This window comes from Carassius auratus, chromosome 6 (genome assembly GCF_003368295.1).
Source record: "Carassius auratus strain Wakin chromosome 6, ASM336829v1, whole genome shotgun sequence".
Taxonomy (NCBI): domain Eukaryota; kingdom Metazoa; phylum Chordata; class Actinopteri; order Cypriniformes; family Cyprinidae; genus Carassius; species Carassius auratus.
The window spans coordinates 8,417,824-8,489,912 of NC_039248.1; the positions used below are offsets into that span (position 1 = coordinate 8,417,824).

The 72,089-nt window shown below is 37.7% G+C and overlaps 1 protein-coding gene and 3 pseudogenes across 3 annotated transcripts in view; 2 read left to right on the forward strand and 2 right to left on the reverse strand.

Moving 5' to 3' along the window:
• The first annotated feature begins 2,369 nt into the window (after nt 1-2,369).
• Nucleotides 2,370-10,144, forward strand: LOC113094013 (bridging integrator 2-like; annotated as a pseudogene).
• A 1,331-nt stretch (nt 10,145-11,475) lies between these two features.
• Nucleotides 11,476-14,954, forward strand: LOC113094021 (heme transporter hrg1-A-like; annotated as a pseudogene).
• A 1,077-nt stretch (nt 14,955-16,031) lies between these two features.
• On the reverse strand, nt 16,032-26,596 carry LOC113094030 (histone deacetylase 7-like; annotated as a pseudogene).
• A 22,195-nt stretch (nt 26,597-48,791) lies between these two features.
• The window catches only part of vdrb (vitamin D receptor b), a 24,288-nt gene continuing 990 nt past the window's right edge, over nt 48,792-72,089 (reverse strand). Inside the window, exons 2-10 of one of the 3 annotated variants that reach the window (XM_026259668.1) lie at nt 68,230-68,323; nt 63,256-63,400; nt 62,983-63,113; nt 61,846-62,030; nt 59,662-59,761; nt 58,597-58,783; nt 57,112-57,263; nt 53,079-53,195; nt 52,728-52,981 (exon numbers count right to left, since the gene is read on the reverse strand). In XM_026259668.1, the coding sequence (XP_026115453.1) occupies nt 52,728-52,981; nt 53,079-53,195; nt 57,112-57,263; nt 58,597-58,783; nt 59,662-59,761; nt 61,846-62,030; nt 62,983-63,113; nt 63,256-63,398 (1,269 nt within the window). In that variant the 5' untranslated portion in view covers nt 63,399-63,400; nt 68,230-68,323. Of the gene's footprint in view, nt 52,982-53,078; nt 53,196-57,111; nt 57,264-58,596; nt 58,784-59,661; nt 59,762-61,845; nt 62,031-62,982; nt 63,114-63,255; nt 63,401-68,229; nt 68,324-72,089 lie in introns of all 3 variants that reach the window. The other 2 variants (XM_026259676.1, XM_026259686.1) reach the window with 2 other exon arrangements.

Here is a 72,089-nt window from a genome sequence, read left to right on the forward strand (position 1 = left end):
TGCAAATGGAAACTGTACACTGTAATGTACTGTTAAAGCAAATCTTAAATACAACCAAACATGCAGCCATTGAATAATTAAATAGAGCATAAAAGAGTAAAAAATGTGTGATTTGTTCAATTAACTGATTTCTAGTATTATGTAAATTCAAAAATTCACATTGATTTTACAGTATAATAAAATTTAATTCAGTTAAAGATGGCCATCACCGCCACCTTGTGGTCACTTCAGAAATTGTATAGTAAATGTAGGATTACTGCTGTGCTGTATCATATTGAATTTAAGATATAAGCCCTGAGGAGTTTATGGTGGGAAGCTGACTATGCTTAAAGCTTATATAACTCTGCTTATGTATATTGTGAGACATAAGCAGAACTGGCATGCCACTATAATAGCGACGCTCAAACATATAAGTATTTAATTTTTAATGATATTGTACAATAGGACTCTATGTTAACATGAGTTTGTTTTTATCTGTCTGTTATACTTTAACACAATGACTGATGTAGTATTAATAATTAAATTTGTTATGCAGTGAAATGGAATCTAATTCATTGTGACACCAAGTGATTTACAATGCAAAATACATTCTTTGTTCCCATACCTTTGGCAGAACAGTAAAAATACTGTTTGTATGGGGATATAGTGTAAACAGTAAAACAGAAACTGAGAAAGACAGCCTGCAAATGACAGCCCAAATTCTATCTGCTTCTTGAAAATTACAACAGATAGTGTAAAGTGGATCTCATCTCAGTTTTGGCATGCTATTTGCATATGTAAGTATGAGTGGTAGCATGGGATTTAGCATATGGGATTTGTAATGATTTAATACAAGAGTGTGGTTTTCATGTCTTGTACAACAAAACAGGAGAACTTGAAAGAAAAAATATTAATAAAAATATATTTAATGATTTATATTAATGATTTTAATCCAAAACTAATTAATATAGATCAAATTTTACTACCATATTACACTAGTTAAAATTTTTAAAATGAAAGCTTATCATTGTTATGCTGATGACATGCAACTGTATTTTCTTTAGTACTGATAGACTAGACAAACTGTCCTTTTGCTATTGTTTAGTCTCCATAAACAAATGGATGGCAGACAATGTTAAAACAGAGCTGATGATTACTGCCCCTGACAGCACCCTAAGATTAGGCAGGTTATTGGGGGTCTATCATCCTCTGACTGCAGTGACATAAGAAATTTGGGTGTCATTTTTGATAGATCTTTACGTTTTAAATAAGTCTGTAGTTTGCTTATGTTTTTTCCATCTCAGGAACATTGCTAAGATTAGCTCTATTGTTTGTTGTCTATTGTTTGATGGAGATGCTTGTCTATTGTTTGATGGAGATGCTCGTTTGATGGAGATGCTCGTTATCTCTTCTCTTCTCAATGTTCTGTACTCTGTTTGAACAAATCTATTATGATCAGTTACATGCTGTACAGAAAATGGGTGCAAGGCTTTTGACTAGGACCAGCAGATGGTCCCACATTACTCTCATGCTTAAGGCCCTCCATTGGCTTCCTATTGATTTAGAGTGCATTTTAATATTTTGGTTATTGCTTATAGACCTCTGCATGGTCAGGCACCCGTTTTATCCAGACCAGGATCTATTACATGCACACTCTCCTAGCCAGTCTTTGAGATCTTCCAGCCTAGACCATTTCATTATTCCTAGAACATACACGTCTTAAGACAAAAGTGGACCATGCTCTTTGTGTTGTGGCTCTAAGGCTCTGGTACACGCTTCCTTTAACACTGAGAACAAGGCTATGGGTTTTGTGGAATCTAAAAAAAAAAAAAAACTTACAGATCTTTTGGACAATCTTTTAACAACATGGTTTGAATTTTGTGTTATTTGAACTGCTGGTATTTAATTTGTTTTTATATAATTTTTTTTACTGTAGGCCTAAAGCACTTTCTGGCTCCTTGTCTGTGAAAGGTGCTAGATAAATTTTACTTACATAACTGCTACAAATTTATATGGTAGAAAAAGTAATAGTAGTATGCTATTTCGTATTCTCTTTTACAGTCATTTACACTTTACTTTTTAACTAATTAAATAAATTAGATAACCCATTGGCGGACAGCCGCTCTGACGCAATATTAAAATCTCAGACTAGGCTCAGCGCAGAGTTAGTCAATTAATGCAGAGTTTTCTATTGTTTATATTTATTTATTTGTCATAAAACACATTAAAAGTGTCCAGCGGACATAGAACCACTCTCTGTGCAGAGGTTTTTAGTTTGACGTAAATTTATCCCAATGTAGCGTCATGTTTATTAGGAAACTCTGATGACTAGTTGACTTCTAGATGATGCCGTCGCACGTCGATGACAATATAACAAACACGTTGAGACAAGACGATGGAATGTTGCACAGTCGGTTAGTGTACCGTCGTGACGCGAGGTCCCGTAAGTTTCAGTCTTTAAAACTAATATACGCAACAAACTAACTGTTCCAGTGCTTTCACACCCACTCGCACTGCTCACTCCGCCCATGAACCGTCAGTTTATAGAAGGAAGCGCTGAGACACCAGAGAGAAGGATTGCTCGTGTGCCAGCTGATCAGAAGTGAAGATGGCTGAGGGAAAACTAGGTGCTAACATCGGGGGCAACATTGGCGCGGGAGCTGGCATCCTGGCCAAACGCTTTCAGAAATCAATGAACCGAGCACAAGAGAAGGTAGGTGGGGTTCTTTTTTTCTTTTCTTTTCTTTTTTTTTTAGTTTAGTTTGGGACCTTGGCTCTCATGTCATGCTGCTCTGGGTGTGTATTTTGTACGTGGGTGTCCAACATATTTGCTCCAAAATGTTTAGAGGCCTAAAGAAAACTGGTACAAATGTTCAGAAGAATATAGTAAATATAGTGTCAGTTGTTTATAGGATGTTTCAAATGAAATGTGTGAACACAAGACTACCACTTCCTGCCCTCAATCACTTCCTCCCTAGGTTCACCTCCTCTCTACTATATAGGAGACTGCACAACTTTAATAGTGGTTTAAGTTAAAACACCAATTTTTCACATTTTGGAACTTTTAAGTTTGTTAAATGCTTCCTTTTAACATTTCTGATATTTCCTAATCATAAGTAGCAATGGCTGCAACTGATATTTCAAGGGTAAACGTTGAACCGCTTGGCGATTTGATATTTCAGAAACCACATCGGCCTACAGTGACAAATCTTGTTACTCGGCCTGGTATAGTGTCTTGCGGTTCTTATCTGAAATGATTGATCAGAAGTGGGTCTTCTCCATGTGATTGTGTTGTTTGTAGGTCCTGCAGAAACTGGGGAAAACCATGGAGACAAAAGATGAGCAGTTTTGAGGAGTGCTCTGCCAACTTAAACAAACCAGCAGGTACTTCATCAGTACATGTCTGAGAGAACGACACATTGGCTGTAGGTCACAGTAGATTTTGTTAGCTCAAGCATGTCACTCAATATTGGACACTGCTGTTTTCAAAGCGACTGCATTGGAAGAGTTGTGTTGTATGAACATGGACAGAATCATCGTTGAAAGTAGCACAGGAAACTCCACCTTTAGAACATGTCAATATGTGACTTGCTGTACAGTTGCAGAGACTGACCTTTTCTGCCTCTGTTCTGTACTGCTTATGCTATCAGCCAACCCAGGAAGCCCTTTTAAAATGCTATTTTAGTTTGGTATTAGTACCACGTTTCATTATGAACACTAACAAACTTAATCATATTAGACTAGTGTTGACTAGTTTCTCACTTATCATCTTTACATCCTATTGCCATATCCTGGATACATCGTACCACTGAAAATATATTGTATTTGTTAAATGATGGTAGATAGTTTACACTCTATAGATGTAATCAAGATAACATAATGAATTAGGTAATTTCTTCTTTTAACCTTAAATAACTTTTTGCCAATAGATTAAATAATTTATTAAGAAAAAAAACACAACCTACAGCAGCTTTAGAGATGCTCATTAGCAATATCTATGGCTTTCGAATGTACATAAAAATGTAAAATAAGTAATTTTCTTAACACCTGTACATTTTCTATTTTGATTTAAAAAATGTTCCATTTCCCGAAAGCTGCCTGTTAAGGTCTTTAATAAACATTAAAAAATTACTTATTTAGAAAAGCAAATATTTAAAATGATGATACTTAAACCTTTTGCCTTTAGACAACACAATATATATTTTTTTCTTCCAGGCAGATGGCATCAGACTCTATAAGGATGTTAAATCTTACTTCAATGCAGTTAAAGGTACTGTCACACTAATGATCAAGTACAGCCATTTATTTAATAATACATTTTTAAAATTGACAGTTATGCTGGGTACACACCCAAAATAATTTTTACAACTTATAAGATTTTCAAACCACAAACATGAAGATAAAAAATCCTAGATTTAACCGTTTTGCCCCTATAAGACAGCACACCACACACGAACAGATTTCCAACCAGAGTCTTGACTGTGAACACAGGAAATATCGCGAGACTTCAGAATAAGCATTGCGGACGATATGCAGGAAGAAATTGCAATGATAGTGTTTGGAATGATTTTCACAGAATATTCATGGGGGAAAAAAAGAAAAGGGTTTGGGTGGAGACGGTGGGGACATGGTCTGTACAAGTTTCAGAGTGAGCTAGAGGTGAGCAATGGTCACAAATCATGAAAACAAAAAATATTTCTATATATTTGTTCTCAATTCTCTCTTGGTAAAGAGATCTTCTCTTTGAAATTGGAAAATTAAATAAACTTTAAATAATTGTTATTAGATCTTACATCACTCAGAACGTGATCATCTTGCTTTCTGATTGGATATTGTTTCGTTTCACGTGATAATCTTCAGAGCGTGCGCGCATTTGTTCTCGGGGTTCCCCCCACACATCAGGATTTCTGATCGTAAATATTAACATGTTTAATATTCATGATTCGCGATCGGGGCTGCTAATGGAAAATCTGATAAAAATTATCTGTAGAACCATCAAGATAATCGGGACATAATCAGCCTGATTATCTTTTGGTATGTACCCAGCATTACTGATTGAATACTGATACTGATATTTGTTTCAAAGGGATTCAGAGAATAGCACAATGTACAGCCTAATTACTGACTAATTGTGCTCAGGTGTCATTAATGTGGTTGGCCTGTAGGCTGCTGGCTGACTGTGAAAGTGAGATGGTGTCTCGTTCTAAGCACGAGAAAACAAGTGGACAAAGATAGTCTTGGTTGTGTTTCTCTCATTCTGCATTTGGGGAAGTGAATGTATCTTAATAAATGGAAGTGAAAATGCTTATTGTCTAAATGTCTACAAGAATAGTTGACGCTCCAACTTGAATTGCCCAGATGTCAGTTTGCAGAGGCTTAGGAAAATATGAAGAAGAGATTGAGGTAGACTCAAGATGTTTGTGGTCTTCTTGCTTAAACCAAATGCATAGTTTTGGTGGAAACCTTCAAGTCACTGCTTGTTTTTAGCCCCCAGGTGTTCTTAAAGGATGAAGTTGTTGTCAGTATCTAAAATAAATGCGAAATCTCTGATTTTTGCTATCTATTTTTAAGCTACAAGTCAAATTCATTTTTCCTCATACTAAACCATATAGAATTGGTTTTCAGAGAATGTGTATAAAGATTATTTTTATCTAGACTGTACATTGAATATAATTATTAATCTAATAAATTTCCATCAAATTATGCATGTTTTTCATTGCTTGATGAATACTGAAGAAAAAAAACCTTCAGATAATCATGGGTGGATTTCATCATTTTTGCTAAAACAGTCTCATCTCTGTAACTTGTAATGACTTGTCTTGGACCGCTACAGAGCTTTAGGACTACTGCCAAATTGTGTAACAGTTTATAAGGAATTTGTCACATGATGTTTTGTACACTCCTTGTTTTTCAGCGATGCATGATTCATCCAAACGCCTGTCCCAGACTCTTAAAGATATCTATGAACCAGACTGGCTTGGTGTAGGAAACCTGCCTGTTATAATGGAGGTAAACTAGGCCTTTTTGTGATATTTCATAGTAAAAATCTCTCCACTCTCTTTGTCTTCCTCATCTCTTTGGCTTTGTATTGCAGAGTGAGGATCTCCTGTGGAATGACTATGAGGAAAAGCTCAGCGATCAAGTTGTTCGAACAATGGAGAATTATACCGGACAGTTCCAAGATGTCAAAGTTCGTAAAATTGCTTCATTATGCATGCAATATGATTGCAATATGTTTTTTTTCCATTATCTTCAGTCCAGGTCTGTTCAGTGTGCTTTTGCTCTTTGTCAGGGTTGGTGTTCAAGTACTGTTTTTAACATTGTCAAGTAACATTGTTTGTAACATTGATGTATATCATGGTGTTCTATTAATAGCAAATGCATGTGGTTTTTACATAGAACTTGCAAATCAGTTCTAATATTGTGATCTTGCAGGAAAGAGTGGCTAAACGAGGAAGGAAGCTGGTTGACTACGATTCAGCTCGACATCATCTGGAGGCACTGCAGAACTCCAAGAAGAGAGATGAGGCCAAAATATCAAAGGTCAGCTCACATTTGATCATCTAAATATCCCTTTTTATAATTGTTTATGGTTCTAGTTCAACAAAATTGGGATGACTGTTGGTGATGTTTCTTTTCAGGCTGAGGAGGAGTTCAATACAGCACAGGAAGTATTTGAAGAAATAAACAAGGAGTTGAGAGAGGAGCTGCCTGTTCTTTATCAAAGGTTTGTACAGCTTTATTAACAAAAATTCAACTAATAGGAGATAAATGCATTCAGACAGTTCCTTCCTGTCACTAAGGTGCTATGGTGGGATGAATAATAATGCAACTTATTTTGGCTACGCTCTCTTTCTGCTTTCAGCCGTATAAGCTGCTATGTCACCATGTTCCAGAACATCTCAAACCTACGTGATGTCTTCTACGAGGAAATGAGTAAGGTAAGAGTCTAACATTTGTGTTTGTGAGTTGTTTTGCTGTGTGCTTCTAGCCTGGAGCTTTCTGACACTTGATAGACAGCAATGCAACTGACACGTTCAAAACCCAAAAAGGTAGTAAGAACATCAATAAAATAGTCCATACAACTTCAGTGGTCCAACTTTAAGTATTTGAAGCTACAAGAATAGTTTTTGTGTACAAATAAAACAGAAAATACAAATTAATTCAACAATTTCTTCTCTTCCGTGTCCGTCTGCGTCTCGCGTTCACAAGAGTACCATGACACGTGTGTGGTGCTGCTAACGCAGGAGCTGCATGGTCTATATTAACCATGTCCTTACTACCTTTCTGGGCCTTGTGCTGTCTATGCAGATTTCATCAAAAATATCCTAATTTGTGTCCAGAGGATAAATGAAGGTTTTATGGGTTTGGAAAACATGAGTAACAAATGACAGAATTAAAATTTTTGGGTGAATTATCCCTTTAAAAAGTCAGTGTGACTCACAAGATTTCTTTTCAAGTAACATTGTTTAATGTGTAATTAGTTCATTGCTGCTGATTGACAATTTAATCTCACGTTTCAGTTGAATCATAACATTTATAATATGATGAAGACTCTCGAAGACCAGCACTCCACCAAACCCTTCATCGTCAAAGGCCTTAACAGGTGATGTCTGTATTTGCAAATAATTAATTTCTATAAAAATCTACAGTGGCCTATAAGTTTAAACTCTTGAGCCATACTTACAATAAATGTAAGTATGTAAGTATATAAATGGGATTATATAAAATAAAAGCAACCGCACTTTTCTAGAAAAAAAATATTTCATAAAATATTTGTAAATAATTTGTACAGTTTGTTGTTACCAGCTTAATGGAATGAATACCATACATCTATGATTACTCGCCTTATAAATTATGCATGAGTCCAGGGGAAGTTGCTCTACCATTCAAAAAAAAAAAAAAAAAAAAAATAGAAGTTCAATTAATCAAAAGTGACAGTGAAGATGTTTATATTGTAATAAAACATTTGTTTCAAATAAATACTGTTTTTTTTTTTTCAAGAATCCTGAAAAACTTTTGTTTTTTTTAACATGATGATAATAAATGTTTCTTGAATGTTTCTCAAATCTGCAAAGTAGCTTTGCAATCACAGAAATAAATTATATATAAAATAAATTAATAGTAAAACTCATAAGCCTAAGAAATTTCTTTTAAAACTTAAAAATCTTTCTGACTCCAAACTTTTGAGTGGTAGTGTACTTTTTACATCCTTTAAAATTACACTGGCACAAGTTATGTAATGATTAAAGATTTCCCCTCTGAGAAATAATATGTTTCGAATTTAATATAATTTTCCTTGTTTAGAGATACCACTTTGTGGTAAGAGTAGATTAAGTGCTCAGATACATTTTGTCGCCATTGTATATTGCATGTGAGCAGGAAGACATTGTATCAATTAAAGGCAACTCTAAGAATTGTCTCATGTCATTGCCTCAATGAATCGTGGTCTTTATTGTCTTTTTAAGTGGCTTGTTTTTCTTCCTCTTGGGAATAGTTCAAAGTCAAAGAAGAGAAAGTCTGTTACGATCTCTGCTCCCATCCCCTGTAACACCGCCTTCCCTCCTGATCATCCGGCCGCGAGCAAGCTCAGCATACCCAGCATGCCCAACACCCTCACGCACACTGACACTCCCTCAAAGAGCACAGGAAGCACAGCATCTGAAATGTCAGACTCGGAGTCTTTTAACTCTTTTGACAGTGAGCCCAACACGCCCAAGCGGCAGTCTTTGTGTTCTGAGGGTGAAGGGATTCGGACTGAAGGAGCCACTGAAAAGGCATCAGAAACTAACAATAATGAGTCTGTGCAAGCCAACGGCCAGGAACATCAAGATTCAGTTTCAGAGGAGGAAACTAAATCAGCAGCAGCATCAGAAGAAACCCATCATGCATCTACTGATGGAGACGATGAGGATAAGCCCTTATCAGATGCCCAAGACAAAACTGAACCAGTCCCATCCCCTCGAAGATCCAGCACCTCCAACAAAGATGAAGGAGAGACTGATCAAAATGCATCAGGATGCAGCAAAGATGTGAAAGTCCAAAAGATAGATTATGAAAATCCTCCTGGCTTCCTCTATAAGGTACAGTGTCTTTGGGAGTGTTGACACATTCATTGATTTGTATTTGTGTAGGTTATCATTTTTAAGGTTGTTTTTTTTCTCTCTCCAGGCTGTTGCTCTGCAGGATCAGGACTCAGATGAAGGTGTGCTTCTACTCTTTCAAAAGGGAGATGTGATCCTTACATACGTCGATGAAGAAGAAGAAAAGGTGAGTAATGTATAGAGTAACCATAAGGATGTAAGGCACAGCAGTTTAAGGGTTTTCCTAACTTGATCTTCTTGCAAAGCTAAGTACTGGGCTTTTCCTTTTTTTTGTAAATTTGTTGATCTTCTTCTTTTACTATTACTAACTTTTATGAATAATTCATTGTTCATTCTAAGATATCATCATTGCATTTGCATTGTATTGCTCATCAACATTTTTGTAATGTTGTGGAAATATTATATTGCAGCCGGAGGGCACTGTGTGGGGCGTGGGAGAGCAGGACTGGATCCAGTACAAGGATCTAACACTTCTCTCAGGCATTGTCGAGGAGTCCATGATCCAGCGCATCTCCTCTGATTAACACAGGTCATGAAGTGGAGTACGCAGGATGGCATGTGAACCAGAGGTCCCTTAAGTGCCTGTGTGAGGCCCTTGTGACTGGATGTTGTAACATGAACTCCGTCTGCCCTTTCCTCTAGACATGAAAGACACTCTGACTTTTTCAGTAGACGGTGTCTTTGTAACTTCCTGATGCAGACTAAAGACTGCAGACAGCTGCACAGTCTGTGTTCTGTTTTCAGATTTTTTTCATGACTTTTATAGATCTCGATTTATAATATCATTCATAGTTTTGTGTATCAGTAAAAGTAGTGTTTATTATGCAAAAATATTTCTAAAGCATTTAAGCAATGAGTATTAAAACACTTTTTATGTGGCTGTTCCAATGGTCTCTTCTTTGTGTTTGTTAACCATGTAATGTTGATGTCTGTTATTTCTCGCATATCTCAGTGTTAAGATTGACTACCAAGATTTTCACAATGTTTACAGGACCCAAAAAAGTGTGAGTATTACTGTGAAAACGCTTTCTTAAATGTACAGAGAACATATATATGATTGTTTTTCTACAATAAAGTTGACAGCTGAAAAAAAAAAAGTTATATATTCATTTATTTGATGTCCAGTGCTCAAAGTGGAAAAAGTCAAAAGTGGCAAGTTCTCAAAGTGTCAAGTTTTGATCGATTTAGAATTATATTTTTTCATTACAAATAAAATACAACAGGTACTGCTACTAAAACACAAGTAGCAGTTAGACTAAATTTGTATTGACTATTAGTATACAGATAGTACTAAACCACTATAATAAATTAGAATTAGAAACCGTGTATGACCGTACCGAATTTCCATAATTGTATCATAGTAATAGCTTAAGGAACGATGGTATTCTTTTTTCTTTTATTCTTTTTTTTTTTTTGGTTGGGACTAGAGGAAGTAAACGGGTGTAAACCTACTGACAAAACACGCTTTACACATCTGTCGGAGCTAAAACGATTGTTTAACATTATAGTGACATCTAGTGGACACTAAAATAACTTGCACACAGTTTTGTACACTCATTTTTGAAAAAAAAGTATAATTTAATTGAATACATTAAATATAAACTTGGATAAAACTGAAGCTTCTATTAAAATTCTACCACTAGCCCTATTTCGAAATCCCACGTAATGTATATTAATACCACTACAACTTTTACGTTCATCACTAACGTTACCGCATTTACTATCACTGCAGAAGTACGACTAATTAAGAAAATATACTTAATAAACGTATTCTTACATGAACGTACTGTTTCTCACATTACATAATTAAAGAGATTCTTAAGATTCGACTGATGTTAATTTTTGGAACATTATAGAGCAGGCGTCGGCAACCTACGGCACGCAGGGGGATAATCGAAAACTGCATACTGACGTGCATTTTGAAGTAATAACTTCTCATAGTCAAACAGCCTGTTAGGAGCTTTAAATACTATTAAAGTGTGAGAATTGACACAGTTTTGGCACAGTGGTTAACCAGAAAAATAAAAAAGGCACGTCATGCAGAAAAGGTTAAGAGACGTGTCGTTTTCATCCACACCCATAGGGGTCGCTGTTCTGTGTTAAACGGGCGCATATTTTCACTTTTGCTCTTGTGCTGTACCTCGGCGAAGAGCAACAATAACACACGGAGGATTATGGAGCAATAAATGACAGTAAATGTGTATTGATCGTTTGAGGCGGTCTTACTGTCCTTCATAAAACCTCGGTGAATGACATTTCATCACTAGTTCCTGGATCAGCGCTGTTTCCATGTTAAAAAAGCGGATGCTCCAGAACTATTTTTAGTAGCGTTAACTGGATAGTTTTTTGTTGTTTGGGGGATTTCTGAATTATATTTCCCTCATTCATTCAGGAGTGGAATTGACGGCAAAAATGGTGATCAAAAAGATCTACATAAGCGTGGGCTACTCGTGTGTTGGGATGTTGGTGGATTTTCGGCGTTTCTAGTGTGGAACATCGCTTACAAACAGCCGTGGACCGCCGCGATGGGTGGATTATCAGGTAATGCTTGTCTGTGTTTCAAATGAAGGTGAGTTGACTAACTTGCCTAGACAGCATTTCTGGCCATCATTGGTTGACTTGATGCCAAAACATTGTCTATGTTGGCAAATTTCTAGTTTTAGGACATGGAGAAATGGAGTTAAAGTAAATACTGCTGATAATTTTCCTTTTTTGAGCCTTTAATTCGGTGAGTAACGTTGGGACACTTAAAATGTATGTATTCTTTATAGTATTATTTTAATCTGCACAATGCAGATTAATAATATGACGTTTTTTTTCTGTAAGATAACTTTCTTAATTTTTTATTTAATTGTCAAGCTGCGCAAGGAATGTTATATTTAAATCTATAAAATCTTGTTATTTCTTTTTTTTTTTTATCAGTTTTTGTTCAAGGTTTACTGTGTCCACTGTATAAAGTATGAACACGTTTGTTGGATAAAGTATTAATAAATGCAGGTTTAATACACTAAATATTTAACCTTCTGCGTTTTAGTGAGTAATGAACAAGTTTTTGAATTTTCCTGGAGTAGCTTACACAGTGTTATTGTTAGGCCAAAAGTAGTTCTCAAACTTTGTGTGTAATATGGACAATGTAACATAAAATGCTACACCAAATGTTACATTTTTTAATAACAGTGAGACATTTTATAATGAAAAATGTATCCACAATCTTTAGATGAAAAGGGTGGGATCTCTTAATACTTAAATACATGACATAAACAGAGTTTGTTAGATTTTACTTTTACTCAGAATGGATGCATTAAAATCAAAAGTGACAGTTAATACTTTTAAATTGTAAAAAAAAAAAGGCTGCTCAACTGTAAAAACATTAAAACACCCACTGAGCGCAAATTTTGAAAGGTATTTTACACAAATCCTTCCACAAATGCCTATTCAACATGTTCAATGAGTTGTGTAGAAACACCTGAAGACATAATCTAAATTATATTTGTCCGATATATTGGTGTTTGGTATGAGAAGGTTATCACACCTTTAACATAACAAATGCAGGCAGAAACGTTGAGATTTTGGTCTAACTAAATGTCTGTTCCTCAGTGCACTTTGATCCGTCAGTGCTCTTTGAGTTTGTGTTGCGCAAGAGAGTCATTTCACATAGTCTGTGCTGTACTTTAGAAGTACACTTTGGTCCCTCTAGTTTTGCTGCAAAAGAATGCCATGATTTTGCCTATTTTTGGCCTGTTCAGTTATTAGACGGTTGACCAATCACATGTCCATTAACTATTTCAACACATTGCAAAGTATATTTCAGAACTGCTCACTGCTATAAATCACCATTTTTGCAGTTCACTTAAATGGACCTGTAGTGTGTAGTATTCCACTGTGTGTGTGTGTGTGTGTGTGTGTGTGTGTGTACAAAAACAGCATTTATAATAATTATACAACAATTATAATGCATGTCACACTGCAAGACACCGAGCCCTCCAGCGGTCTGTGTGTGTGTGTGAGTGAGTAAGTGACAGAGAGTGTGTAGTATTCCTCAATGTGTGAGTGTACAAAAACAGCATTTATAATAATTATACAACAATTATAATGCATGTCACACTGCAGGACACTGCTGGTAATGTCACATGAACTAACATATTATTTATAGTGTTATTGTATGAGGGCAAGTGAAAAGTGTGACTAAAGTAAACACCCTGGTGTTGGTCAGAGAGAGTCTACTTTGTTGTGTAATAACACAAAATGCTCTTCTGCAAATCTTAACTTCACATGCAGAACTGAGAGAAAATAACTCTGTCAGAAGAATCTAACAGGAACACAGCAGTTTACATGCATGTGAAGATGACAAGGCAATAATAAATGCAGAGTCATGGAATCAGTCGCACTTGCAAAACCAGCATATTATAAAAATAATAATACTACATTTCCCAAATTTTTAAGTCTGTGAGTCTGTTTTACCGAAAAAAATACTAATTTCAGTTTTTCTAATTCAAAATGGCACTATTAATTCAATGTTACTTGTTTGAAAATGTTGAATGTTTGAATATGGTCAGTTTTATGTGTTTTAAAATTTCCTTCGTGTTTGTGTATTTCTTCAGGTGTTATGGCACTATGGGCTCTGGTCACACATATAATGTACCTTCAGGACTTCTGGAGAACATGGTTAAAGGGACTGAAGTTCTTCCTGGTCATCGGCGTCATCTTCTCAGTGTTGTCCATCGTGGCGTTCATCTCTTTCCTCTGTGTCGCCATCTCCCGCAAACAATGTGAGTGGAGATTGTCGAGTGGAGGACATTAAATTCACAGTTTTTGAGTTGAAGTTAAAAACTGTTTTGTTCTCTCCTTGTGTGTGTGTGTACAGCTCTCAAAGATCCCACCAGTCTGTACCTGTCATGTGTGTGGAGCTTCATGAGTTTAAAGTGGGCATTTCTGCTGGCCCTATATTCTCATCGATATCGCAAAGAATTTGCAGACATCGCCATCCTCAGTGACTTTTAAATATACACACAATAACACACTCGTGCCCACAGACGAACAAGTAAATAAGTGTACAACATGCTTGGCTGTTACCATTTAAAATGGACCAGGAACACTCAACGAGGAGAGTTTGTCTTTTTAGTAAATCAAGACGTTAGTGTACCACTTCTCTCTCTTTCTGCTATTGTCTGTCCTGGATGATTTTACATCTTGGACTTTTTAATATCCATGATCAAAACTTTCGAAACCTTTTCACTTTTCAGTATGTATGGTTTATACTTTGCATTTCTGAATGAGGTATTAAGACGAGTCTTTTGTCTTTCTCCTTGCTGCTCTTCTCTTGAATGTCTCACTATGGGATAAGTGACAGGTTTCTGTTAAGCTGGTGCGTTTTCTCCTGCTATTGCACAGCATTTAGGTAACTATCTATTGGTTTTTAAAATAAGCACTTTATTGTCTATAAAATGTGGTATAACCAATCACAAACCTTTTTCATGTGGGAATTTTTGAGGCTTTACTGGCAAGGGATGTTATGTGGAAAGCCTAAATTCTCTTCTTGTTTGTACTTTGATGACCCCAAAGCATTAGAGAGCAACACAATTGAATGATATGAATGATTTGTGTAGCATTTGTTTTTCACAAGACAAACAGGGTTAGAGGTTTTAATGTCTGTCACCTGTTAGTGTTGGTTAGTATTATTTCTGCATGCATGTGTCTTATATTAAGTTGAGCCTTTTATATATACACAAAATATTATACTGTTAGAACGTGATTTTTGCTTTTGCCTCACATATCAGGCACTTTTGTGAACATCTCCATTATATTGTATTATGAAATCAGTAACTTTATGTATTTGTCAGTGACCAATTAATAAAATAACCTGATACATTACATATGCATCTTGAATACATTTGTAAAAAAAAGTAAAAATACAGGTTTATTTAATTTTGAAAACAGCAAAACATTTATAAGACAATTAAATGAAATGAAAAGATAAGAAATAAAAACATTAAATAATTTTTCTCAAAAAACAGTGCTGTCATAGTATTTCACCAAACATATTCAAATGTAACTGCAGACCAGCTTGGTAATAAAAAGGAGATACAAGTTATTCTCAGAAATGAATGTCATCCTAACTGACACAGCAAAGCACAAAGTACTTGGTACCCTTTTCTTAATGCTCGCTATATAAATACCTGACATACAAGTATACATATTCATTGAGAGAACTCTGTCACTAATAATAATTAAAACCTAAAAACCTAGCTTGAACACAATGTAAAATGTCTCAGGATGTTTTCTTTTTAGATTTGATATGACTGATGAATGTAAAGTGCAATTAACAAAAGCTTTTATTATTAAAATGCCGAGACCATTTTAAAGTTAACAAGGACTACTGATCATTTCAAAGATTTGAATGTAAAACAGATGCATAAAACTAGTCATTTATCAGTCCACATTTAAACAGTAACAATTTACACTACAGTTCAAAAGTTTGAAGGTTGTTTCAAAAATAGAGTTAAATCTGTTTTCTATGAATATATATATATACACAGTGGTGCAAAAAAGTATTGGCCCACATTAAAGTGTGACAAACATGCAAAAAAAAATTTTTTTCGCACCACTGTATATATACATTAATGTAATTTATTCCTGTGATGGCAAAGTTCTAATATACCATATTTTTCGCACTATAAGTCGCACTTTTTTTTCATAGTTTGGCTGGTCTTGCAACTTATAGTCAGGTGCAACTTATCAAATTTAATTTGACATGAAACAAGAGAAAACATTACCGTTTACAGCCGCGAGAGGGCGCTCTATGCTGCTCAGTGCTCTTGTAGTCTACACTGAAGACATAGAGCGCCCTCTCGCGGCTGTAGACGGTAATGTTTTCTCTTGGTTATTGGTTCTAAATAAATGCGACTTATAGTCCAGTGCGACTTATATATCTTTTTTTCCTCGTCATGACATATTTTTGGACTGATGCGACTTATACTCAGGTGCGACTTATAGTCAGAAAAATACGGTATGCTGATTTGGTGTTTAAGAAACATTAGTTACTGTCAATGTTTAAAACTAAAATTAAAATTTCAAAAGATCAGCAATGCAAACATGCAATGCTGAATGTTTAATAAAAAATAATAATAATAACCAAATTTTTGTCCCTTTAAAAAATCCTTGGTAAGGATGTTTCTCATAAATTTGTATGATATCCTTATTTGACATTGCCCAGATGCTTCATCAGTAAAACCTTTGTCGTCAAACAAATGACTCAATACATCACTCACGAGATGTGACAGTGAATTTCTTTTGTTCAGCTAAGTTCCTGAGGATTGTCTCCTGTCTCGACCCTGCAGTCATCACAGTAATATCACAGTCTGTTACAGCACAAGATGTCTGACTTCTGCTTAGAGAGGAATAAAGGCTTCCAGACTGGCTTCTACAATGAATCAGCTTCATCATGCTCCATAGGCTCATTTAGGAAACTATAGAGCAGAGAACATCAAAAGATTCAATAGCCAGATCACTCCATATCTAGCCATGTTAGTCCATCAATGTGCTAATAATGAAAGCTTTTACAGTAAAACATTGCCAGCCCACTTTTTCTGCAATGTTAGAACTGGAAGATTTTTTTGCCATTCATTTTTCAGTTGTATTTTTTTTTTCTATACGGCTGTCTTACCGGCTGCTGCTTGGAACAGACATATGAAGGCCATCCAGGACTAAAGCAGCTTCACTGCCTGCCGAGTATCTTCTCTCTGCATTCATGTAGGACAGAGACACAGTGTTTACCATCGACCTCACTGAACGCCAGTACGTGCCTGAGAGAGTAGTATGAAAAGAAAAGATCAAAAAGACCACAGAAAACAGACATGGACAAGGCTTCTCAGACATGGAACGGTTCTCACTCTGAACCTGTAGAACTGTCTTCAGAGACTCAACTGCGTTGATACAGGGTGTCCTCACTAATTCCTCCTCAGCTAAAGGCACAGGCTGTAAAAACATGCAAACATTCACACAATACTCAAGGTGTTGATGTGTGCATGTGGGCATCTGTAAACACACACACACACACCTCATTTCCCAGGAGAGCGCTGACACAGGCTTGCCACGCGTCGCAGAGGGACGAGACGTCATAACCTCCCTCTAACACCAACACAACTCGACCTTCGGCCAACTCCATTAACTTTCGGGTCAAGAATCCGAAACCTGAGACGTATCACATCAAATCAAAACCTTCAAATGATCATTTGCATATGCGTTCAGTGACACTAATGGCATTCACAGAAACATCTTGGAGGCATTATAGTGGCTCTTGATTTAACAGCTCATGATAGGTGCCGCTAAATCAAGACTATAATAAGGCCATAACTTTTGAGTCTCATCACAAATGCCAAGTGTCATTATAAGCACTTCTGCTTTCCATCTGAAATATTCAAAGGACTTTCCTAAGGGGAAACCCTACAGAGCAAGAAAAATGCAGAGACAACACAAAAACTCTCAGGCTCAGATAATATAATGAAATTCTCTTTTACAAAAAAATATTGCAATATGAAATGTTTTATTTTCTTCAGACATTCTGTGTAGTTGTGTTTTCATTTTCATTTCATTTATACATATTTATTATCTGAAATGTTGGTAATCCAATTAAGTCATAAAAAGTTAGCAATTTACTCTTTTAAAATGAAATTAAATAAAAATGTAACAACTCTTTTACATTTCTGTAAAAATAAAAGGATAGTATGATTATTCCTTTAAAAATAAAGTTTTAACATTGCATTATTATTGTTATTATCACTTTGAGCAGTGTATTCTACTGTACAATAGTAATATATTTCTGTCACAATTTCAAGTTGAATTGAACTATTATTTTACTCAATTAACATGCATGAAGTGATTGTATTCATTGTCAGTTCTTGTGTTCCTATCCTTGTATAGTGAGATGACAAACACTGAAACTTGAGTTTGTGAAATGGCGAGTCACACACAACAAGCAGGATTCATATTTCAATAGCAGACTTTTTGTGGTTTAATATTCAAAGAAACAAGTCCATGTCGCAATTTGATTAAGCGTACTGACCTACTTTAACTACTGTGACATTTCGATTTATACAGTAAACTCTGTCCACAATTTGCACATTGCGGAAGTCATATCGTCTATTTTGCAGAACCCCTGTCTATGGGTCACAGACTCAACTTTGAGTAACCCTGTTGTAGACAACTTGGAAATTATAGAAACTCTATGGTCACAGTATATATTTCTAATACATACAGTTTGCTGAGACTCTGTATCCACCCAGAGCCTCTGAATGACCTTCTGCAGCATCAAAACCAGCTGAAACCAGGACCACATCTGGGGAAAACTCATGCGCAATTGGCATCACTACCATTCTATAAAGACAGAGAGAATATATAGCTATTTAGTTAATGTAGACTTAACAGTGGCAGCAGACAGAACTGCAGATTTCCTGACGGAAAAAAAAAAGTTGCATTGGTTTGGAATGACATGAGGGTTTGTAAATTACAAATCATGAATTTTTAATTTGTGCGAATGATACTAGACACTAAAATTGCATCAAAAGAGTACCTGAATGCAGCTAGGTATTCTGCATCTCCCATTGGAGGATTCAGGCCTCCTGACCATGCCACATTTACATTATAGCCTTCGCCTCTATCAGATCCTACCTGTAACACATACATTCAGCTTAAACTGACATACAGAAAACACACTCATGCTTAAATCTCAAACACACGCACTGGTTTTATAAAGGGATGTACACAAAACTAACCCTGGTGGGTTGTCCATTTCCAAGGAAGAAAGAACCATTGTCATAGCGATGCAGGGATATATAGAGGACACTAGGATCTGTGTAGAATATCTCCTGAGTTCCATTACCATGATGAACATCCTGACCAAATCCAGAGGAACACAGTGATTAGTGGTGAAAAAAACACACAAATCTTTTGGAAACTTGTTTTATCTTTGTGACTGTTGAAGGAAAAGAGATTGTAAGGAGTAAACTTGAAATCTTGACCAGGCAAATGACCTGCAATTTCTATCGTACACTTACATAGTTTTTAACTTTGAAAAAAGCTAATGGGCATATTATGGTCAAATACCTTTTATCAGCAATTGTGTACATATATCTAATGTAAATACTGTGTGTGTGTACCTGGTATTTATCACGTTATGGGGACAAAATGTCCCCACAAAGATAGTAATACCAGTATATTTTGACCACGCGGGGACATTTTTTAGGTCTTAGGTCCCCATGAGGAAACAAGCTTATAAATAATACAGAATGAAGTTTTTTTTTAAATCTAAAAATGCTGAATGTTTCCTGTGAGGGGAAAGTTTAGGTATATGGTTGGTGTAGGGCAAAAAAAAAAAAACAGTTTACACGGTATAAAAACCACTACGCCTATTGAATGTGCCCATAAAACATGTTTGTGTGTGTGTGTGTGTGTGTGTGTCTTACCCAATCTACTATAAGGATCTTTTAACCTTCAATCGTTCCTGAAGCTGTTTAGCAGCAATAGCCACAGAGTTAAAGATACTGGAACCACTGTAAGAGAGAGAATGAGAAAGGAATAAAAAAAAACATACATAGAAATACATAGCATAATTTACCTGTATACACTACCAGTGAAAAGTCTGGGGTTTGTAATATTGTTTTTTTTAAGCCAAGACTGCATTTATTTGAAACAATAATATATATTTTTAAATAACGGTTTTATTTAAAAAAACATTTTTTAAATGTAATTTATTACTGTGATTTTTAAGTTGATTTTTTTTGGCAAAAAAAAAAAAATTCCTTCTTTATCAATTAGAAAACAGCGGTCCTACTTAATATATAAACAAACAGAATAAAATAAAATAAAATAGAATAAAAAAATTGTAACAATGTAAGTCTTTACTGTCCCTTTTAATCATCGTCTTTGTGGCATAAAAGTATTCATTTCTTTAAAAAGAATCTTATTGATCCTACACTTTCAAACTGATGTGTTTTTCAGTTCCTCAGTATTAATGTGGCATCACAAGAAAAGGAACGACCGCAAACATGCGCTTATTATCATATGCTTGCTTGCAAAACATCCTATTTTGAATGTCATTTCATGCTGATTTCAAAAAACACGTGTCCACAGTTGTATTAAGTGCAACTCACCATGTTTGAGTATATGATGCATGGTGTCCTGGAGGTGTGACCGCAGCAAACCCATTCTGAGGATCAGTCAGAAAAAGAAGGAGTAAGAATCTAAACTGGTCAAAGCTTTGGTGGTTATAGGAGACTATGTGAATCTCACCCTTAGCTCTCCTCTAGCCACACGGAAAGCCAGCTCTATCACACAGCCCACTGACATCTTCAGTATTGTACTCCAGGAATTTTTAAGTACCATATCAGGGTCTGTTGGACTTTGATATGGTTTGGAAGATGTTCTATCTGAGAACCCAGCGTACAAAACTATAAGCTGTTCTGAATGGACCGACAGAAGCTCCTCAGACGTGGCCGGTCTGCCTTCAATCAACTAAGACACACACACAGGTTAAATTCTCACCACTGCTATAATAGTTAGAGTTTTATGAGCTGTTCAGCATTGTTTACCTTACACTGACTCCTGAAGCTACACTCCTGCAGTCTTGACCAGATTTTCATAATTCTGCCAGAATCAAAGCTGGCATCTTTACAGTCAAACTCACGTTTCAGCATCTCATAGTCAAACACCAAACCTAAGAACACAAATATACTTTAAAATGAAAATAGATTTTAGGGCTGCTGAGTTAACATGTTAACATAAAAACTAATGTGTCAATTTTTAGACCATTTTTTATTTGCTCAAATGTGTTATATAGTTCTCAATAGTGTCTATGCCTAATTTTGCAAAAAAAATATTATGTATAAATATTATGTGTAATTTACTAGTGTAAATGCTTCTGAAACATATTTAAAGCAAACTTTGCATTGGAAAAAAAAAATCAATTTCTAAGAATGTAGTGTTTTGCATTTGGCATGTCACCCTTTGCTTTAATGACAGCAGTTCTTGAGCTGCATGAAGCATGTGGGAATAAATCCCAATGATCATGGTATTCAGCATGATTTGAGAATGATACAAATCACATGCTTTTTTTTTAAACACTCAAAACTTTCTACCTGTTGTATAGTTTGATGTGCTCTTGACTTCCCGGGCTAGAGGTGAAGATAAATGTAAAGGCAGACTTCTGTTAAAGGTGCCTGGAGAGGAATGCACACGCGTAAGGTTCCGGTGATGTATATTTTTTCGTACATTACAGCATTCACTGTGCTGCACTCTCAGTTGATCACAGCATGGGTTATCATGCGGCGATTGAGACAGTATATTTAAATCCTCCCTTGTTCTCTCTCTGTCTTTTCTCAGCGATCCAAAGGACACAGGCTGTGCCCTGTGTAAAGGTACCTTGCAATGAGTGTGTGAAAAAGAGCTCTGTGTGTTTGGGTGCAAATGTACATTTGTCTCAGGCCGGAATGTCTCCTGTGGCCATTGCTGTTGGTACATTGGGTGTGTAATCATAAAAGTCTGAGTGTGGATTTGCTGGAAGAAAGAATGTGCCGACTGGGTTTTGCTCAAAGGCTTATGAGACATCACTGACCATTGGCCAGGAACTGTGAGAGAGAAAGAGCAAATTATGCAATTTTGTTTCACATTTACACTGATTCTTTGGTCTCAAGGTTAGTGAATGTTGTGTTTTACCTGTATGAACAGGTGAATGCATGGCAAAGACCTGCGGTTCATATCTAGTCCAGAGCATGGTGTTCTGAACACCAATGTGTACAGGAGATTCATCCTAAAGAAAAGCAGAATAATGTACTTGCAATCAGGAATGAGCAAGTTTTAGGCTTAACATAGCATTAAAACAATAACAATGGACCCTTTTCACAACTTAAGTATAGTAAATTGTAGAAGTATATTGGAGACCACAGAAAACATTTGCTTTGCATTCCTATTTATTTAAACAGATTATTTTTTTCTTGATATTCCGCCAAAAAAGTATTTCCAGATTCTACAAAAAAATGATAATAATAATTAAAAATAATAAATGATGCATTAGTAACTCCATTGTAAAAATGTGGACTAGTTTTTACAACACACCAAACAGAAATAAAATACTTAAAAAATACACTGAATAATCTGAAAAATTATGTTTGCCAGATTTACTATATCAATGGTTTTCAGCTATTTTATAATAAAAAATAACTGAATTATATAAAAAATCTATTAAAACTTAATTAAAATGCTGTAAACACACAAAAAGTAAGACATAAACTGAAATCTTATTTCTTTTCTTTTTTTCTGAAAAACATACAGTATCTTCAGTAATCTTAGAGTCAGAAAATCTTATAACCCAATATGTGGAATTTCCCAGATCCCAAATATATCAAACACAGCTAGTTTTGGTAACAAAAAAAAAAAAAAAAGTGAAATCATTTATAATGTCATAAGATATCTTAGCCAGTATGGGGGGGAGTGGGGCTCAAAATATTGTGTTAGACAATATAGGCCTTCATGTCGAATTTCTGTCTCTTAGTTAATAGGCAATCAAAACAGTTCATCCAATCCATCCCATAATTAACATAAAACAATACAATAATAAATAACCTTTGTTTACTTTAACAACACCATAACAAAATCAGCTTTGTCAAATAAAATAAAATAAATCATATTTGAGGTAATGTATATATAACGAGAGTCCAGTGACAGACCTGTTGTGGTGATGATGTGCTATTGGTCTGTGGCTTTTGATGGCTCATTTTTTTATCTGCTGATGAACTTCTTAAGGATACTGGAGTAGAACTGGAGCTTCCCCCTACAAAATATATTTAACTGATCACTACAGTGTCTGAAGGACCAAGAAACAAAATTAAAACCGAGTTCACAGCAAACATTTTTTTCATTATATCTATGCTTTGGTTTTAGCACAGTGTTGTTACACACCCCTAGAGTCAGAAGCTCTGACAGCAGGGGGCGCGCTGCTTTTACGCTGCAGTGGGTTCTGTCTTCCCGATGCACTTCTCTTTGGTCGCAGCTTTAGAATTGGCTCTGAGGCTTCTCACAAACATGCACAAACACAAATGTGCTTCAAGTATGAACATGTGAAGACTACTATTCATTAAATGATTTATCAGATTTCTATGCATTTCAAGCACGTGTACGTGTACAAGCTCACGTTTGTGTTAATGTGTACGTGTGTCACCTGTTCTTCTTAATGGACTGTCCTCCTCCAAATAATGCGATTCAGGTATGTTCGATGCACGGAGCTGGGTTGGATCCTCGCTTTCCGGTTTCCTGAACAACAGAAGATATAAATGGTTCCAATACCACAATTAAAATGCAACCTTAGATCCAGGTTTTGTCAGGTTTCTATTGTTCCTAACCTCTGTTTATTGCGAATATGCTGGTTTAGCTTTCGTTTCACCCAGACACTGGCACCGGCACTGGCACCTGCCAATCACAACAATCAACAAATCAGACCAGTCCAGATAGACATATGACATATGACAGACATACAACAGGGTCAGAAATTAACCAAAACTTGGTGAAAAAAATGCACAGATATCAGGGGCAAAAAAATAAATAAATAAATAAAAGATATATATATATATTTGAATTCAAAATATTCTTGTATGGGTTCAGACACTAGGCCTATAGTTAGAATTTCAATTACAATTACAATTGTTTTGTGATAAATGGACCCACTCTGTTTATATATATATATATATATATATATATATATATATATATATATATATATGTATATATGTATATATATAAATATATATATATGTATATATATATATATATATATATATATATATATATATATATATATATATATATATATATATAAAAAACTGCATACATAATTTCTGACACTGGTACAGAAAAAATAATATTTGTAAAAAAAAAAAAAAAAAACATGAGAGTACTCTGTTCACTCTTCTTTTTATTCAAAGGCTGATTAAATGGCTTTTGTTCGCTCTCCCTCCCTCTCTCCAGCTTCCCGTGTTGATGTTCAGACATCTGCATAATGAGGATGAGACACAATGTCAGTTCTGATACTAGAATATTATGTATCAGTGGTTCCAGAATAGGTTAGTAGAGTGTTCCAAAATTACCCTGCAGTGTGCACGCTAACAACAGTAGATAACTATATCATAAATGTAATTTGAAATAAAGTATGCTGAGTTTGAGATTAAGATGTTGTAAGTGGATTATTATTAGATGTTTCAACGCCACAGTCTGATGACCAGAAAGCCAAATGCATTTGACTCGGAAATGAACAAAGATATTTCTCACTAAATGCCAGTAATTTTGATATTATGAGTAATATTATTGTTATTGTTTGGCGGCACCTTTAATCCTTTAAACTGTATTCACGTTAACTCGTGTTAAATGACAGAACTGGTGTCACCTGGATCAGCAGATACAGTATAATATTTACTTTCAACTGAATGTAAGAAAGAAAGAAAGGAGTGTACTTCTTTAAAGAACGTTCAATGAGTATACTACCTTTTATGTATTCAGCATTTTTAGAACTTGTTTGCTGTTTTAAAATAAAATGCTATTTTTTTTTATAGTTGAAGATTTCCATCCAAATTAAATTTCAAGCAGACTATATAAATAAATAAATACATACATACATGTAAAGTCAAACCAAAGATTATTCAGATACCTTCAACATTTCTCACATAATCACAGCTATAGTTATTCGCTATAGTTTAGAAAATGGTTATAAAATATGACAGGAACTCGGAGTTGAAACTGTGTCAGAACAAATTAATCTTCATAATGTCAGATAACTTTGATAGAAATGTATGTAACAAAACATGGTCAGGGCAAAGTGTCAAATCAATTTTTTTTTTGTCCCAAAGATTTAACAGTTTTAGTGGTAGCCCACTGTATGAAGAATTTTGGTGTATAATATATCACAGTTTACATTATTTTTCTATCCTCACTTACATAAATGAACTATATCCTGTACCCACTAGTAAAAAAATAAAAAAATCAATATATATATATATATATATATATATATATATATATATATATATATATATATATATATATATATATATATATATATATATATACATATATACATATGTTTTATCTAAAACGTGTGAACATAATGCACATCTAAATAAAAATATGTAAGGAATAAAACCTAAAAGTTTGTACATGTATATTCTTGCCACAAAAAATATTTAGAAATATATTTTGGTATATGAAGTTTGAAAGTAAATATATCTTTTATTTCAAAGTATATTTCAATGAGCTTCACTGTGTATGATTTTTTTATTAAATTTATAATTAATTAATTAATTACTTATTTTTATTTTTTGGCATACGGGATTCCTCCCTTTAGTGAGTTTAACAACGCATATATAAACAATTTTTTTTTTGTTGTTGTTGTTTTTACATTCCAAGAAAAGTGTATAGTTAATATTAGTTCACAAAATTTATCTTTAAATGAGAAGATGTTAAATTGCATTTCAGTTTCCGTAGTGGCATCCTCTGTAGTTTTTTTTATTTTATGAACTCAACACATACCGAAACATCATCAGCGTTTCGTTTTATGCTACCACAGAAACCATGCTGCACTCAATCTGGGCTGGATCACTATGGTAACCCTCCAGCTGACGAGGAAGTGCTCTATTAAAACGAATAGAGTGAAACCCATCCACTTCCTGAGGCTAAAATTAGAATTTGTTTGTCTGATTTAAGGGTGATTTATGTAAGTATGGTATGCTATTCTCATCCTACAATTTGCCTGTCCTATATTTGGTTTAAATGGTTCTTGGGAAACATTTCAGCCAAAGCAGAACAAACTCATTTACCCCAAGCTGAAAAGAATTAAAGGACAGAAAGATCTAACTTCCAAAATTTCTGGGGCTTAAAATTATTATTTGACTATCCTTTAAAATTTAATGAATAAAAGCAGTTGAAAAACTCAAAAGTGCAAAACACACACTTTTAGTCTTTCAAGCATTTGTGAAGTCACACTATATTCACAAACAGCAGGCTAGCTGACTGATGTGCTTGTAGATATATATATTTGTGTTTGTCATGATAAAAAACTAACACCCCCCCCCCCCCCCCCCCGAAAAAAAATAAAAAATAATGTAGATTACACACAAAGTCTATTTTTTTAAACTGACCAATAGTTAAATCAATAAGGAATGCTACAGTACACTTCCATCATTATTAGTTAAATGAATACATGTCACGGCATTTGATCTCCAAAACTACTATACTATCAGAGTAAACATGATGTGGCAGTTTCAAAACTCTCATTTCCAAACTCTTTATGGTAACTGAACAAAGCAAACAAAGTTTTAAACCCACGAGGATCTCTTACCTGTCACCTCTGCATTGCTTTGCCACCTCTAAAAGGTTTCCAAGCTTCGAATGCTCATCTGAAAGAGACAAACAACATGCATTTGCACTCTCAGGCTGTCCACATCACAAAAAGAACAGCAGGACAATTCTGAAGCACCTGCACATAACACCGGCCCTGCACTACAGCGAACGCCAAAGGTGTGATTCTGTTGAGTGACATCTCATGCTTCCCTCCCTGAAGCCCCTCCTGCTGAGCTTCCTCTCCTCTCACTAAAACTGTTGTTTGCTTCTTTCTACCAAATACATTCATCAGTGATTATGAATCCCTAAGTTGTGCATGCAAATGATGGATATCTTAATGTTTGCAATAGTTGGTTTGCTACAAGAGTCACGTAAAAAAAGAGTGTATTTGAAAGATAAGGAAGGCAGGGCAAACATTATTATCTGCTACCGCCCTTACCAGTTAAGGTTGGGATGAAAAGGAAAGTCATAAGTGAAAAACTAACTTTACCTCATCACTAAATATGTGAGAGCTGTAAGATGAGTGACAGCTGTAACATTTCCGGTGGATAGTGTACACGATCAAGCACCAACACAATCACGTTGGTTTCACTCTATTAATAAGAGCATCTCATAGACTCAGTGGTTTATATATAGCAGGGATGGCACTTGCTAAGCTCAAACCTCAATGGTACCTTTAACCCATACAAACTAGTTGATATCGAAATATTTCATGCAAAACATGATATGATTGATTCATGAACTTCTCATATTGTGAGGACCACTTCAAATTTAGAAAGTCATTTTTTTTTATTTGTGAATACATTTTTTGAGTCTGTGGAAGGTTTTGAATTCAACGTCCATTCTTATAATCCATTATAGTAGTAGACAAAAAGCAGTATAACCACGCTGGCCACTCCTCCAATCAAAAAAAAAACGAGAGAGATAAGTAGGCTATATCCTACTGAAATCCATTGGACCTTTACAAACTACAAATAAAGGAATATTTCATAAATCTGTTTACCTGCGTGTCTTTTTCTCCCTGGCTTTAAAACTCTCAGCCTAGTTTTGTTGTGTGTGTATGCATTAAATATTCTAGTATTATATTACTTTATTGCAACCTTTTTCACATTTATAAATCTCTTTTTTTTATTATTATTTATATAATCAAACTATTTGTTTCTAACTCTGCATGATGATTTTATTAGCCCTTATTTGTATGCTGGAGCTCAACATGCATATAGTGTTCCTGTGTGAAATGATATGTCTGTGTTTGGTTTTGCACCTGCTTTACCGCTTTACAGGAAACTTTGACCTCATCCCCCTTTACTGATACTTTCTCATTCTATGTTTGTGCTCTCTATCCAGGTTTGTCTCTGCAGATACCTGGGCTCTTTGCTGAGACAGTAGCGAACACAATGTGGTTTTACTCAGAAACAAACACAAGCAGGCCGCCTGATATAAGACCCACCCCAGGCCAGTTGCACAGCCACCTGCAGATGCATCCCCAAACTCACTTACAAAATAAGCTGAGCTCATGGGTGTCCTTCACATTCTCAATATGAGAAAACTATTTTTTATGCCATTTCAATTAATACTCTAACCTCACCGCATTCCTCTTCATTTGCCTAAACCTGTGTTTGTGTGTAAATGACTTTTCACTGACACACTGAAATTCTGAGCATGAGCCAAACTGAGGAGACATGATGCAGCGGGGTTTTCCACTTGTGTGGGAAGGTTGAGTTTAATAGCTCTAAACTGATTTCCAACATCCTGTATTTGCTATTTTTATATACAAACCTATTTTTAAAAATATCTTTATCATTACCGATCTTTAAATTGGCCTTATCATGGCTTTATAACATTAAAACACCTGCTCAAAGACAGCATGTAAAAGCATTATTATTCATCATACATCTAAAAATGCTTAGCCTATGCTTTAAGTGCATACTAACATCTGAGCTTTGTTGGAACTTGATTACCCTTGGTCAGCCTGGTTGGATATTCTACAAAAAAGGGGGAACTACGTTGATCTGAAGTGTTTTGTAAAGTAGGTGTGAGGTAAAGTGGTTGGTTACAGCCCCGCAGTGGTTTTAAATGGCATACTAAATGATTATTTCAAAATAAGTAATTATAACATAAATGTATTCATTTATTAACAATTAAATAATTATATATTTTTAAAATGAGCATAGGACCATTTATAGGAGTTTTTTTTTATTTATAAATATGATGTGGATTTTGATATGAGAGGAAATTGACTTTTTCATATTATTTTTTATTTTTATGGAATAAAAATTGAAACACCTTAATAAAAAGAGTTTCTTAAAAACATGCAGACATTAACTGATGGAATGAAGTCCTGTGGATAACTTGTGTATTACTGTGATGTTTTATTCAGCTGTTTGAACACTCATTCTGACGGCACCCATTCACTGCACTTTGGTGAGCAAGAAATGTAATACACATTTTTTTAAATCACTTACTATGGAGAAACAAACTCCATTACATCTTGGATGGCATGAGGAGTGAGTAGATTTTCAGCAAATTCTTTTTTTTTTTTTTAAGAACTTTTCCTTTAAATAGTTGAGGCCTATACTTCAGCAGCACCTTTCAGTTGTTTCAAGAAACACTGTCAATGTATGTTCCAAATTGTACTCACAAGAATACATAATGTGGATTGTGTTTTTAGGCGAACACCTGTATGCAGTGCTTACAGTAAAGCTAACAAAATTCTCAGTAGACAGTACGTTGATGTTCACCAGGAAACTGATATCAGCTAGGGCACGCTTCCAAGACAACACCCACAGTATTAATACCCAGACAGAAATAGAGAGGGTACAGGAGCTGATAAGACCTCAATTAATTTTTTAGCTTTACACGACTTTATCTAAAAGACGTGCAGCACCCCGCCCTGATTTAGACTCACTCACTCACACACACACACACACACACACACACACACACACACACACACACACACACACACAGTTACCCTTTTAGGTCAGCTTGCCCAAAACTCATTTTATTCCTTGAATTTTAGATGATCAACATTTTTCAATATATATATGGTAAACCTGTAAACACACAAAAAATAAAACCTATTAACCATTAAGGTTAGTTAGGTGACACTTTAGAATATGAAGCACATATTCACTATTAAGGTTATTACTATTAACCTATAAGTTTTCTTTTAATTAACTCCTAATTTGCTGCTTATTAATAATTAGTATGGTAGTTGTTGTTTAGGTATGGGGTAAGATTAAGGGATGCTAAATAGGACATTAGTACTTATAAAGTACATATTAATGCCTCATAATAATCATAATATGATTTTGGATACCGTTTGAAGACAGTTTACAGAGGTGAAATCTCCCACCCTTCACATAGCTTCAGACATCAGCTCAGTCTCCCCTCCCTTCTCTTTCTGTATTTGGGATAATGACCGACCATCTACTCTGTGGCACAAGGCACCTCTTATCTCCTGTTCCCCGCATGGCAACGAAAATCAACTTACACTCTGCTAACGATCGTCCTGTGAATGTGCGCCCTGATAAACTATATTCTCTTCTCATTCTCTTTCACACACACACTCACCACAATGAGCTGATGTACTCATGCAGCTGAAAAAAAAAACGCCTGCTCTGTATTAGATATCTGAGAGGTGCTCAGAAGATGAGATCTACCACTGTTAGCCAAAAACAAACACTCAAATTTCAGTTCAAGGAATCCCACTTATATTCCACCCAGCCAATACTGATTCACTAGCGGCTCCCATAGATCTCTTTTCCTCAATTTGACAGCAACTTGAAAACAACTGTTGTATTTAAATATGTCTACTTCCATATTGTTTACTATGTGAAAAACAGTAGGTGAAAACAGAAAAATATCTAGGTGGCCTACTACTTGCATACCACCTATCCCATAAAGCCACATGGAGGAGCTGTAACTGCACTGAAGAGACATCCTAATTTAATTTATACCACCCATATTCATACTACACTGAACAAACTTTCACTTTCAGTTAGTCACATTCAATGTTACATCAGCAGTGACTGACGAATCGGGATCTCGCCAGAGAGCACTCTGCAAAGCAAGCAGGTATATAATGTGAGCGCGTGCAGTCACACATACAGCTTTTCGCTTCAGAGCCGAGCCTTTCTGCTTGAGCAATCACCAAACGGCATGCTGCAGATCATCAAACTGCGGTCACGCTGCAACTGTGCACTTCAGCACTTTGGATCTGAAAGAGCAAGATCCAAAAGTGCTCCTTTAGAGACACAGCTACTTTTTGAAGATGGTCTTCCATCGTGTGTTTCTGGATGTGGTCGCTTCCTGGCTCCGTCTGATGGTCACAATCGCTGCATCTCGTGCCTGGGCTTTGAGCACCCTGAGGCAGAGCTCGTGGATGCTTCATGTTCTCATTGCATGAACACGACCATCACAATATTCCGATCAAGACTCCTCTTAATGGTCAGGGAGACCTGAGGATTACAGTGAAAACTTCTGCCGCCGAGTGCACCTCCAAGACCTTCACTCCTCCAGTGTGATGAGGCTGCTGAGCCCCCAGAGGCAGGGCTTAGCGTCTCATTTGGAGCCCCAGCTGATGACAGGATGTCGATCACTGCATCAGGGTATGAGCTTGGCTCAGAAGATGAAGATTAGGCTGTGTTGCATCCGTCGGGGAAGGTGGTGTTCCCTGAGTTAAATCCAAAGCTGACTGTAATGCTTTCCCGGGCAACGAAGACCTTTGTGTTGCAATGGAAACACCCTCCATCTCTTGAGCACACGAGACTGGATGATTGGTTCCTGGGGGTGCTGCATGCCAATCCTTGGCATCCACCTCTGGTTCCACTCTTCCCAGAGGTGCATGAAGAGGTTTCTAGGTCTTGGAGGGCTTCTTTTCTGCCAGAAACAGAGCTAGTGCCTCTTCCATCTTCACTACCCTCGATGGTGAGGCAGCTAAGGGGTATGTGGAGACCCCCACAGTCAAGCACACTATTGCAATGCAGCTTGCCCGCAGAGCGCTGCTGCCTTGCAGGGTAATCCAAGCTTCCTGCCCAGAGCTTTGTAAGTTCTCATCCACTCTCACGGCCAAGGCTTACAGAGTTGCTGGACAGACCACCTCTGCCCTGCACACCATGACACTCCTGCAAGTCTACCAAGCCAATGCGATGAAGCAGCTGCACGAGGGTAGTTCTGGCCCAGGTGTGATGCAGGAGCAGCACAGCGTGATAACCCTGTCCTTACAGGCGACGAAAGTCACAGCACGGTCCCTGGGTCAGACGATGTTCACCTTGGTGTTCCAGGATAGCTACCTTTGGCTGAACCTGGCAGATATTAGGGAGTCCAACAAACAATGATTTCTAAACTCCCCAATCTCCCAGACTGGCCTCTTTGGTGACTTGGATAAGAGCTTTGCCCTGCAGTTCTCCACCACACAGAAGCAAGCAGATGCAATTAAGCACATCCTGCACAGGTGGCCCGCTGCTGTCAATAACCTTCCGCTGGCTGCAGCTCCTCCACCTGCTTGTCACCAAAGGTGCCTTTCCTCTGCCTCCACCTTCGCTCCAGCTCAGCTCCAGCAGCAGCCTTCACACCGGCCACAGCAAGGAGCTGGCAGCAGCAAAGTGGCACAGCCCATCTCTTCCCCTGCCAAGCCTGTAAAGTGGCAGAGGAAGCAGTGTCCCTGAGATGGGCAAGCCAGAGACTCTGGATCCTGCGCTTCAGGAGATGGTGACCACACCCTCCCTACCCTGAAGGAGAGCCGGGTGGAGAATTTTTTTGGTCCCTTTTTGTACCCAAACATTCAACAAAAGAGGAGTTTCCTACTTTCAGCCCTTGGTCAGACCTTGCCTTTCTTTATATGGGAGTTGCTCTAGTGCAAGTGCCCATGCATGTTGTTGTTGCAACAGATGCCTCTGCTATAGGCTGGGGGGCCATGTGCACTGGGCATGCAGAATCGGTGCCTGGACAGGGCCTCGAATGCAATGGCATATCAACTGCCTCAAGTTGCTAGCAGTATGGCTTGCTCTAAATGGTCCAAATGGACAATACTGCAACCATTGCGTACATGAATCACCAGGATGCTCTATGCTCCTGTCGCATGTCGCAACTAGCCTACACAAGTATGCATTTTCCCCAGCAAGCCTTCTCAGGGAGAACTCTTAGTAGTACCCTACTGGCCCAACTGGACTTGGTTCCCAGAACTGATGCTCCTCGCAACAGCCCCTCCTTGGCGTATTTCTCTGAGGAAGGATCTCCTTTCTCAGGGAGGGATTATTCTCTTGCACCTGTGCCCAGACCTTGGGACATGGAGGTTTTAGGTGGTCTCCCTCCAGTGGTAGTAAGCACCATCACTTCAGCTAGAGTGCCATCTACAAGTGGAACTGGTTCATCGATTGGTGTTCTTCCTGGCGGGAAGACCCCCCTAGATACCCAGTCGTGGTCGTATTCTCCTTTCTGGAAGAAGGATTGGAACAAATTCGGTCTCCCTCCATCCTCAAAGTGTTTGTCACCACTATTGCCGCACATCATGATGCATGGGGAAGCACAAGCTAGTAATCCAGGCTGAATCCTCTGCGTACCCATTTTGTACACCTTTGGGATCTCCCCTTGGTCCTGACGGCCTTGAAGGAAGAGCCCATTGAACCCCTGCAGTCAGTAGAGCTTAAGTTTCTTTCACTTAAGTCAATGCTCCTCTCTGCACTGGCTTTAGTCAAGGTGGGGGACCTGCAGGCATTTTCAGTCGGCGATACGTAACTGGAATTCTGACTGGCCGACTCTCAAGTTGTCCTGAGACCCTGGCCCGGATATGTGCCCACCACACCTTTCAGGGATCAAGTAGTGAAATTGCAAGTGCTGCACCAGGAGGGGATCAGCAATAGTGGAGTTTTCATACCAACCACAGTCGCTGTACCACCGTTGTACAGCTAGGGGGCACACCATCTTGGCTCCTCACCAAAAAACTGAATGTGCGACTGCACACCCTCTCCTTACATACCCACGCTGCGGGGCGGGGTGCGAGATGAGGTGTTCAGTAGCGAGATCCCAATTCGTCAGCCACTGCTGATGCAACAGTTCTGTTCCCTCCTTCAGGCAATGAGGGTTACATATCTGACTGAGACATTTCAAACCAAACATAGACAGTATGCGATATCAAGTATCATATTTGGATGCAGCCAATATGAACAAACATGTCAAATTTTGGTGATTACACTGACAATCTGAGTGTCAGCCAAAAGTAACAGAAATTTTAGTCAGTAACAATTTCTTCCAAAAGAGTGTGTCATAAATTCAGCATATTCCAGATAACATTACAGCTCCAAATTTAAACTTTGCCTATACTAGTGATTAACACTAAATGTTTAGGCCTAGTGTTCATAAAACAGACTTTGGGTGACGCTTGGCCATTTTGCGATAAGCTCCATAAACTGTACATGAATTCGTGATCACCTGAGTCCCCTTTTAATTTTCCATGAAAACCTTGGCTCCTCCCCGTCCTTTCAGTGCATTCTTCAATCCACAGACAGTGGTATATTTTCTCGATAAAACATATTTTATTTATCATAGTTGTGAATCAGTTGAGCCAGCCGTCCCAAATAAACAGGGTACTGAGCCATCTTTCAAAAGCATTTAGGGAATCCTGCGTTGAACTCAGATTAGAGAAGCACCCTGTGTTGCATTCAGAAGGGCTCATCCCTATGCCCTAATTCCTTCAAAGGGTTTACCCTTCAGAGGGAGAGCTTCTGAGTTTGAAGGGTGTAGGGGACCAAACAACTGTTTCTTGAAGTGCCTTTCTGCATCATCATCATGTGCCCACACAGAGGCACCGTCATAATGCAAATAATCTGCACAATGGATCATGGGAGCCCGAAGTGTCCATCAGTACATTTTGAAATCCTTCATTTCGAAGGGCCCTTTGAAGTGGCCAGTTTTGAGCACTTGTTTTGGAACGACCCTTCTATATGGTGGTCATGATTGTTTATTCTCTGAAGTGCCCTTCAGAAGGTGATATATACAGTATTGTTCAAAATAATAGCAGTACAATGTGACTAACCAGAATAATCAAGGTTTTTAGTATATTTTTTATTGCTACGTGGCAAACAAGTTACCAGTAGGTTCAGTAGATTGTCAGAAAACAAACAAGACCCAGCATTCATGATATGCACGCTCTTAAGGCTGTGCAATTGGGCAATTAGTTGAAAGGGGTGTGTTCAAAAAAATAGTAGTGTCTACCTTTGACTGTACAAACTCAAAACTATTTTGTACAAACATTTTTTTTTTCTGGGATTTAGCAATCCTGTGAATCACTAAACTAATATTTAGTTGTATGACCACAGTTTTTTAAAACTGCTTGACATCTGTGTGGCATGGAGTCAACCAACTTGTGGCACCTCTCAGCTGTTATTCCACTCCATGATTCTTTAACAACATTCCACAATTCATTCACATTTCTTGGTTTTGCTTCAGAAACAGCATTTTTGATATCACCCCACAAGTTCCCAATTGGATTAAGGTCTGGAGATTGGGCTGGCCACTCCATAACATTAATTTTGTTGGTTTGGAACCAAGACTTTGCCCGTTTACTAGTGTGTTTTGGGTCATTGTCTTGTTGAAACAACCATTTCAAGGGCATGTCCTCTTCAGCATAGGGCAACATGACCTCTTCAAGTATTTTAACATATGCAAACTGATCCATGATCCCTGGTATGCGATAAATAGGCCCAACACCATAGTAGGAGAAACATGCCCATATCATGATGCTTGCACCTCCATGCTTCACTGTCTTCACTGTGTACTGTGGCTTGAATTCAGAGTTTGGGGGTCGTCTCACAAACTGCCTGTGGCCCTTGGACCCAAAAAGAACAATTTTACTCTCATCAGTCCACAAAATGTTCCTCGATTTCTCTTTAGGCCAGTTGATGTGTTCTTTGGCAAATTGTAACTGTAACACCGGAATCACACCACTTACAGTGCCACCGGACCAGTTCTAGGTTCTAAGGAGTGGGGAGCAAAAAATAAAAATAATTATACCAGAGACCGTTGCTTTAAATACAAAAGGCCGGCAATTTACTGAATGCAAAACACACATATAATATACAGTAAACAAACAAACAGCAAAAAAAATAAAAAATAAAATAAAATACACTGCAGTTTCTTCGTATTGAGGTAAGTATAATAAATGAAAATGTATTTCACTTTCTTTTTGTTCTTTGGTTCACCTAAGTTATTTTAGTCAGGCTAATCTAAGTTAGACCGGTCTTTTCCTAGGTTGAACTTATTTTAGAATTCCTATCTTTTCCTGAGTTAACTCTTTTTCCCTTTCTTTTACAGGTAAGAAAACACCTTCAGTTTACACAAACAAATCAAAGTGGACCACAAGCATTTCAAATCACATCCAAACATATGAACTCAATATGAAAATAAAAGTATGACACTTTAACATAAGTTCAAGTCCAAATGTGAGTTCAATTATTCAGTTCAATGAAAAGTTTCAGTTCGATTCAGTCCAAAAATAATAGTTCAATCGGTTTCCAGTTCAATTCAAAATCAATTCCTGATTCTCCTACCACTCTGGCAGCGAGCTACCATATACAGGAGATTTCCTCACTGATGTGATGGAGAAGATGAGTTGAAAGTCTGGGTCTGGCTCGCCATCTTGAATCCCGTCTGTGCATGTGCATACGTGCAAACAGCAGACCAATCTTCGCTCCGACCAAGCTTCAAACCAAGCAAACAAAACCTGACCAAAACTGGTGTGGCTTAGTTCCCATAAAATCCCTGTCAGTTCCCGACCAGGTAAGTTATGTTTTTCAACTGCAAAATCAACTTTTTCACTCTTTTCTCTGCTTATTAAACACAGCTCGTTCTCTCCGATTTCTTCTCTGCTGCAACGTCACTGAAGTGCTGTATCTAGCGTAACTAGTCCCTTAAAGGGGCAGTGACATGAATTTTCTGTCGGTATACTTTTAATCTTAACATTAAATTGTCACATTAATATTTTTAATTAACTACATTTAATTAACTTTAATTAACATTTTAATTATTAATGTCATATTTTAACATGGGTTACATCCTCCCCTCTTTACCTAATGCACGTCCCTGTGCATTCTGAATCTATACTGTCATAACACTAGGGGTTTTTGGAAAGCTAGGCTCTTTAAGGGAATCTGTAAACACATCACTCAAGGTTTGAAATAAGGACTGAACTATTGTAACCAACGGATTCCCTAACTCAGGGTAAGTCAGTCTTTTAGTTGCTTTTCTCTCTCTGATAGGTCTTCTAGAACAGTCACCTTGTGTCTGGATGTCAGTTTGATTCATAACACTTGTGTTTTCTTTTCCCTCCTGAACAGGTTGAGTAGAAAGATGGACATTATCCAAGTCTTCCTCAGGTAAGTTTTCAGTTTCCTGTTCAGCGGTTGTGCTGCTTTCATCAGTGTCAGGTAAGTAATTATTTCCAGGATCAGGTAGGTCATAGTTTGCAGGATCAGGTAAGTTCAAGTCACAAGTCTCTACTGGAACATCATCAGGAAAAGCTTGGGCTATATCTGAAGGATCTTGCTTAACAGCAGCAAACTTTTTGGAGGGTTCCGGTTCAATCCTTTCTGGTAAGTGTTCTATGGGTTCAGGGATCGGGTCAAAACCCAGTATTTCCACTCTTAGGTTTCTGCGTCTATCATAGTGATATTCCTCAGAGTCAGATTGGGATTCACCCCCATCAGCTCCATCTGAACTGTCATTTTTAGGATGCTGTCGAGTTCTTGGTCTTCTCACTGACTTTGATGGGTCAGTTTCACTTTCGATCGGAGTCACAGGAAGGAAACCGCATGGTAGCAGGAGGTCACGATGAAGAGTTCTTTGTGGACCATCTCTTGTCTCAGGCCTCACAACATATACTGGGATATCTCCAGATTGTCTCTGGACAACATACACATCTGATTCCCACCTGTCGGCTAGCTTGTGCTTGCCTCTAAGGCGGACATTTCGAACCAAGACTCTGTCACCTTCCTTCAAGGTGGAGTCAACAACATGCTTGTCAAACCTCGCTTTGTTGCGACTGGCTGTCTTTTTAGCATTCTCAGTTGCTATTTTGTAACTGTCTTCAAGTTGAGATTTCAGGTTGCGAACATACTGCGAGTGTGAGCCTGGCTGGTGATTGACTGGTAGGCCAAAGGCTAGGTCAACTGGCAATCTTGGCTGACGCCCGAACATTAACTCGTAAGGGGTAAAACCAGTTGTCTCATTTTTAGTACAATTATAAGAATGTACTAATGGTTTGACGTAATCCCGCCAGTGACTCTTTTTCTGATTCTCGAGGGTCCCCAACATGTTGAGCAGGGTCCTGTTGAAACGTTCTACAGGATTCCCTCTCGGATGGTAAGGGGTGGTTCTTATCTTTTGAGTGCCAATGAGCTCACACAGTACTTTTATTGTTTGGGACTCAAAGTCGGGACCTTGGTCACTGTGGAGTTTTTCAGGGATGCCATAATGGAAAAAAAATGGTCCCACAGGCTCTTGGCCACTGTCCTGGCTTTCTGATTTGGGGTGGGGATGGCCACTGCATATTTTGTAAAATGGTCGGTAATGACCAGAATGTCTTTGGTGTTACTGGAGTCCGGCTCCACACTGAGAAAATCCATGTACACAAGTTCGAGTGGTCTCGTAGCGATGATGTTGATGAGTGGTGCGGCTTTCTCGGGCATAGTCTTACGTCGTATGCAGCGGTTGCAGGTTTTGACCTTAGTTTCCACCTCGGCTGACATTTTGGGCCAATAGAAACGCTTCCGGACGAGATCTAGGGTGCGCACTGCGCCCATGTGGCCCATGTCGTCATGGAGACTCTTGAGGACTAAGGATCTCAGGACTTCAGGGAGCACTAGCTGGTAGTGAGTCTGAGCACCCTCTTGCCGCTTGCGATACAAGACCCCATCTAAGACTTTAAGTTTGTCCCACTCTCTTAATAAGAGACCAAGCTCAGGAAGTTCCTTCCTCAAGGATGGTGGGGGTTTCTCTTTTAACTCCACTTGCCTGAGTATTTCACGGATACAGGGATCAGCATTTTGCTTATCTCTTAACTCGGCTGGTGTCAGTGAGGGGATAACAGGTAAGCCACCAAGCTGATCCTCTTCTTCAAAGCTTTGTGGGAGAGCCTTTGGATGATGGGCAAGTGACAGAACCAAGGTGGTGTTGGGTGATGTTTCCCCAGAGTGATTGTTGATCACTTGGCGAACCAAATGCTTCTCACAGATAGCTTTGATAGTGTTTTCATCTAGGTGCGCATAATCAGCCTCTGACAAGTGTCTTTTTGTGAATTGTTGTATCCTCTCCAACTCTTTTTGTGATGATATGTCATCAGATAATCTGCCGTGGGGACGCCTGGACAGCCCGTCTGCATCTTGATTTTGTTTACCGGCTCTGTATTGTAGCTGGAAATCAAATGTCGACAGAGCAGCTAACCATCTATAACTCGTGGCATCGAGCTTGGCTGAGGTAAGAATATATGTTAATGGATTGCTATCGGTGACAGCAAGGAATGTATTCCCGTACAGGTAATCCTGGAATTTCTCTGTCACTGCCCATTTAAGGGCAAGGAATTCTAATTTGTGCGCAGGATACCTGGACTCACATTTCGACAGACCTCGACTTGCATAGGCAACAACTCGCTTCTGTCCCTCTTGCTCCTGGTAAAGGGCAGCACCGAGTCCCGAGGTGCTCGCATCTGTGTGTAAAATGTAAGGGAGCTTGGGATCAGCAAACCCGAGGATGGGTGCTGTTGTCAGTTTTCCAATTATGGTGTCGAACGCTGCCTGACAAGCAGGCGTCCATCTGTTACCAAAGAGGTCCTTTGGGTTGTAGTATTTCTCATGGTTCTCTGTGGTTTTACTGCGCTTTCTCAGCGGCGGATAGCCAGCAGTGAGCTCGTTGAGTGGCTTCACAATCTTTGAGTAGTCTTTTACGAACCGGAGGTAATAACCACAGAAACCCAGGAAGGTTCTTAGTTATTTAAGGTTGTTTGGTTTTGGCCAGGTTTTTAATGCTGCTACTTTGTCTGGATCAGTTTCGATGCCCTTTTCAGACACGATGTGGCCAAAGTACTTCACAGAAGTTTGGAAGAACTTGCACTTCCCTGGAGACAGTTTCAAACCAAACTCTTTCAGTTGGTTGAGCACACGCATCAACCTTTCCTCGTGTTCCTCCAGTGTCGAGGAGAAGATGATGAGGTCATCAAGAAAAACTAGGGCTTGCTTCAAGTTCAACTCTCCCATACAGCGCTCCATAAGCCTCTGGAACGTGCTAGGGGCGTTAGTTATCCCCTGAGGCATCCTGTTGAACTCGAAGAATCCTAGTGGGCAGACAAATGCGGTTTTGTGTTTGTCTGCTTCCTCCATCTCTATTTGATAGAATCCTGATTTAAGATCGAGCACTGAGAACCACCTGGACCCAGTCAACGCCGAGAATGACTCCTCAAGATTAGGTAAGGCATATGAATCTTTTACTGTTTGGGCGTTCAACTTTCTGTAGTCTATGCAGAGTCTGACATCGCCATTCTTTTTCCTGACGACAACAATCGGCGAGGAGAAGGGCGATTCCGATTCACGGATGACTTCTGCATCCAGGAGTTGCTGGAGATGGTTACGCACAGCCTCTATATCTTGAGGGTGTATAGGTCTTGGTCTATGTTTGAATGCTGTCTCGTCACTGAGGGTTATATGGTGTTTTATTTTGTCAGTGCGACCAAAATCAAGCTCGTGCAGTGCAAACACCTCCGGCATGGAACTTAATTTCTCAGTTATCCTCTCTTTCCACTCATTGGTACAGGAGAGTCAGTGAAGTCAAGGCTGAGATTTAATTTTTGGTCAGGTTTTGTGGGAAGGTCTGGGTCAGGGGTCTTAATTGATTGAACGCTCTTGACAGCGTGTATCTCTGCTATTACAGCCTTTGGAGATAGAGTGATGTCATGATGTGACTCATTCTTGAGCATGACTGGTATGCAGCGTGATAGTTTTGGTGTAAGGCTTACCAAGCTATCTGTCACCAGAATGCCACCTGGCAGGGAAGATGACTTTGATGACTCTACCATCACCCATTTTTCAACATCAGTTGTCCTGCGGCTCACTGATCCTTCAAGGACTTTGGTCTGTCCAGCTGCAATAGTCTCAAAGTCCCTACTATGAAGCCTCACCTCTCCAAGACTGGAATCAACAGACTGCCTTTTCCTGATTTCAAGGGTCTTTAAGACAACTTCGTAGCCGTAAGGAATGGTAAATGGTAAATGGACTGCATTTATATAGCGCTTTCAACAGACCACATGGCCATCCAAAGCGCTTTACAATTTGCCTCACATTCACCCATTCACACACACATTCACACACCGACGGCGGTAAGGAAGAGACTCATAGTTCTGAGGTGCAATATCTGCATACTTTTCATAAAGAACATCCAAAGTATTTGTGCCTATAAGCACTGATGACATGGTGGAGCGCATGTCAGGTACAACCAAAACTAGTGTGGGCACCTCAATGTCCGCTCCAAGCAAGCTCTTTGGGAATCTGATGGTGGCCTCAACATAGCCAAGGTAAGGAACACTTTGGCCGTTGGCTCCTTCCACCTCAAGCAGATCATTCAAGGAATTCATAGGTAAGTGAGACAGGTTTTCTAGATAGAAAGAGTTGGGGATCGTTGTTACTTGAGAGCCTGAATCCAACAAGCATCTGCAGTCTTTGTCACCTATGGTCACTTGTGCAGTGCACTTGGCTCCAATCAGCCCTTTTGGCAGGGTCACTGTCTGTTTTTGTGTGTGAGAGTACACACGGGCTCTGTACGGCTTCTTTTTGGGACACTTTGTCTGTGTTCCAGTCCCCGTTTGTCCCACAACCGGAACTGGGTCTAGTTTAAATGATCAGGCTTCGAAGCGCCATTTGCCATGTCCCATGCTAACTGCTTTTCTCTTAGCTGCTTCCTTTTCTCAGCTACGAGAGATGGGTTCGGCTCACTTTCACACTGAGGCTTAATGTGTCCGTCCTCTCCACATCTAAAGCAATACCAGGGCTTTGGTCTATTGCTTGTGTTGTTGTTTACATCTCGGCTGTAGTGCAGCCTTTGAGATGTTGGAGTGATAGCTGTTTGGGGAGCTACTGGTTTGGCAGCTGATTTAGCCTTTCTACCCTCTTTCTGTGTGATACGTGTGAGTTGGGACTGTAAATCAGCTATTTGTTTCTTTAGGTCTTGGATTTCGGACCTGTGATCAAGCGCTGGCTGAGATGGATTGCAGTCTTCACTCTGCACATAAATGCCTTGATAATAAGAAGACACTCTTGGCTTTGCAATATTGAAGTGCCGTTTCATGCGGGATGCTTTGGAAGTACGCTTATCTTCTGCTGTGCGTAGTAACAAGAGAAGTTCAGCAAAGGTAGGTGGGTTTTGTTTCTTTTGTTCTAGCTGGAGTTCAGCTATCAAGAGGTTGTCCCAGCAGCCTCTGACAAACTGTTTGAGAAGATGCCGGTCAAGGTCACTTGCAGTTACACCTCCCCTCCTGAGGGTGGTGTTCAGCATCACCTGCAGCCGTTGTAGATAAGCTGAGGGTTTCTCACCGTTATCTTGCATTGTGTTAAGATACTTTGCGAAGAGGTCATCTCCGTCCTCGACAGTGCCAAAAGCGGAGTCCAAGATCTCCAAGTATGCTTTAAGAGGAGATTCAGGTGTCAGGTGCTTCACAATATCAATAGCAGGTGATAAGAGACTTTCAAGAAGCTTCCGTGACCTGTAAACATCAGACTGTGTTGTGTCTTTAAGGAGAAGTTCCACATTGGAACGCCATGTCTCATAATCCACTTCATTGTTGGATCGTGGGAACCGCCCAGAGAAGGGTCTGAGTCTCAAAGAAGTGTGCACCTGCAAAGCAGAATCTTCATTTCTCACTATATGCTCGACTATTACTTTTTGTATGTCAGGTGGGTTGACATCAGAAAGTTTTAGAGCAGGCTGTGTCTTTTCTCTAGACGGAGGTGGAGACCAATGATGTTGAACATGCTGCCCCGTGGCCGTACTAGGTAGGGGGCTTACTTGTGCAGCGTTTTCAGGGCCATATTGCCCTGGGGTATCAGGTGAGTTCTGTTCTATATCTTCATCTTGGGTTTCGGATTGATCTAGATCGACACTCTCACTGATGACGGAGAGCTCTTCTCTGAGGACAGCTGCAAAGTCTTTGCCAGTCTGTTTTGCAATATCCTTTAACTCTGAGAGGTAAGTCTGTGTAGCTGTTTTGCTAGCTACAGGTGTGTAGACACTGGCTAAGGCTCTAATGTGATAAGTGACATCAGTCCGGGTCTTACTGTTGAGTCTGTGTGGCAATGAAGGTAAGAGAGACTGCATAGCTGTACCATATACATACTCTACTACAACCTGTTTTTCTGAAACTGGCTCAACGAAATCTACTGGAACTACCCTTTGAATGGAACCATATTGTTTCAGGAAATCGTATAGTTCCTCATCAGTTTCTGTACCAGCTATACCACTAACTATAACCGAGTTAGGGATTTTCACACTACTCCTTTGAATAACATCCATAATGAATCACTGGTAACAATACTATACGGCCTCTGGTTTCCAATTTTAAATGCTTTAAGCCACTCCTGGCTGGCTCGCCAAGTTTGTAACACCGGAATCACACCACTTACAGTGCCACCGGACCAGTTCTAGGTTCTAAGGAGTGGGGAGCAAAAAATAAAAATAATTATACCAGAGACCGTTGCTTTAAATACAAAAGGCCGGCAATTTACTGAATGCAAAACACACATATAATATACAGTAAACAAACAAACAGCAAAAAAAATAAAAAATAAAATAAAATACACTGCAGTTTCTTCGTATTGAGGTAAGTATAATAAATGAAAATGTATTTCACTTTCTTTTTGTTCTTTAGTTCACCTAAGTTATTTTAGTCAGGCTAATCTAAGTTAGACCGGTCTTTTCCTAGGTTGAACTTATTTTAGAATTCCTATCTTTTCCTGAGTTAACTCTTTTTCCCTTTCTTTTACAGGTAAGAAAACACCTTCAGTTTACACAAACAAATCAAAGTGGACCACAAGCATTTCAAATCACATCCAAACATATGAACTCAATATGAAAATAAAAGTATGACACTTTAACATAAGTTCAAGTCCAAATGTGAGTTCAATTATTCAGTTCAATGAAAAGTTTCAGTTCGATTCAGTCCAAAAATAATAGTTCAATCGGTTTCCAGTTCAATTCAAAATCAATTCCTGATTCTCCTACCACTCTGGCAGCGAGCTACCATATACAGGAGATTTCCTCACTGATGTGATGGAGAAGATGAGTTGAAAGTCTGGGTCTGGCTCGCCATCTTGAATCCCGTCTGTGCATGTGCATACGTGCAAACAGCAGACCAATCTTCGCTCCGACCAAGCTTCAAACCAAGCAAACAAAACCTGACCAAAACTGGTGTGGCTTAGTTCCCATAAAATCCCTGTCAGTTCCCGACCAGGTAAGTTATGTTTTTCAACTGCAAAATCAACTTTTTCACTCTTTTCTCTGCTTATTAAACACAGCTCGTTCTCTCCGATTTCTTCTCTGCTGCAACGTCACTGAAGTGCTGTATCTAGCGTAACTAGTCCCTTAAAGGGGCAGTGACATGAATTTTCTGTCGGTATACTTTTAATCTTAACATTAAATTGTCATATTAATATTTTTAATTAACTACATTTAATTAACTTTAATTAACAATTAAATTATTAATGTCATATTTTAACATGGGTTACATAACCTCTTCTGCACATGCCTTTTTTTTAACAGAGGGACTTTGCGGGGGATTCTTGAAAATAGATTAGCTTCACACAGACGTCTTCTAACTGTCACAGTACTTACAGGTAACTCCAGACTGTCTTTGATCATCCTGGAGGTGATCATTGGCTGAGCCTTTGCCATTCTGGTTATTCTTCTATCCATTTTGATGGTTGTCTTCCGTTTTCTTCCACGTCTCTCTGGTGTTGCTCTCCATTTTAAGGCATTGGAGATCATTTTAGCTGAACAGCCTATCATTTTTTGCACCTCTTTATAGGTTTTCCCCTCTCTAATCAACTTTTTAATCAAAGTACGCTGTTCTTCTGAACAATGTCTTGAACGACCCATTTTCCTCAGCTTTCAAATGCATGTTCAACAAGTGTTGGCTTCATCCTTAAATAGGGGCCACCTGATTCACACCTGTTTCTTCACAAAATTGATGACCTCAGTGATTGAATGCCACACTGCTATTTTTTTGAACACACCCCTTTCAACTAATTCAACTAATTGCCCAATTGCACAGCCTTAAGAGCGTGCATATCATGAATGCTGGGTCTCATTTGTTTTCTGAGAATCTACTGAACCTACTGGTAACTTGTTTGCCACGTAGCAATAAAAAAATATACGAAAAACCTTGATTATTCTGGTTAGTCACATTGTACTGCTATTATTTTGAACAATACTGTACTGTTCAGAACACACCAGCAGTCGTCAGTAAAAAGACGTGTTTGTGGGTGCATTCAAGTTGTTCACTGCCGGCCAACATAGAACATAGGCGGAAATTATGCAAATTTTTTAACCAGTGATTTGTTGCGGTCATGATATTAGGATTCAAATTACTAATGACTCGTTAAGGCTGTAGCGTCGATTCTTTATTTTGGGAGACAAAAACTTTATTTATCGTGCACTTTTTCAGCTTTTTCATTCACATACAGCTACATTACACACTGCATGAAAGGCAACTTTAACTAATATGAACACATACTTTAAAAAACAATCATGTTGCTATTTTCATTTGAAAATTGAGCTTTCAATATAAAACTTATTACAGTGCATGTGGCATTAAAGGGTTAGTTCACCCAAAAATGAAAATTATGTCATTTAATAACTCACCCTTATGCTGTTCCAAACATGTAAGGCCTCCTTTTATCTTCGGAACACAGTTTAAGATATTTTAGATTTAGTCCGAGAGCTCTCAGTCCCTCCATTGAAGCTGTGTGTACGGTATACTGTCCATGTCCAGAAAGTTAAGAAAAACATCATCAAAGTAGTCCATGTGACATCAGAGGGTCCGTTGGAATTTTTTGAAGCATCGAAAATAAATTTTGGTCCAAAAATAGCAAAAACGATGACTTTATTCAGCATTGTCTTCTCTTCCGTGTCTGTGTGAGAGAAAGTTCAAATCAAAGCAGCTGGATTTCCGGTTCGTGAACGAATCATTCAGTTCACCAAATCGAACTGAATCATTTTAAACGGTTCGCATCTCTAATACACATTAATCCACAAATGACTTAAGATGTTAACTTTTTTTAATGTGGCTGACACTCCCTCGGAGTTCAAACAAACCAATATCCTGGAGTAATGCATGCACTCAAACAGTACACTGACTGAACTGTGAAGATGAACACCGAGCCGAGCCAGATAATGAACAATAGACTGACTTGTTCACGAGTGAAGAACCGGTTGGATCGGTGGTTGGATCACCAGTAGTTCTTTCGGACAGTTCGATTCAATAAACCGGTTGAAGAAAACGGTTCACCGGTTCTTTTGCGCTCGACGTAATGGCGTCATTGGCGATGATTGCCCTTGATTCAAGCCTTCGGTTTACCCGTGCTTATAACATTAGCACAGAATCAATCACCAAAAGAATCAGTTCAGTTCAGACGCTCTGTGTGTCGGTCTGCTTCACGCTGAATCACACATGCGCAGTATCATCAGCTCCTCGGTTCAGGAATCAGACACGTCTGACAGAAACGGTTCTTGACTTCTGAACGAGTCAATGTTTTGTTCGTTATCTGGCTCGGTGTTCATCTTCAGTTCTCTCTTCACAGCAGTTCAGTCAATGTACCGTTTGAGTAAATGAATTACTCCGGGATATTGGTTTGTTTGAACTTAGAGGGAGTGTCAGCCACATTAAAAAAGTTAACATCTTAAAGGGGGGGTGAAATGCTATTTCATGCATACTGAGTTTTTTACACTGTTAAAGAGTTGGATTCCCATGCTAAACATGGACAAAGTTTCAAAAATTAAGTTGTACGTTTGAAGGAGTATTTCTGTTCCAAAAATACTCCTTCCGGTTTGTCACAAGTTTCTGAAAGTTTTTTTCGAGTATGGCTCTGTGTGACGTTAGATGGAGCGGAATTTCCTTATATGGGTCCTGAGGGCACGTTTGCCGGAAGAGCGCGCGCTCCCGTATAGCAGAGCACTGAGAGCACAACAGACTTCACTGATCAGAGCGAGAGCGTCGCGAAATGTCACAAAAGGAGTGTGTTTTTGGTTGCCAGGGCAAGACAACCCTGCACAGATTACCAAAGAAAAAACAGCATTAAGGGACCAGTGGATGGAATTTAATTTACAGAGCATCAACGGAGTTGTGCAAGTGTTTGTGTTTGTTCCCTGCATTTCTAAAATGCTTGTTTTACAAACAAAGCCCAGTTTGACGACGGATTTGCGTATCGTTTATTTCTTAAGGATGATGCAATCCCAACGAAAAAGGGTCACGATCGTGTGTTGGAACCGCATGCGGTGAGTAAAACTGCTTCAAATATCTCTGCCTCCTTGTTAGTGCGTCCCTCCCATCGGAGACCCGGTTCGAGCCCCCCCCCCCCCCCCTTTAAGTCATTTGTGGATTAATGCGTATTAGAGATGTGAACCGTTTAAAATGATTCAGTTCGATTTGGTGAACTGAATGATTTGCTCGCGAACCGGATATCCAGGCTGCTTTGATTTGAACTCTCTCTCTCACACAGACACGGAAGAGAAAACAATGCTGAATAAAGTCGTCGTTTTTGCTATTTTTGGACCAAAATGTATTTTCGATGCTTCAACAAATTCTAACTGTCCCTCTGATGTCACATGGACTACTTTGATGATGTTTTTCTTACCTTTCTGGACATGGACAGTATACCGTACACACAGTTTCAATGGAGGGACTGAAAGCTCTAGGACTAAATCTAAAATATCCTAAACTGTGTTCCAAAGATAAAAGGAGGTCTTACATGTTTGGAACAGCATAAGGGTGAGTTATTAATGACATAATTTTCATTTTTGGGTGAACTAACCCTTTAACTACCATGCAGTCATGCACAGAAATAATTGAAGACAGTGACAGACCTACTTGAGCATAGAAAGAGATTTATTTAAAAAAAAAAAATTTTGTGATCAGGAAGACATGTATTTGGCTTATTCAGTACTCAATTGTTGTACCCATTTAACTTGTGCAATACAGTAGGGATACTCCAATAGGTTTAGTATACCACCTTAACCTATTAGTCAAACATTATTTTATTTTATTTATTTATTATTTTTATTATTATTTTACACTCATTATAGCCCCCCTAAAATGAAAATCCTAGTATCAACACTAATTAAAAGGTCCAAATCATATATATGATTCTAAATAGGAGTACATAGCAGCCATCATTTGCATAATCTAAATTTGAATTAACTGAGGAAGCCTTAAAGCCTTTTGTTTTTGAATGAACCTTTGTGTGGTGTTCAGAGTGTTCTATAAAAAAGGGGCGAGCAACCAGTTTGTGCCATAAATTAATTTTACCTGGCTTCCTTCATAAAACAAGCCTGCAGGAAGTTTCAAAAAGAGTTCCCCACAAAATAAATATGGCATTGCAAAAAAAAAGTAAGGATTATCACACTGCCAATCAATATATTATTGGGTTTTTAATTATTAACAGGGTACTCTCTACACAGCACACTGAAGCATCATCTCTGCTTATTGCCATTTAAAAGATCTCCTGACTCTCACCGTTTCAAGACGGCAGCGCTGTTCAAAAGTTCAAAGTTCAAAAGTAAGTTTAGCACACAGCACTCTGCAAGACATACCAGCATCATCTGTCTGTCCCACAGTGTGTACAACACCCCCATCTAGTGATCATAAAAATAAAATGCAAGAGGACATTTTCTTTCAGTATGAACGTTAACTCGATGATGTTACCCTCATATTTATGTAAATTAATGCACATACAAAGCATACAATGTTATCATTTATATTCATGGTTTGGTATAATTAACCTTTCTAACAATAATAGAGTAAAGGTAGAGTGGGGTTAGCCATCAGTTTTTTTTCTTTTCTTTGTGTGTCCTGTAATTTTCAATAAAGTTAAAGATGTATTCAAGATCTAATATACTTGGAGAAGTTTATTGTATCTGCCATGTGGAAATTTATTTTTTTATAAGAAACAGTCATTTGCAGCTATATTTGGTGGACCTTTTATTAACATATTGACAAAAATATTTCATTTTTCTAGATTAATAGGATGACACTTCCTACCCCACCCTCCACAGTAGGACAGAAAATCAAAGTAACCATTGTTTATTATTATATTCTTTTATTGATTTGTAAAACATTTGACCAATATTACATGAAATCAGGAACATGAATTTACAATACTTTATGATGTAAAAGAAAAAAAAAGGAAAAATAAACAGGCAATTTTTAACCGTTTCATGAATGGTCATATTCAACTGGTTTTGTCCTGGTGAGCAGGCACACTACTTTTAGCCTGTAAACAGCTAGCATTTGTATTACAGTTTTCCTTATGGTACCCATTCACTCAGAGACAGAAGTGCTTCTGCACTTATGAGCCATTTAGTGCCACAAACTTTCTATTGATCTCCTGTCCAATGGTGCCCAGACAGAAGAGGAGAGGTAAAGAGCACGTCTTTCTTCATTTTCTCTTTGTCACAGATGACTGTCACCAATTGCAATCCATCATCTACTCCATTTTAGGATTGACCAGGCATGAGGTATTGACTGTAGAGCGTATATGTGTTTTTGTACGAGGTAAAGTTTGAGCAAGTGTGATTTGCAGAGTAGATGATGTCCGCTTGATGCGTCACCGTTCAAAAAGAGAAAAAGTGAGAAGGCCATGCTCTGACAGGTTTTGTGTAATTATTTTGCGGAGCAGCAAAATCCAACTGAGCAGTCAGAATAAAGAAGGGGAGGGGCCTGAGGATGGCCAACCAATCCCAGCAGCAACTGAACACTGTCAATCATGGAAGTGACCACGCCTTAACAGCTCTCAGCTCTCTTGTGGAAGTGTCTGTCTGTCTGTCCGTCCGTGTATGTGAATGCTTCCACGTGTGTCGAAGAAAGCTAAAGATACAAATACTGTACACACAGATAATAATAGTTTTAAAAAATCTGATAAAACAGCTGTTAAGGCGTCTTTGCTGTTAAGTGATATTCATACATGAGGTACTGGGTTGTCCATGTGAGCCACTGCACAGCAATAAATACAAACATGAATCATAAAAAAATACAAATCAAATGTGTCTGTTCCCCAGAGAGGTAGTTTGTTATGGTTACATTTTGGACTCGGAAAAGAGACCAACATCAATTTCATCTTCGTCTTTCTCATGTCTCGCCATCATCATCATCATCACCGTGCATATTGTATATTTTGCAACTGTTTAGACATGACATGTTCTCCTGGTTTGTCTGATCTACATTTATGGTAAGTGCTGCAGGGATATTCTCACTTATTCTTCGTGAAATCAAAACGAAACAAGCAAGTTAATGATTACAAAAATGCTCAAGACTGGATGCTTTCATAGTTTTCCAGTTCAAAATTGAGTGAACACCCTCATCCCACAAAGTACTGAGCAGCTTAGTATAGAGAGAAGGCATGAAGACGATAAAATAGACAGTCGAAGAGAGCAATAAGATCATGAAAAACATTAGATATATATGCCCGCACTGGGCAGGAGGTTAGCATTCAGTCATACTTTCCTATATTTGAATAGCTACCCGCACATAAACAAACAACCCTCTGCCCTGTGCTGCCACCTGTACACTGATACCAGAATATCAAAACTAGTCTACAAGAAAATATTTTAATCTTTTACATTTGCAAAGTAATACTCATAGATATATATAGCAAACCTTCCATATCATTAAATCTTAAGTGCCATGACTAAGTTATTTAATAGTAATATACTGAGGAAACGATAACCTTTTCAATCTATCTCCTTCCCACACAAACACACATTCCCCATCAAGACTGGGATGAATATGCGACACCCAATCCTATTTGAATATACTTGGTGTAAATGCTATACATCGCCCTCACTTCATAAACGCACTCTTACACAGACACACACGCGCACTACGCTCGCCCTTCCGAGCGACCGCAGTTTCCAGGTAGTTAAATTCAGCTTACATGATCATTAAATCGTCGACCCAGTTCCGACACCAAACTCACACCTACAGACAATCTTCATCAACTATGATTAACTCTCATACCACAGAAAAGTTTTTCCTAATGACCCTGAGCCCTGACTGAGAAGAAGATTCATACGAATCAGATGTGATTTCAAAAAAAAAATAAAAAAATAAAAAGTTTGTGGAGAAACAGGATAGAACGAGATATATAAAGCACTCTGTAAGCATCAGCTCTCTAATGCGACTCAAGGAGCCCTTGACGACAGTCTCGCAAATATCATTTACAGATATTATACACAGTGGAGAACAGGACTCTTACATACTTAAAAAGCATAAAAAGGTCAATTTAAATTGAGAACTGTGAACAGCTGAGGCCAAGCTAAGGCAGTTGTGTTTGGTTTAGAGGACACAATGCAGGCAGTGGCTAGTGTGATATTAACATGGGGTTAAAAAAGTCTATACAACAAAAATGACTATGTACCATGGATGATATGGTATTAGGTGTCTGCATTTACGGTTTAGATAATAACAACCAGCGTAAGACAAGAATGTGCTGAGTTGTGATATGCTGTAATTAGAATACGCTTTGAAGAACCTCCCTGTGCCAACAAAATATCAAATATACCTAGGTAGCATGTAACGCAACAGTTACTGATGATAAAAAATTAAATCATAAATTACTCCGCATGCTTCTAAGTTATTTAAAAAATGTGAGAACCAAATAAGTTAGTCTTATTTCCCAATCAAAGCAATATAAACTCGGGGTCATAGTTCATTCCAAAATTTAGATTTTTTCAAAAAAGTGACATTAATTATTGCAACTATTTATTTAAGAAAAAAAAAAACTGAATACCATAATGTAATATGAAGAAGAAAAAAACATAGAATACATAATTGTAATATGGATGTTATTGATTATTATTTTAGAGTAATTAAAATTACAACCAGGTATTTTTTTTGTAGTGGTGGTGGTGGGGGTATGACCTATGCATTTTTAGTTTAGCAGTGTAACTTGTGTGAAATGTACTATAAATAAAACAAATTAAATACATGATAAAAAGCATTCAGGGTTTTGTCTCATGATAGCTAACGAAGCGGAAAACTGTTAGGGGAAAATGTAATTAGTTGAACTTATCCGAAAAAGTGTTTCCGATGGAAAAAAATGAATGATGGAATGCAAGAGTTGAGAAATATGTAACCTAAAGGACTTCAGAACATTGTAAAGATGGGTTCTTTAAAAACTTCATCCATGATTCCTGTATGTCTGCATACACACACAGTTAAACCGCAGTCTTCGTTTACATATTCATCATGACCAGTCAGGGCTGCAGGGTCTCCCTCTGCTAGATTCTACCATTAGCCACAAGAAGCGCTTATATCAAACTCTATTTACACTGATTTGAAAAGGTACGAATATAGATACTGAGTCTTATTTACAGGTTAGCTGAGTGGAGAGGGCTAATGCTGCACTGACCACTTTGCAGAGGCGTCAGGTTATTGGCCAATCACAGCACAGGCAAATAACAGTAGAGAAGACAGCCATTGTTCAGCGACCTATCAGAGCTCTGGAGGCAGAGGAAAGGGAGGCGGAGCTGCCGTTTGATTGGTTAAGTGGCTAGGCGAGGGGGTGAGTTAGAGCTGTGTGCTTGCATTAGTACTTTTAACCCTGTGCATTTAAAGGCAGGAGGTGAAGAGACAGGACATCAGCAGTAGTGGACAGCGCTTTGGGGACCATGCGGAGGTTTAGAACAGGACGACACTCACGCACTCATCCTACACATGCAGTGTAATACTGTTGGCTATTGATAGCACAGTAAAATATACTGTATCGCGTTGCCACAGTGAAAAACACCATGACCATATTACATTCTCATGTGAATACAACAAACAAACAGAAACATCTATGGCACTCCCTATCCGATCTGTAAATGATGAGGGAAACACACACACACACACACACACACACACAAAAACTTTGTCCTGGAAACTGTATGTGTTTAAGGTGATTGTCCGTACATTCACTCCACAACCCTCCGGGTCACGTCGTTTGACCCGCACGTATCGTTCCGATTCGGGTGAAGTTGCTAAGTGACCTGTCCGCCGAACACCTCCAGCACCAGAGGGGTCAGCTGCATGCTGTGTTCGGGCTGGAAAGAGAGGGAGCGGTACTGTTTGGAGTGCTCTTCATTCAGGCTGCGGAGGTCCGCCAGCTTCTGGATCATCTTCGCATAGAGCAGACGCCCCCCCGGGTGATGCGCACGGATGTACGCCTGCAGAATCTCAGATATTCTGTCCTGTAACGCTTCCACACGCTCGTGGTCCTGCACCCCGGGACGGTCTATGAGCACACAAACACAGATAAGTCAGATTCCTGTTTGCATGTATGAAGTCTCAGTCTGTCTAATGCTTGGTGCATTTGGTATATAACAGCTGACCTGGAGACAGCAGGCAAATGGCCATCAGCAGCACATGTTCCTCCTCATGTAGGTTGAGCTTTTTCAAGCCCACCTGAAACTTCACCAGCGGCTCCAACAGCTCCAGAGTGTGTCCAGCTGCGCCCACAAACACACACATAATCAGGAGGATTTCATTAAACTACAGGTGTTGTTCATCACATTGACTATGGACAATGTTTGATAACCAGACGTGATTATCATGGAATAATCATTATAATTAATTAATCATTAATTTAAACAATTTCATGAAACAACAATACTTTCATGTATTGATCTATAATCATGTTAACATATACAGTTTAAACATTTCAAATGAATTAAATGAACAAGTATGAATTAACGTACAACATTAACTTAAGTAAATGCTGAAAAAAATATATTATTCATTATTAATCATACCTAATGCTTGTGAGGTACTTTTGAAACAAAATGTCAGTTTTGCTAGTTTGTTAGTTTTATATTTTGTCAAAGATGTGAATACATTTTTAATGTTGGCTTAGTGTCCATATTTTTTGGAGCCACTGTATGGTTCGCATGCATAAGACTGGGATAGAAAGTGTAAAATTATTTGAAGAAATTTTTTATTTTTTTAAATCACTTCTACACGACTTCGAAAAAAACATCAAAGGAATTGCAAATAAAACCTTCTCTTTACAATAGGGATGGGCATTTTGGGAAATTTCTCATTTCGATCATCGATAGGTTTCAAAAACGATTAAGAGAGAGAGAGAGAGAGAGAGAGAGAGAGAGAGAGAGAGAGAGAGAGAGAGAGAGAGAGAGAGAGAGAGAGAGAGAGAGAGAGAGAGAGAGAGAGAGAGAGAGCTCCCTCTAATGCGTTTTCATGACAGCGCGCTGAAAGATGGGCAAGGACAGATTTTACTTTAGATTCCTGTAAAGTTCTCATTATAAATGTATGGAAGATTTGTGCTATATTTTCATCTACGTTATTAAGTGTAATAGTTGTAATTAAGTTTTATTTTCCATAAACCAGCGCGTATTCGAAGCCATATGAATTGAATTATGCCCACAAATATGACGGAAAAAAGCTCGGCTGCATTATTATAACATCAGTAATACAGTATTGTTCAAAATAATAGCAGTACAATGTGACTAACCAGAATAATCAAGGTTTTTAGTATATTTTTTATTGCTATGTGGCAAACAAGTTACCAGTAGGTAGGTAGATTCTCAGAAAACAAACAAGACCCAGCATTCATGATATGCACGCTCTTTCATATTCATGATATGGGATTTAGCAATCCTGTGAATCACTAAACTAATATTTAGTTGTATGACCACAGTTTTTTAAAACTGCTTGACATCTGTGTGGCATGGAGTCAACCAACTTGTGGCACCTCTCAGCTGTTATTCCACTCCATGATTCTTTAACAACATTCCACAATTCATTCACATTTCTTGGTTTTGCTTCAGAAACAGCATTTTTGATATCACCCCACAAGTTCTCAATTGGATTAAGGTCTGGAGATTGGGCTGGCCACTCCATAACATTAATTTTGTTGGTTTGGAACCAAGACTTTGCCCGTTTACTAGTGTGTTTTGGGTCATTGTCTTGTTGAAACAACCATTTCAAGGGCATGTCCTCTTCAGCATAGGGCAACATGACCTCTTCAAGTATTTTAACATATGCAAACTGATCCATGATCCCTGGTATGCGATAAATAGGCCCAACACCATAGTAGGAGAAACATGCCCATATCATGATGCTTGCACCTCCATGCTTCACTGTCTTCACTGTGTACTGTGGCTTGAATTCAGAGTTTGGGGGTCGTCTCACAAACTGCCTGTGGCCCTTGGACCCAAAAAGAACAATTTTACTCTCATCAGTCCACAAAATGTTCCTCCATTTCTCTTTAGGCCAGTTGATGTGTTCTTTGGCAAATTGTAACCTCTTCTGCACATGCCTTTTTTTTAACAGAGGGACTTTGCGGGGGATTCTTGAAAATAGATTAGCTTCACACAGACGTCTTCTAACTGTCACAGTACTTACAGGTAACTCCAGACTGTCTTTGATCATCCTGGAGGTGATCATTGGCTGAGCCTTTGCCATTCTGGTTATTCTTCTATCCATTTTGATGGTTGTCTTCCGTTTTCTTCCACGTCTCTCTGGTTTTGCTCTCCATTTTAAGGCATTGGAGATCATTTTAGCTGAACAGCCTATCATTTTTTGCACCTCTTTATAGGTTTTCCCCTCTCTAATCAACTTTTTAATCAAAGTACGCTGTTCTTCTGAACAATGTCTTGAACGACCCATTTTCCTCAGCTTTCAAATGCATGTTCAACAAGTGTTGGCTTCATCCTTAAATAGGGGCCACCTGATTCACACCTGTTTCTTCACAAAATTGATGACCTCAGTGATTGAATGCCACACTGCTATTTTTTTGAACACACCCCTTTCAACTAATTCAACTAATTGCCCAATTGCACAGCCTTAAGAGCGTGCATATCATGAATGCTGGGTCTCATTTGTTTTCTGAGAATCTACTGAACCTACTGGTAACTTGTTTGCCACGTAGCAATAAAAAAATATACGAAAAACCTTGATTATTCTGGTTAGTCACATTGTACTGCTATTATTTTGAACAATACTGTAAAATATCAAAAATAATAGAAAAATAAAATATTTAAGAGCAATATCATTATCGGGGATTTCTTATATTAGCATGAAACGAATCGATGATATGCAGCGATTTTAGTTAAATTGTTCATGTTAATTAATCAGACGTAGACTAGCTTTTGGAACTTTTATCTGAAAAACATTCGCCGATGCAGATGTGAACTTGACCGAAAGTGTAACTCGATCGGATTGTGCTTTACAAAAACGAAAGTACAATAAATTTGCATTAGTGTCACTATCGTTATTTTTTTAATGTATTTTAATATTTAATTAATATTTTGTATTCAATTAGCACTTTCTGATCAACCAAAATATTATTTAAATATTATTAAACAGCATGGAAATCACTGATTATTGCTAAATAATTGAATGAGATTTAAAATATATTTAAGATAAAAACTGACAAACAAATAATTTAGATTTTCGTCATCTCTACAAATATAATGTAATTAGGCTACAAATATATCCAGTGCATTTTTATTTTATAAAGACCATTTCATTATATGTCTGTGATTTAAAAATTAACACACAAAGATACTTTTTCTTTTTTTGCTACTTTATTCAACGCCATTTTTTTAACAAAAAAATCTTTCACCACCATTTCAGCGAATAGCTTTGTCGTCTTCTCAGTTCTGTCTGCATTGCATTTAAGTCTTACGGCAGGTGATTCAATGCTCGTCTGTTATCGCCAGATATTTTATGTACAAATTTTAGATGATAGCGCATTGTAGCTATTTGTTGTAGATTTGTGTGACAGCTTGGCGCTGCACAGCTTACCCTGAACTGTTTTTTCATCGTTCTTCTCAAAGGGAAACCAGTCATCACTACGTGACTTTGAGGCCATTATTATGTGTTCTTACGTCTTTTGAGCCATGAAGTGGGAAGCTAACCAATCAGAGATCAGGGTGCCGCCCAACGTGCTGCCATAACCAATCAAAAATAAATAAATAAATAATTTCGATCATCGTTTACGTGATCGATCATCGCTGTCACGGTCGAGTACTCGATCACTGTTGCACATCCCTACTTTACAATATACCAAGTAAACCTTCACAAAATATGTAAGTATTCAGTGTTATTCCAGTATGTTTTTCAGTTTAGTTTAGTAATTTTGCTTTTTGATTTTGTCTTTTTTAAATATTTATATTTAGTTACTGTTTATTTTATTTCAGTTTTAGTTTTATTACTTTTAATACAAACACATTTTATTTCAGTGAATTCCCAAGTCAACATTTATCATTGTCATTTAAGTTTGTAATTTTTCTTTCAGCTTTATTTAAATTAATACAAATGTTTTATTTAGTTTTAGTAAACCATACCAAAAGTGCGACCACTGCATGTCAACGCATGAAACAATGCATGTCTGTTTGCGTGTACCTTTCGTGACATCATTGACGCAGTATTTAAACTCAGGTCCTCCACAGCTCCAGCTCATGTCCTCCAGACTGAAAGACTGGTTGGACCGGAGCATGATCACTTCTATAGCACTGGACTTGAGCAAAGCAATCTGATCTTCAGCTGTCAGCTCTCTGAGACACACAAACAGAAACACACGTCAAATGTTGGCTCATGCTGGATTCTGTCAATGGCAGATGTAGAAGGAGTGGGTGGGTGGGTACATTCAGCGCAGATAACATGACACTCCTATGGTTACCACAGCAACATGCGGTCCATAATGCATATGCATGTACACACTTAATGAGGAAGCTGGGAAATACATGGAAGTGCACAGAGGCAAGCAAAGAAACATGTACTGAGAGTTACTGATCATCTATAAGGTCAAACCTATTTTTATGTTCCTGAGGAAATTAAATAGACGATAGCATGTCAAAATTAGCCTATTGAGAAAATGATGGAAATTTCCACAAATGAACCACTAAAATGGATGAAAGGAATTTAGAGAACATCCTTGCTCAAGGCCAATTAAATTAAAGGCATAATTTACCCAAATTTGTCTGTAATTAGGTATTGCCATAATGTATAGTGTTTTATATTATTAAAGCACTCAGTAATGAAGTGCAACAGATATTTTATGTCTGTAAAGCATATCAAGTGAAAAAAACTAGTCTTAATCAGCAGTTGCCACTCACTTGCATTTTATGAATCACCAAGGATCATGGTTGCAGCTAAACAAAATCTTTACTGTTCTACTGTAGAAAAAAAAAGTCTGAAGTAAGTTAACAGCAAATTTTCATTTTTGGTTGAGTTATTAATGTAATTAATCATATAATTTCACAGAATGCTCTCATTTACTCAAGTTATTGACTATGTAAAATATTGTTTTTATAGAGCTTTTGAAAATTGGTACATACTTTCTGGTGTTTTACAGTAAAATTCAATACTGCAAAATTCAAAACACTACAGTATTAATCAAAACTCAAAAAAATACAATTATGAAATTTCTGCTGCTGTTTTTGTGCTGTAAAATTTCTTCAGTTTTGTTGAAAAACCAAATTCCTTCTGGTGACAGCTGAATTTCTTTAAATTCCTTTCACTAGACATTCTGAATAAAATACATTTATGAATTTACAAACAGAAAGTTATAAAATTTTGCCCGACACGCACAATTCAATTCCATTCAATTCTAGTTTACTTGTATAGCACTTTTCATGATACCAATCGTTACAAAGCAGCTTTTCAGGAAATATTATGTCTCTACATTACATTTAGAGGTAGGTTATTAGTGGTGACTATGGCAGAAATGTACAGTAAGATTCATGCAGTTAGCTACAAATGACATTCAATCAAACAGATGTTGAACACTATTAACAGCAATGATTATACATTTCATTTAAACTTTGTGATTGCAATATTTGCTAGTTTTTATATGTTGCTCTACACACACGCACACCAAAAATGTACCTGAATCCAGGAATCATCTTGGCAAAGCCGATGACCTTCTGAATGCTGTAGGAAACCAGGTCAGCCAGGTGAGGAAGCATGGACAGACTAGTGCCCTCATCCTCCTTTGAGTCTGGACTGGAGCTCAAACCCTGCTCCTGATACATCATCAACAAACTGCTCAGATTCATCTTACGATCTCCAGACTCTAAAGAAAGAGAAAGTAAGAACAAAACGTGAAATCGAAACAGCAAACAAAAGTGATCATTTTTTGCATTGAATTAAATTAATTATTATTTGTGTGGCAGGCCAGTGTAAATGCTGGTAAGCCAAGTAAAAATCTGAATCAATGGCTCAGCAACTGTGTCCACTTTAGCTTGCACTAGAATCACTGTGCATGTTTACACAGGTAAACACGACTGGTTGAGCAGGCAGCTCAACTCAACCTCACTGACTGTCAGCGTACGGTTTTCTGCACTCTGCAGACACCTTCATAACAATAAACAAAACTGTCAACATAGCAGAATACACTTTATTTACACTTTGCCTAAAAAGCAAACAAAAACTGCAAAAACAACACATTTTCATACAAAGCGAGTAGACAATGTAATGCTGTAATCAACACTTTTCAAGATGAATTAAATAAGCAGCAGTCAGAAAATGAACCTGTTTTTTTATATATATAATTAATTAAATTTATTTAAAAAATCCAGAACAAAATTACTCATAGTGTGCGCTGTAAGATTATGGCCATACCACCAACCCCTAGCACAAAGTTTATAGTACATATCATATTTAAAGTTACAAAAACAACTTGCTGCTTCCAGGATGAGCCATGTGTGTGTGTACGCATGTGAATAGTCTGTTTGTCATTAGAGAGGCTCTCCTGTGACGTCAAGCATGGTGAGATGGATGGAGCCTGCTGTGCATTTAAGACATACAACCCCCTAACACACAAACACACACGCCTGTCCGCGCCTCACATTGGGCTGAAAAACATTTCTCAGAAGAAACCTCACAGGTGATTTATGTACAGACGAGTGTTTGTGTGCATTAGTTCAGCATGTATACGCATGTGTGTGTCACCTGGAGAATGGCTGAAGGAGTCCGAGGAGGCATCTGATAGTGAATGAAGAGACGCGGCTCGGCTGGCACTGCGTGTAACCGGACCCTCTCGAACCGGAGGCTGCGACACAAAACACCCATAAACATATGAAAACATTAGCATGTGTTAGCTAATGTACAAATAATTAGCAAAATTTGTAAAGTATGCCTAAGAAAGACAGATAAAGTGGAACCAAAAAGTATTTTATGCGAATGTCATGCGACAATGAAGACTGAAGTAATGGCTGTTGAAAATTAGGCTTAGATATATGAATAAATTATATATTAAATATATACAAATTTAGAACAATAATTTTACATTGTAATAATATTATCACAATATTACTGTTCTTACTGTATTTCAAATCAATAAATACAGCCTTGGTGAGCTTATGTGACTTCTTTCAAACCATTTTTTCAAACCAGTTAAAGACAAAAATCCAAACCCAAACATTTGAACAGTAGTGTATGATCACTAAAAAACATTTTTACACCAGTTGGTTGAGATCTGTAAGTTTTGAGAAAAGATGCCATACAGATGCCTCTTGGTTTAAAACTGAATGCAAGCAACATTTTGTGTCACTGAAGTGTCCAAAAGCTCATTGGGATCAATGTACAAGAACATGTTAAAGTGCCTGTATTATAGGTAATGAAAGTACATATTTTGGTTTTGTACTATGGAGAGTCCCCAATAACAGGTTGTCATGCACACATTTATTTTTACCTTGCTCTAAGACTCCCAAACTATTCAGTCAACATTCATTATTCCAAAATCCTCCTTTGCATGAAGCTAATCTGCGGTGATTGGTCTGATTGGTCTCATTTTCACTTCATCTTGTGAAGTGAAATGTGAAGTGAATGTGAAGTCTGATAAAGCAGTGTTTGTGAGAACAGTGCTGTTTTGTGTACATCGTTACTGGGGAAACCGCTATTTTTACACTCCAAAAGCCGCACCAAGTGGCAAAGAATGAATTAGAATTTTGTGAGCAATATGCTAATGTTTCATGTTGAGATCAAAATGAAATGGCTCGGCATTCGTTTTAAAATGACTTGTTTCAATGATTCAGAATCGACTCTTTCTTTTGAGAGACAATGGGCCCTATCATAAACCCGGCGCAATGCGACACAAGGCGCAGCGCAAGTGTGTTTGCTAGTTCCAGTCCAGCGCCATTCGCATTTTCCCGTCCAGCGCCACATGGTTTTATTAGCAAATGCATTTGCGCCCATGTGCTGGTCTAAAAAAAAAGAGGTGTGTTCCGGTGCATTGCTATTTTAAGGAGTTGAAAATAGACTGCGCCATAGACCAACTCAAACCTGGCCTAAAGTCTAAAGTCAATGGCGCAATATTTTTTTGTTATTTAAAGAGCATGTTGGTAGAAAATGCGCCTCTGGGCGGGTCCACAGTACGTGTTGACTTTGCTTATTTCACACAGAGATACGCATTACACAAACAATGCCAAAAATTAAAAACAAAAGGCTCGGAGTGTAAAATAATATTATTGTGTAGGCTACATAAATATTAAAATGTAATGATGGATAGTCATTGCATGTATTAGAATTAGGCTACCTATTTGCAATTCAGCCTGTTACTACTTATAATAATGAATGAAATTGGTTAATTAATTGAACAATCATGCCAATACACACATATATATTAACTGACTCATCGCGCAGAGCTTTGGTGGATTCCTGCTTGTCCTGTAGATGATCTGCTCGCGCGCTGTAACTTCGCGCACAAGCAGATCGGTGTCTTCGCTTGAGAAGCATTCAGCTTTTCCACCAACAAATTCCTCCATGTCAATAGCAATCCGCCCTGGCGCGGGTTCATCTCGCTCTTAAAGGGAATGGGAGATGACACTCTGGTCGGTTTATTTAAATTTTCCATCATTAAACTAGCAAAAGTGGATTTGGACACGCCCTGAGTGCACCTGTGCCATGCACTTTACCCTTCGCATTTAGATCGTTACAATAGGGCCCAATAACTTTATATGCAGTGCACTTTCAGATTTTAAAACTTTGCAGGATGTTTTCATCCACTTAGAGCTATGTTATACACTGCATGAAAGGTCATTTTCCAAAATCCATAATAGGGGCACTTTAACACTGGCCGAAACTAAGAGAATGGCATACAGAAGAGAATAGAGAAAAATCGGAGGAATGTTTTACTCTGAAGCGTGAGAAGTCGGAGTAGGAATCGTCATAAGTTTTGTGATGTGCATCCACGAGCGAATCAATGATGCTGCGCTGCTCCTCTGAAAGCCGGGGCTTCTGCGCCTCCCTCTGCGCCTCCTCATCCTTCCTCCTTTGGATCAGCTCCTTTTTCCTCTGAACTTCCTCATCTGTCAGTATAACTGAAGAAGAAAAAAGACGGATGAGCAATATTAATGTGCCCATGGAATATAATTTTATTACAGGTAAATACAGATTTTAAAATGTGAAACTTATATCGTATGTTGCTCTCCAGTGTTATATTACAACCATAATTCTTTATAATTTACTTTAGTATTGTTCAATGGAGTTTAATCAATAGCTTCAATTTAATTCAGTCTCATAGATCTGACAGGGGGGAGAACAATTCCATCAGACCATTTTTACTTGTAGAAATACTTGTAAATATTGAATCACATTATCTTAATATCTTTTTTCTAAAACCGCTAAATCTTCTGGATATTTCTCTTCCATTTCACCCACTAATCTAAGGATTACGAATTATAAATTTTCAGCCAATTTAAAAAATATATTTAAAATCTTTTTTCTTTTTTTTTAGGGTTAAAGCAATATTCAGGTTTATAAATTTTTAAGATGGTTGGGGTCACTAAAACATTTACATCAAATATTGCAATTTTATAACTCTGCATACAATGCTTTTTTTCTTTTTCTTTTTTTTTTTTTAAACGATAAGCTTTATTTTCTGCTGATGATTCATCATAACACAAGAGCAATCATTGTGAAATCCATAATCTGAAGTACCTTTCACTTTCAATATGATTCGCAAAAAACTGCCACTTAGGTTCATGTGCTCACAAATGGCGAAACTACTTCCTTATACCAAGTATCACTTATCTAACAGCCTTTCGGGACCTTTTGTGACCGGATCATCTTACATGCTTTTGTTTGGAACAACCTTACAAACAGCATACCAATCCTGCAAAGCCCTTCAAGACTGCAAAAATTACATTTGGAAGCTTTTGAGACTGCAGAGTAAATCAAATCTAAATTATAATTAAAACGTGATGTAACAAAGTATATCTTGGCTCCCAGTAACCAGTGTTCTGAGATGTGTCATGCTGGCTAGTAACTCACACTCTTTCATCATGCCAATATCCAGGCAACGCTTGAGTCTGCAGGCCTGGCAGTGGCGACGGTTATCTTTAGTGATGGTGCAGCTTCCATTAAAAGGACAGGTAAAACTGGCCTTCCGCTTCATACTGCGCCTAATGAACACACACATAAAAACACTAAAAATAGTCTGGCAGTATCACATTGGTTACAGATAATATGTGTTAATGTGTTTCTTAATGAACATCGGTGTAACTGTGTGAATACCAAATTGGATGAGAGAAAGTGTGTGTGTACCTGAAAAAGCCTTTGCAGCCCTCACAGGTCATCGCATTAAAGTGAAAGCCAGTGGCTTTGTCTCCACACACACCACAGATTCGTGGAACATTACGGTCAAACTCGTCTGGCACTTGAGTGGATGTACTAACGGCTGACTCCATCACTAAAGGAGAAGAAGGAGGAGAAGGAGAAACTGTTAAATATATAGAGTTGTGCATTTACGAGGATGATGGAAAGAAGAACACAGATTTCAGTATTGCAATTTAAACAAACGCTGATCTAATTAAATAGATTTAATTTATTCCTTCTGAATTCATTCTAATATGATGATTTAGTGCTCAAAACAAGAATTGATAATGATAAATATCTTATCTTGCTTTTTATTAATCTGTGGAAACAGTGATACACCAGCATTCAAAAGTTTGGGCTAAGGAAAAATCAAAAAATAAATAAATAACTTTTTAAATAAAAAGTGACAAAATAAGATTTATTATTCAAATAAATGCTGTTCTTTCAAGGTTTATATTCAGCAAAGAATCCTGAAAAACACTTTCACTTTTTCGCCAGCAGAAAAAAATAATTCAACCTTGATAATAAGAACCGTTATTAAAATAATTGAGTGTCAGTAATAACCTATGGTAATAACTGATGTTAAATCAGAATATTAGAAAGATTTCTGAAGGATCGTGACACTGTGGTAATGGCTGGTAAAAAAAAATAATAATCAAGGGAATAAATTAGATTTTAAACATTAAAATACAAAATAGATATTTGTAATTGTAATATTTTAGAAACATTTGTAACATTTTCACAGAATTTTGATCAAATGAATGCAGCCTTGGTGGGCATAAGAGATTTCTTTCTTAAACATGACAAGATTTGAATTATTATAAACTTTTGACTGGGAGTTTAGAAACAAAAGCTATATGTCCTCTTTCTTCAGAACAGACTGACAGCATAACAAAACCACAAATCATAACTGACATTCTTTAGCGAGTGTTGAATAATTAACAGTCCTTTAATAGAGCAATAAATCATTCTGATTAAAGCCATGAGGCCAGTATCACAAACTGAAAGGGGGGAAAAACAGAGTTCTTTACATAAGCATCACTAATGTATGCGCATTGATAAAGAGCGTACGAGGTAGAGGGGAATATTAATTAGCTATCAGTGCTACACCATTGAGGAAGGGCAGCAGGATTAGACTGGTTGTAGGAGATCGTGCAAATGAAAACAAACAGATGTCAGCTTCAATCTCTCAATCCTCAATCAGATGCCTTTTTTGAAACAAATATTTAAAAAAAAGAACCAGGTCAGCAAACACATAAACATAAAATCATCACAGACCCACTGAACAACCCATGAGGAACAAGAGCTATGCTGAAATTAGTCAGAGGTCAAAGTGACACACCAACTCAAACAGCTAAAAAGCATCAGGTGATAAGAACATCTTCACAATAAATGTGTTTATGATAACAGCACGCGATTAACTCTTCAACTCTTCAAACTCAGCACTGTCGTAATACATGGGACCAGTAATAAAGTGGAGATCTATGTGAAAGGTCGCAGGGACATCACGACTCAGTATATATATAAACAGGAACAGCGCAAACCAAATAAGCATAACTAGGCATAGAGGGTGATGTCACAGTTTTCCTGTTTCCACTCAGTGAGTTATGAGGAAATTCCTACTTTTTTTGTGATCTCTTTGCTATAAACAGAATCCTTTAGCTGGAAAATATGCTAAAAGTTTCACATATCGCAAGTTTACCTACTTTACATTTAGTCATTTAGCAGAAGCTTTTATCCAAAGTGACTCACAAATAAGGACAATGGAAACAATTAAAACCAACAACAGAGCAATGATATACAAGTGCTATAACAAGTCTCAGTTAGCTTAAACGCAGTACACATAGCAAGGTTTCTTTTTTTCTTTTAAAGAAAACAAGCTGTTATTAAATTAATAGAGTGCAAGTCTAAAATGGGGCATGTTTTTTTTTTTTTTTTAAGAATTGAAATAAAAAGAATAGAGAGTGCTAGAGTTAGAAGGCACATAAAGATGGAAGAGATGTGTTTTTAGCCAATTCTTGAGGATGGCTAAGGACTCAGCAGGTCATTCCACCAGAAGGGAACATTTCCTATAAAAGACTGTGAAAAAAATTAATTTAGAAATAATTCCAAATTAAATTAAAACCTACTTTACACACACAAACGAGATGTGACCTCTTCAAGATAAAGTTCTCAATTTATTTTAAAGTGCACTGAAAACACACTAATAAATCCATTTCAAAACACTTCAGCACATAATGATGCATTTATCTAAACTGGGCTGTTCATTTATTCATCTATTCAAAATGTGTGAAACATTTGCAATCGCCGTTTGTGAAGATTTAGTTGGCAGTCAGCCACAAACATGGCACTACTTATGTGCATATTTTTGAAGGTAACCTGCAGATGGACGCTGTTATTTTTCTTGGCTTATCCAGTAATGATAATAATAGTTTATGCTTGTCAATATCCAGACAGATTCAAAAATGAGGACAGACGCAAGTCATAATAATAAATTCACTTAAAATGAATAAATAAACAATTACAAAACGTGTTTTAATAAAATGAATGCAAATTTTTAAGTATAGACATTAACAAACTGTTTAAATGCATCTGTAATTGCATAAGAAAATATAAAACAGACTGGTACTTATTTCAAATAAAATAATGCAATTCATATACTTTTAGGTTATTTAACTTCATACATGCTTACATAAGCATTTACATCTCATTGCACTCAAGTGCAGGAGAAAAGTCATTGAGTTTCATTATTCTGGATTGTACCTAATTTGCAGAAAAAAATACATATATTTTAAATAATAAAGTAGACTTCGTGAAGTGAGCTGTAGCTATGAGTGATTAGCCTGGATAAACAATATACTCCTCATCAGCTAATATTATGAGCAATGCTCCATATTACACTAAGTAATCTAAAATGAACTTAACATTTTAAGTCCAAAACTTTGATTTAACAAAAAGACGGAAGGTTAGAAGAACAGATCGATTTAATATTACTGTTTTCCTGCTCACAATAAAATGTTTAAAGACTAAAACCAGTCATTCTTAAAGCAATTGTTAGGCAAATTTAGTCCTTGCTTTCACAAGTCTTCAAAATCATTAACTGTGTGTGCACATTGAGATTTTGGACTGTGCACATCACATCTCCACTATTCGCATTTGCTTCAGTATATGGCTCTTGTTATCAATGCACACATAGCATGAAGGAGATAAGAGACTTTTAGAAAATGTTAAACGTGTCTTAAATTGCCGGTCAGGTTAATGTTTCGTCTAAAGCCACATAGCATCTAGGAAATCTGAGAACACCTGGGATATTTTCGATCTGGACATGTGAAGACGGCATGACTGACACTTTGACTGCGGCCTCACTATATGTACGATCGTGATGACCTTTAAGGTAGTTCAGAGTTAATGATTGAACTGACTGAAGCATCACATACTAACAAGTATGTAGGACAAGGTGTATGAGAAAGACTGTCCCTCTTCAGCAGAATGACCTGGATGCGAGTGGCCTGTTTATCATATAAAAGTACATGAGGTACCGCATGACTAAAGCGGAGAAGATCGCCTTGGAAGAAACATGCACGATCGTTATCTTTTAATCGAAAACGGTTTGAAAATTCGGTGAGAACTGACATTGACCTCATTTTCGAAAAACGTACCAACTCCGAGTCAGAGAGCAAAGTCATTGCTGATAACCACTGATTAGCATTTTCCATAACATATTGCCAGTGGTTATAGTGTAACACACAGTGCTCATGCTATATAATAACTCTGTAACGTGTAGCTATGGTGATACATCAACCAACATGCGTAGCTATGGTTCCTTTGCAATAAACACTTCTAGATACTTCATGAAGCAGGTCGACTTTGTAACTAACTAGTGTGACATTTAGGCATAGTTCGGTCATAAATTTAAATAAACACAGAGAAAAGCACCCCAGCTCTTGCAACAGAGGCTGAGGGGCGCCTGTGTGCAGGACAGGACAGAGATGCTGTCAGGGTTTCATAAACCTTCATTAGCTATGACAACAGACAGAGACAGACTCACGCGGCAGGAATGCCAGGCCTGGCATGGAGACCATGTGGAAAACACAGCAACACATGCAACATCACATACTAAAGGCCTGTAGAACTGTTCTTGCACTTGGGGCGACCCGGAAAAATGGCTTTGACGGCTATGATGGCAGAACCATCAGCAGGCCCATAAAAACAGACAGAGACTTCGAGACTCACTGTCCTACACATTTCCTCCACACACACACACGCCAAGGAAATATGTGTGTATGTGTAATGTGCAGAGCCAGTTGGGTCAGTTCGGGTCCAGAAGACACAGAAACTGCTGTTGTCCTCGCACGAACCCTCCTGGAAACACAGTGCCAGATTATAACACTGCCACACACTCACACACAAAGTCTTTCTCTCACACACACACAACACACAAAATTCCACAAGTACACCACACAAATACAAACTAAAACTCATGCCAAGCAACACTCTACGAGGAAATGGTAAAGTCATTTTTCTGTCGGATTCTTTCAGAGATTTCCATTTGAACCGGGTAAAAACATGTACACGTTACGTGAATGTATAAGTAATTGTTTATGCTAGATGTTTAACCACAGGCAGCAATTACATTAACATACCCCTCAGGAGACGGAACAGACGATATGTGCGTTAAAATCAAGCTGGTTTAGATTTAACCCTATGAAATGTGGTAATCCTGAGGAGAAACACAAATTCAATCCGTGTAGGCCAACATCGCATCCTCAAAGGACAAAAATCCCTTCAACGTAAACACAACACAAGGAGAAAAGGTCACACAAAAATGAAAATTCAGTCATCGTTTACTCTCCTGTATGACTTACTTCTGTGGAACACATTAAGACAACATTTTGAAAAATGTGTGTATATTTTTGTCCATACCATGGTAATCAATGGTAACCGAAACTCCTTGGATAACAAAATTCTTCAGAATCTCTTCTTGTATGTTCCACTGAAGAAAAGAAAATCACACAGACTGGAACAACACAAGATAGAGATTAGTAAATGGTCACAACATTTTCATTTTTGGGTGAACCATCCTTTTATCACAATGTCTGCAGTCTGCAGAAGCATCTACTTTTCTTTTACTTTACTCTCAGAATGCATATTTATTTATTTAGCATTACTTATACAGTTTCAGAAAAGAAGTATAAAGCTGTCACTGGAGTGATACCCTGAGACAAAATAGCTAAAACAATTCTACATACGTACACTTTAGGTACAACTAATATGTACTTTTGAGGTCATAATATTTACCATTTTGGTAATATATAGCTTTTAGAGTTACATTTTATCTAACAGTGTATATTAGTAAACTTGTAAAATAAGGTGACAAACATGCATCTCAAAATCTTGAGACAGATGTATATATATATATATATATATATATATATATATATATATATATATATATATATATATATATATATATATTTAAAAAAAACATTGTGACGAAGAACCTAAATTGAGCCTCAGCAACATCTACTTCTGACTGGCCAATCATTGCACTCTGCTGTCGGTTATTTTTGTGTAACGACCACTAAACTTTATAAGTATGTTTTATCTAGCCTGCAAGTATGTAATTAGGGTGACAAGATCCCTCCACTACCTGATCACCTATAGGCTGACTCTATATTATCCCTAATACACTGTGGTACTATGCAAAGTAACTATAGGATCTTATAGAAATCAATGCTATGGAGAGAAATAATAATAATTAAAAAAATGATCATGCATTTTCTGTGTTATTTCAGTCTATCTGACTCTCAGTCAATGTAGGTTTAGTGAAGCCATATATAGCAAAGTCAAGCACTGAGCAAATAGTACCAATCCACAGAAGCCGAAGATACACTGCGCAAAGACATACATTAATCATTCATCATTCCATCATGCTGAAAAACCTCCTCACACTGAACATCAATTATTTCTGAACTGTTAAATTCACCATAAGGAAACAAATATTATTTAAATCAGATGCAAAGGCAAAAGATAGCACTGTAAAACATTAGCCACAGTAAATAAACAAACATCAGGCCAACACTGTACAAGTTACATTACAAAATGGCCCGAAGTCAAATATAGGCTGTTTACTAATGAGAAATCTTTCTCAGCCATTTTTATGTATTCGTCTTTGGTTACCCTTGCCGTAACGCGACCACTCAATCTGTCCATGCAAAACACGGGGCAAGAACACACACATGACCAGAAAAGTGTAACTGACTCCTCCTTCCTCTTTCCTCCCTTTTCCCTCCTTCCGTACAGGGGGTCTTTCTACCCTGTGTCCAATCCCAGTGGTCTGCATGCACACACGCATACACACACATACAGAGCCAACTCCCCCTTCAATGGGCCTCTCTACAGGGCTACAGTCAAGGCCTCACAGCTTCTGCCTAGAGTTACAGAAACTACACACAGGCACACACATTCCAGCCTCTGAAATGAGCACCGCCACAATAACAACCTAAACATCACAATCCAAACAAAAGGAACATATCATCAGTACAACCTACATAAAGGCAGACGTGTACAAAGGAAATCCAGCTTGACACATAGTCAGACTCGATCAGGTTTAAGAACGTATTATACAGGTGCAAGGGTATTCTGGACTATACTGAACATGTAAACATCCATTACAGGATGATATAGATTTTGCTACTGCCGTCAATAGCCTACTGGAGCTCAGCAGAAAACAAGCCTGCGTATTTTCAATCACTTATCATGCACTGATAAGACAAACAAAAAACAAAAATGAAGAGAAATAGGGGGGAAAATAGAAATGTGTGCATATATGTTGCATGTATGTATAGATAGTTCAAAAGTTTGTAAGATTTATTAATGTTTTTTTTTAAAGAAGTCTCTTATTCCCATCAAGGCTGCGTTTATTTGAGCAAAAATACAAGAAAAACAGTAATTGTGAGATATTATAACAATTTAAAAAAACTGTTTTCCATTTGAATATATTTTAGAAAGTAATTTATTCCTGTGGTGGCAAAGCTGAATTTTCAGCAGCCATTCCTCCGGTCTTCAGTGTCACATGATTGGAGATTAAGAAACACATTATCAATGTTTAAAACAGTCATGCAGCTTAATCTTTTCATGAGATATTTTTTAACAAGGTTTACTTAATGAATAGAAAGTTCAAAAGAACAGTATTTATCTAAAATAAACATCTTTTGTAAAATAAGGAAAAATGTCTTTACTGTCTCTTTTGATTAATTTAATGTGGTCTTGTTTAATTCTCTCTTCTTTTTTTTTTTAAAGGACTGACCCCAAAAGTTTGTATAGTAGTGTATATACAAAAGACGTATAAGGAAAAGTAGGTTTTGAAATCTTTCCAGGGTATCATGTCTAATTTTGTTACATTGTTGGCTATCTCATACTATTTCCACTCAAATTAGAAAATCGCAACCCTGAATTTGCACAAAAGAGCATCGTTCCTAAAACAACCACTTCTACCAATTGCATTACAGCCACACAAACACATTACCTGATACAACTAGTCCTAAGCAAATCTATTAGCCATTCCAACATGGGACAAGGGTAAACATTAAAAGAACTGATTTTAAAGGTCTACCACCTAACATCAACTTAAACAATAAAAAAATATTAGAATAAATTAAAGTAAGTAAAAAGAGTATTAATATGACCAGCCATTCACGTCTGACCATGCTTTCTCTGACATGCCCCAACTAGTTGTCCATTAGGAACGGTGGAAAAAAAGTCCTAGCCCAGTTCAACCGACATGTTAAACAAACTATGCAAACTACAACAGATTCTCAACATACCAACAGCACAATGTGCTTTCATGGCAGTCACACGCGCTCTCTCTCCTATATGACCCACAAGGGCATTATGTTAAACAATACCGATAAGGTTCAATTTACCTGAAACAGCAAGGTTATTACAATTTACTAGGTTTTTAATAAAGCATTTGTAAAGTTATACTTTCATCACCAGGCTTTAGAAAACAGATACAGACCCCATCAGGTAAAACACTTAAGCACATTTTGTTCAGACCATAGGGTAAAAAGGAAGATAACGTTTTTTATCAAAACAGCAGAAGATTAACAAGTACAAAAAAAGAAATTTAAACGAAACAATAATTCTCACTTACAATTAAACATTACAGAAAAAAGCAAATGCATAATAGATATAATGTATTTATGTGTATTTAAATTTGCCTATATGTGAAAATATATGAATGGAAGTTTAATTACATTGTAATGTATATTAACTAATGAGTAATTCCACAATGTTTGGTCATATTATCAAAGAAACCTGTTAAAGTATTACAGCAAACAAACACGCGCGCGCGCGCATACATACAAAACACGTATCCGATCTGAATAACTCGTACTGTATGTTTTATTATGAATTAGTTCAGTAAATCTCTGATATTACAGTATTTGGTACAGAAGTCAGCACAATCCCTAAAGCAGGGACTTTAAAAGTGCTGGTAAAACTATGAAGCGATATTGTCGCTGTGGCTGGGTGATGTCGCAGTTGGAAATTACCGCAACGGATGAGCCGATACGCAGCTATATACGATCAAACTCATTACAATTACAAGCTTATACATTGCATTAAATATAATTAATGCTTCATTAGTACGAATTTGATCTTTTAAGTCATCCTTCAGAACTAGCTGTGCTAGGAGGCATGCAAAGTTTGTGTAACTTGCCAAGGTCGGTGTTTAAATTAGATTCAACCAGTGCAACGAGACAGATGCATCAAAGACACAA